This window comes from Trifolium pratense, linkage group LG3, assembly GCF_020283565.1.
Source record: "Trifolium pratense cultivar HEN17-A07 linkage group LG3, ARS_RC_1.1, whole genome shotgun sequence".
Classification (NCBI taxonomy): domain Eukaryota; kingdom Viridiplantae; phylum Streptophyta; class Magnoliopsida; order Fabales; family Fabaceae; genus Trifolium; species Trifolium pratense.
Window position 1 is genome coordinate 19,862,723 of NC_060061.1, and position 72,089 is coordinate 19,934,811.

General features: G+C 32.2%; 6 protein-coding genes and 1 non-coding gene across 34 annotated transcripts; 5 read left to right on the forward strand and 2 right to left on the reverse strand.

Moving 5' to 3' along the window:
* Positions 1-8,218: 8,218 nt before the first annotated feature.
* Positions 8,219-14,526, forward strand: LOC123918662. Its single transcript, XM_045970753.1, has 13 exons — positions 8,219-8,802; positions 9,475-9,980; positions 10,563-10,765; positions 10,845-11,042; positions 11,276-11,347; positions 11,470-11,565; positions 11,685-11,764; positions 11,939-12,017; positions 12,139-12,349; positions 12,844-13,040; positions 13,167-13,272; positions 13,471-13,560; positions 13,704-14,526. The coding sequence occupies exons 2-13, from the start codon at positions 9,479-9,481 to the stop codon at positions 14,393-14,395; spliced, it is 2,526 nt and encodes an 841-aa protein (XP_045826709.1). The 5' UTR covers positions 8,219-8,802; positions 9,475-9,478; the 3' UTR covers positions 14,396-14,526.
* Positions 14,527-14,664: 138 nt separating this feature from the next.
* On the forward strand, positions 14,665-20,359 carry LOC123918661. Of its 3 annotated transcripts, XM_045970751.1 has the most exons (14): positions 14,665-14,963; positions 15,265-15,266; positions 15,330-15,850; positions 16,282-16,484; positions 16,565-16,762; positions 16,990-17,061; positions 17,201-17,296; positions 17,452-17,531; positions 17,647-17,725; positions 17,797-18,007; positions 18,440-18,636; positions 18,792-18,897; positions 19,151-19,240; positions 19,381-20,323. In XM_045970751.1, exons 3-14 carry the CDS (start codon positions 15,334-15,336, stop codon positions 20,112-20,114), a joined length of 2,583 nt encoding a protein of 860 aa, XP_045826707.1. In that variant the 5' UTR covers positions 14,665-14,963; positions 15,265-15,266; positions 15,330-15,333; the 3' UTR covers positions 20,115-20,323. The 3 variants fall into 3 exon arrangements, with proteins under 3 accessions (XP_045826707.1, XP_045826706.1, XP_045826708.1); XM_045970750.1 differs by lacking the exon at positions 15,265-15,266 and having other exon boundaries at positions 14,665-14,959; positions 19,381-20,359; XM_045970752.1 differs by lacking the exons at positions 14,665-14,963; positions 15,265-15,266 and having other exon boundaries at positions 15,724-16,138.
* Positions 20,360-23,963: 3,604 nt separating this feature from the next.
* LOC123918663 lies at positions 23,964-36,701 on the forward strand. Of its 24 annotated transcripts, XM_045970762.1 has the most exons (21): positions 24,057-24,435; positions 24,869-25,374; positions 25,654-25,856; positions 25,937-26,134; positions 26,344-26,415; positions 26,566-26,661; positions 28,960-29,039; positions 29,206-29,284; positions 29,433-29,643; positions 29,732-29,928; positions 30,042-30,147; positions 30,359-30,448; positions 30,566-32,035; positions 32,125-32,151; positions 32,970-33,034; positions 33,267-33,324; positions 33,454-33,511; positions 33,643-33,671; positions 34,079-34,096; positions 35,163-35,381; positions 36,430-36,701. In XM_045970762.1, exons 2-13 carry the CDS (start codon positions 24,873-24,875, stop codon positions 31,255-31,257), a joined length of 2,526 nt encoding a protein of 841 aa, XP_045826718.1. In that variant the 5' UTR covers positions 24,057-24,435; positions 24,869-24,872; the 3' UTR covers positions 31,258-32,035; positions 32,125-32,151; positions 32,970-33,034; positions 33,267-33,324; positions 33,454-33,511; positions 33,643-33,671; positions 34,079-34,096; positions 35,163-35,381; positions 36,430-36,701. The 24 variants fall into 24 exon arrangements, with proteins under 24 accessions (XP_045826710.1, XP_045826718.1, XP_045826713.1 ...); XM_045970754.1 differs by lacking the exon at positions 34,079-34,096 and having other exon boundaries at positions 23,964-24,435; XM_045970757.1 differs by lacking the exon at positions 34,079-34,096 and having other exon boundaries at positions 33,270-33,324.
* A 4,281-nt stretch (positions 36,702-40,982) lies between these two features.
* LOC123918666 (DNA damage-repair/toleration protein DRT100-like) lies at positions 40,983-42,601 on the reverse strand. Its single transcript, XM_045970780.1, has one exon. The coding sequence runs from the start codon at positions 42,486-42,488 to the stop codon at positions 41,334-41,336; it is 1,155 nt and encodes a 384-aa protein (XP_045826736.1). The 5' UTR covers positions 42,489-42,601; the 3' UTR covers positions 40,983-41,333.
* A 6,733-nt stretch (positions 42,602-49,334) lies between these two features.
* Positions 49,335-52,968, reverse strand: LOC123918667 (transcription factor bHLH122). Of its 3 annotated transcripts, none has more exons than XM_045970783.1 (7): positions 52,643-52,968; positions 51,685-52,300; positions 50,727-51,058; positions 50,455-50,628; positions 49,986-50,051; positions 49,814-49,882; positions 49,335-49,603 (listed from the first exon to the last, which is right to left on the reverse strand). In XM_045970783.1, exons 2-7 carry the CDS (start codon positions 52,289-52,291, stop codon positions 49,556-49,558), a joined length of 1,296 nt encoding a protein of 431 aa, XP_045826739.1. In that variant the 5' UTR covers positions 52,292-52,300; positions 52,643-52,968; the 3' UTR covers positions 49,335-49,555. The 3 variants fall into 3 exon arrangements, with proteins under 3 accessions (XP_045826739.1, XP_045826738.1, XP_045826737.1); XM_045970782.1 differs by having other exon boundaries at positions 50,724-51,058; positions 52,639-52,951; XM_045970781.1 differs by having other exon boundaries at positions 50,724-51,058; positions 52,643-52,950.
* Positions 52,969-60,868: 7,900 nt separating this feature from the next.
* Positions 60,869-60,951, forward strand: TRNAL-UAA. The gene has a single exon. It is a non-coding gene; the product is annotated as a tRNA-Leu (tRNA).
* Positions 60,952-65,954: 5,003 nt separating this feature from the next.
* LOC123916458 (DNA damage-repair/toleration protein DRT100-like) lies at positions 65,955-67,306 on the forward strand. The gene has a single exon (XM_045967921.1). It carries the CDS (start codon positions 66,010-66,012, stop codon positions 67,111-67,113), a length of 1,104 nt encoding a protein of 367 aa, XP_045823877.1. The 5' UTR covers positions 65,955-66,009; the 3' UTR covers positions 67,114-67,306.
* The last annotated feature ends 4,783 nt before the right edge of the window (positions 67,307-72,089 follow it).

Here is a 72,089-nt window from a genome sequence, read left to right on the forward strand (position 1 = left end):
AGATGAGTCTTTGACTTTCTAAAAGGTCGTAAGACGATCTAGATTATGAGAAGTGGCTAAATGCCATGAAATCTCATACAGAATCCATATACACTAACCTTATGTAGATAATGGTTATGTCTTCAAGATGAGTAAGACTCATACGATGAAAGTGAGTATTCTTTTTGAACACTGATATGGATGGTATTAAGAATACCTTATAATATTTGATTGCTTCTGCTAAATGTTGTACTACATGTTTTGGTAGATGGATAACAAAGTTGCATTCCTTAATTGGAATGACCTCATATATATGCGTTGGACATATACGTAAGGGTTTTGTTGATCCAAATGATGCTAGAAAGGTATATAACTTGTAGCTATCTAATTTTGATTAGATAGAGTTCTCAGAAAATTAAATTATTGTTTGTTCCTTTTATGAAGTTTTATGAAAAACAAATTAACAAGGACAAACCTATCTAACTTTGATTAGATCGAATAAATTTGAATATTTGTTCCTTTTGAAAGTTTTGTGGAAAACAAATGAAGGACAAATATAAATCTTGTGCATACAAAGTTTTAGTGGGAGTGATAATATCTGATATCATATTAATCATCAAGACATTTTTCTTATACATGTGAGACATGACTAGGAAAATAACTCTTGATGAAACACTTAGGCAAGAATTCCTAAAGAGTTAGGAATAACCTATGTACCAAAATTGAAATTAGTGTTTGACACTAACTTACCTTCAAGAATATCCCTAAGGACCTTAAAGGAACTAAGGCCTATTTCTTGAAATAGATGGGTATGGGAAGGATCATTATAAGGAAGTTATAATGAAGGAAGGTTCCATACCAATGTATTGTATATCATGGCTGAATACAAGCATTGAAAGCTATAAGATAAGCTTCGTAATATGTTTGTTTCAGTTAAATAAGTTGAGTATTTAAGATTGGATCGTTTGGCTCATGATTGAGCTAAAGATATGTTTCCGGTGTTACAAGTCACATTAATCACATTAGTGATGGTAATAGTTTAATCTTGCAAGAACACTTGAAAATAGATCTCACCGACGATTCATGAATATACTTAGACACTTATATATTTCGATAGAGATCGAAATAGAACGTTGGAAGATACGTAAGATACCAACATAGGAAATAGTTCCTTATCCACTAACAAAGCCTCTTGCGCAGTTGAAGCGTGATGGGCATACTAAGTCTATAGGTATTAAGAGAAACCTAGATTGGCTTTAGTGCTAGTGGGAGATTGTTGGAGTAAGCCCTAAGAGCCAATCTATTTTCATAGTATTTGCTTTAGGAGTTTGAATATAAATATGGCATTTCTTTATTATATTTGTAAGGTTGCAAAATAATGAAGTCCCTAGAATAGAAAGTCCGTTTAATAATTAAGTGTGACTTAATCATGAGATAATATTAAACATAAGGACACTATTCTTAAAGTATCCGTAGTCGAGCTTTAAGGTAAAGGGGATAACCTTAAAGCATAAAGACTATTATGAAGATAGACTGATGATCACATCTCATGGATCATGGGATAAGGAGTTATCAAGTCTTGACGTAGGTATAAATATTAGGAGTAATATTTATACTGGATTGACCCACTATGAGAGTACTACATGCAAAGTTATGCAAAGTGTCATAAGTTACTCTCATGGTGATAATGGTGTAAACCGCCCTTAGACCTGAAACCACTTTGTACCCTAGATGTGGAGTCAAGTACTTTGTTGCTGATCTAACGTTGTCCGTAACAGGATAACCATAAAGGCAGTTGATGGGTACTTCACAAAGCATGCTGAGGGACAGTAGTGACCTAGATGGAATTTGCCAATCCTGCATAACAGGATAAATGTCATGGGCCCAATATTGAACTGGACAAAGATGACACCAAGTATGTTCTGTGTTCAATATAGACATAAAGGGCAAAGGGGTAATTATACACACTGATATTATCACAAGAGGTTATGTTTAGATCACATGTTAATTTCTCGTAACTTGAGTAGCAGTGATGTGTTGCTAGATACCGCTCACTGTTTATTGTAATAAATAGTGATTTATTATAATTGTCAATGTTACGGAAACCTACAGGGTCACACACATAAGAACAATCTAGTGAGATTGGAACACCGTAAGGTACGGTGCACCTTGGAGAAATAAGAAAATATGATAAGGGTATTATGGTAATTAAAATGAGCATTACATCATATGGTATGATGTAGCAAGAAGGGGGTGCAAATATGTACTAGACATATTTACATGAGAATGGCGCCCACTATAGCCCATTTAGTTAAAAGGGCTTTAGTGTAATTTTGCCATGGCAAGTGGTTCTATAAATAGAACCCTTGTGGTAAGGAGAAATAGTTACACAATTTTGTTACTCATTCTCATGAACCTTTGTTCTCTCCTCTCTTGAGAAACCCTAATCACCTTTCTAGAGTTTTTGTGAAAAACCCTAATCCTTATTTTGTGCCTCCTTTCTCCTAACCCTTCAAACCATTGGAGCTAGCACTCCATTGAAGGTTGTTGTTCGTGTGGACTGGCTAGAGGCGTTATACCTTTAACGCTTGTGATCAAATTCGTTGGTGACTTGGTGGTGACCTTGTTCGTGACGGTTCGAGGTTCTTGTTCGTGACCTTGTTCGTGATTCGAAGTGTTCGATAGCCGTTCGTGATTTAAAGGGAGTTTTCGAACCAAAAGGTAAAACTCTAAACACAATTCATGACCATTCGTAAGGATCACAAAAGGAAAATTTTAAAATTCCGCTGCTTTTATCGTATCAATTTTCCTTCATTTATATCTCCCCCTCATAAAGACAATTATATATGAGACGAAGAAAATCAAATAATCTTATGTAGTTGTAGTAGTTGCTCAAAAGTTTTACTTGAAGCTGACTTTGTAGAAAGACATGTCTTATCTTCTTTATCATATAATCTTCTCCAAATATGTAGTTTGTGCGACATTATCTTCATGTTGAATCGTTGCAAGAACCCTTTAGAAGAAAACTCACAAATTCTTGTATCTGATGAATCACACACTTCGACCAAATCACATTCTTGATTTATCTTCTATAGTGCTCAACTTTCCTCGTCATTTTGTTTCATGATATTGTTATTGTTGTTTGTTTCATAGATCTCCATGAGTAATTGTACTTCTTCATGTGAACATATAGTTTGTTTGTGATCTATACCTTTACGAGGATTAAACAAATTACCTGCATATCTAAAATAACAAAATATATACTTGATGATATATTGACAACAAATAATAGGTCCATAATGTATTTGGCCCCAATTGAACTAAAATGTGGTACTTCAGGACCAATTAGTTCTTCATCATTTACTCGAACTCTAAAATATTCTTCAAATACTTATTTTGTAAGAAATGACAATATTTCAAGCTCTTAAGGAGTCTCTTGATGATATTTTTATCATCAACATAGATAGATAAAAAAATTCATTGCCAAATATTTTCTTAAAATGAACAAATTGTCATTTTCATATTTCTCACTTGGAAATATTCAACAAGAATATTATAAAACATGCATATATATTGCTCGAGTATATAAGGAGACTTATTCATGTTTATTAAGTCACATTTCCAATAGTTTGATCCTCACGAAAATTAAATCCTTTTGGGATTTTCATATAATTATCAAGTGAGATGATTTTCATGTAATCATCATTATTAAGTGAGTCATTCAAATACATATACTAAACTTAATCAATTATAAAGAAGTTCTGAATTCACTTCAGGTGAATACGCCTCTTGTAATAATTATTTTCATCTTCAAGTGTATGGACTGCTGGTCCAACAACCTTTTGCTTTGCAAAGCTGGTTTAATATTGTATCAATCACGTATATCTTTTTAGTCAATAATTTCATTGTCTATAATCTTTAATAGACTTTGATCTATGATCCTCATTGTCATTTATCACATATATGGCGCTTTACTATGTGCAAAAAATATTGTCAACGTTGACTTCATCTCGATTCCATCATATTTTATCCATGACATAATTTATTGAGATCTCTTTATTTTCATATCTTTCAGGTACCTGATAAGTTCTTCTGGAACTCAGTCAATTATTCATATCCTCACTTGGTCATCTTTCTTTTTAGCTCCTTTTCTTATTTGATGATTTTCATATTTGGAACCGATTCGCATACCACGCTTCAAGGTGGTTAAATTTCATTTGTTTGCCCATCAAGGACATCCATTTTGATTGGAGCATTAGTAGCTGTTTATTAATTTCATAGACTATGCAAATGAATTATCTTTAGAACTTTTGGTTCATACTAATTTGTAAGAGGATCAAGACGAGATAAAAATAATAATAATTTATTTCAAGTGATTCAATTGAACTTCTGGTTCACAATTTCAGCTGCGTATTCTCTCCCCCCTAATATTGGGAAAACTAATTCATCATTTGAGAACCAGCCTACAGAGCTGAAAATAAGACCATTTTTTCTCAAGATACTTTATAATATATGAAGATTCATATCAAATACATTTTCCCAATATTCTTTTAGAACCATTTAAATGCATTATATTGGAGCAATTGCACATACACAACACATCCAAAAATGTTGATATGAGAATCATGTTTATAAACCAAAGTTCAAATTGTAAATTAAGGGAGAACTTATAATAACTTGTTGGCTTGATGCGAATCAATATCTCACGTACATGTTTGAATGTTCCCAAAATATAAATTAGAAGTTATGATCTCATAAGTATCAGTCATGTGATTACTTTAGACGTCTAAAGAATGGATCTTCTAGTCCATTTTTTGTATGATCATATTCTATTCGATATCGATTTCAATTGACATACGATACTTATCAAATATTTTCTAAGAATTTAGAAAATGAGATCTTAGCAAAACTATTTGAGAAAACAAACTCACAAACTTCTGGTTGTGAGTAAACATGCATGTGACCAATTTAGTTGATGCATCAATTCAAGTCACAAAATATCTAAATGGTCAAAAATCTGAAATTATCAATTTCTTTTGGGAATTAGTAACCGATAAAAATTATTAGAATGAAGGAACTTCAGGCCCTTCAATATATATATTTATAGTTTTTTTTTCACATCATAATAAATCCGGGATAACCCAACCGGTATTGCCAACAATAAATTTAATATGATTTGTAAACTTCTGGTTTACAATAATTTGTGCTTCAATTGCATTATTATATATAAAAATATTAAAGTTATTCAAGAAACTTTATGATATATAAATACTCATTTGTACAATCCTTCAAGGATGCAAAGATTATTGAATTCTTCTAGAATTTATAGAGAATAAAAAAATACAAGAGTTTATTATACACCGTTGAGTTCTTTAAGAACTAAATAATAAATCACTATCAATTTACAATCCTAAGATGTAGGAATATTGAATTCATCTGGAATTCATCAAGAGAAAAATAAAATCATGTCTATGTACAATCCATCAAGGATGCATGATTATTGAAATTCTTCCAGAATTCATAATATAGTGATATTTCATAAGTTCTTCAGGAACTAGATTAGTTCTTCAGGAACTAGATTAGTGAATTCTTCCGGAATTCATGATGCAAAAAAAGTTTTCTAAGTTCTTCAGGAACTAAATTTGTTGAATTCTTCGGGAATTCATAAAATAAATTTATTATGTTCTTCAAGAACTGTATATTATAATAACAATATCTTTTGCGATCCTTTAGGGATGCATAAATATATTCTTCTAAAATATATAATGAATAAATAAATTACAGGAACATAATTAAATATTTACATCATATAAAAAATAATAAAAATATTTGCATCGTGTATGGATATATGCTATTAGTTGTATGTTTAGTTTTGTTTAAGTGTTGTTGTGTGGCATATATTTTGACTTAAGAATTATAGCAGAGTGAAGCAGTGGATATGACGTACGCATCAAAATAAAATTAAAATAGGCTTTACGGAGATTTGAGGCAAAGCCAATAATTAAAAATAAGGGTTCTAAATTATAGCCAAAATTAAATAAACATGTTTATGTTCTTTTTGGATGATCATAGTGTCGATGTTTCACCATACAGGTGTCGGTCACGAAGCATAACGATGCTTCACCAGACTGTTGTCGGTCACGAAACTCAAACAATATCAAATATCCAAATATATATATATCATAAATAAATAATTGATCAACGTTTTGTGTAATATGAATGATCAAAGTGTTATGCTTCACCATACAAATGTCGGATATCACGAAGCGTAAACAACATCGAATCAATTAAATACACAAAGAAATGATGCTTATTTATTTAATTTTAATTATTATTATTTAATCTTTATAAGTATACAAGGTTCAAACGATTCATAATCATATAATAATTAAAACTAAAAATTACTTGATTTGTAAAAATAGAATAAGAGATGCGTACCTCAATTCTCAGTTAGTAAGCTCGTGCTGATAACGTGTTATGAAATATAAGTAATAGTAATAATATATAAGTATAGAGGAGAGAAGAAGAGAAGAGAGAAAGAATAGAGATTGTATTATTCTCATCAAGGTGTGTGTTTACATCACAATACAAGTCCTATTTATAGGACAATATAATGGGCCAGTAGAATGAGTCAATGCTTAATGGACATCCACCAAATTATTCATAACAGTTGTAATTTTTTTCTTATTCTACTCTCATTTTAATCCACCATTTATTTCTCTTTCCAAATCAATTCAACCTATAAACTTTTCCCCTCTCCATTAAATTCTCTATTTTTTCTGTGAATCTGGATTTGGTGCATTAAAACAAAATTCAGTTATGCATGGGGATGACAATTCGCCTCATACTCAATAGGTACCCTAAAAAATTACTCACAACGGGTAGGGAAAAATTTCGCATTTTGGGTACGGGGACGGGTATGGGTAATTACCCGAAAAAATGAACGGGTATGAGTGCGGGTACGGGTACCTTAGTACCCACCCCGCCCCATACCCATATAGTATATATTTATTTATTTTATTTATATTATTATATAGTAATATATGTATATCAATTTTTAAAAAATACAACACTATAAAACTATTACCCATTTTTAATAAAAATGTTTATTTATAATATAGCGGAAACACAATATGAGTATGTCAATAAGGATATGAACTTTAGCACGAGATTAGTAATAATTTTGTTTATAATTTTCACGAGTCAACACTAAAATCTTTGAATTTTTATTAATTCTATTAAAATGATATGATATTTTATAATTTATCGATTTATTTTTAGCAAAAATGCGGGTAACGAGTATGGGTACTTGAATACCATAGAGTATGGGCATGAGTACAAAGATTGTTACCCACACGAGTATGAGCATGAGTACGAGTATTTTTTCAAACTGCGGGTATGGGGTAGGGTACTCCCATTGCCATCCCTAGTTATGCAATAAATGATTCTAAATCGTTCGATTTTGATCTAACGATTCAAATTTTATCTTAGAATTCTATATTAAACTAAAATAAAAATCGTGTTAAGATCTGAAGTGTTTAATTTTGATAAGACGATTATGAATTGATGATTACGCCGACTACATGCAATCCTGACTACATTTAATTCAATTCTATTTTTTTGCACATACAATCTCCCAAACATAAACAAACTCGCGCTTTCAACTACGTTAGGAAAAAGTAATTAGCATAACATTACAACAAGAGAGAAAACTCATAACCGATCGTTATTTGGTTTAGTGGCGTTGGACTTGGTAGGAAAGACCACAGTTTGATCCTTCGCAATTACAATCGAGAGATGATTGGAACCATTTGATGACAGAACTCTAAGGGTGCGTTTGATCTGCTAAAAAATAAGGGACCGGACAGGACAACTTTTGTTGTACTGTGTTTGATTTTAAAACTGTTCCTGGTACTGGACAAACTGGGAGCCAAGGGACAGGACAAAACTTGAAATTCTTGTCCCCCACAGAACCACGGGACAACTTTTTGTCCTCAGCACAAGTTGTCTCAAATACCAAAATAACTTTTTATCCACCAAACATAGTACAACACAAAGTTTGTTCAATACCTTAAACGTTTGTCCTGTGTTGTTACTGTCTTGTACTGTTCTGTCAAGTATTTATATTTTGTAGATCAAACAGACCCTAACATTTAACCTAGTTGCTTAGTAGGATATCTTATCTGTACTTGTAAAAAGGAAGTGACTATTTATAGACTTAAAATTGACTCCTCTACATATGGAGTAACGGTAATTGATGAATTAACTCCACCACTTTCAAAAACAACACCCTTTCAAGAATGCATGAATCATTTTCCCACCATACTTTTTTCATTCATTCATTCATTCCTTTTTAATCACCCGTGCTCTCTTTCTGTCAATTGTTCATCCGTGAGTCATTGTCTATATCTTCTTCTTCTCTCTCCCCTGCACAAAAAAATTCTTTATATCTATATATAAACTTGTTTTGGTTACTTTCTATATATGTTTCCTAATAATTCTCATTTTCTTTCCTTTCACGAGATCATTATACTTTATTATTAGCTGCATTCTAATCTCCTTTGTTTTCTACTTCACTGCCTATATATATAGATTCTCTCATTCACATGTCTTTATCTTGTTTTCATTCCATTTTCTCTTAGCTTTTTACTCAACTTTTGTGGCATGTCTTTCTCATTTTTTCAATTACCAACTCCAAAACAAACTCTTAAAGCCTTACTTATTTTTTTGGCTTTTTCTCTTTTGCTTTGCTTATAATTCAGTTCTTTACACTTTCCTCTCTGTTTACATCTACCTTAATTCAGCTTGGTTCTCTGGTGACAGGTGAGTAATGCATTATGTTTTTTCTTTGTTCTTTATAAGTTTTGTTTATAGATTAAGGTTCTGTTTGGATAAACGGCTTAATTTGCAGTTTATAGTATAAGCGCTTATGTATAAGTTATTTCTATTACAAATGGTAAATAAATTTAAGTTTTTTTTTTTTTTGTATAAGCTATCTCGAAGAGCTTATGGAAATAAGTCTGAAAATAGCTTTTGAAATTTATAAACATGTCACAAGTTGTTTCCATAATTTCTTCTGAGCAGTCTCATAAGTGTTTATGTTAATAGATATGGTCAAATAAGACAATCCAAATAGACAGTAAGTTTTTTTCCTGTGTAAGTTTTGTTTATAGATAAAGCTTCTGTTTGGATAAACGATTTAATTTGTAGTTTATAGTATAAGCGCTTATATATAAGGTACTTCTGTTACAAATGGTAAAATAAAGTAAAGTTTTTTGCATAAGCTATTTTGAAGAGCTTATGAAAATAAGCTGCAAATAGTTTATGAAAATAAGTTGAAAACAACTTATCAAGTGTCATAAAGTGTTTCCATAAGTTCTTCCAAATAGTTTCACTAGTGCTTATGTTAATAGATAAGGACAAATAAGTCAATCCAAACAGGCCCTACGGTTTCTTTCTATTAATATATTTGTGTTTTTACTTTGAAATTTTCAGAAAAATGAAGGCTTTTGTGTGTTTGCTTATGGCCCTTATGGTGTATGATTGTGCTGCTGTTAGCAAAGAATGCACAAACATTCCGACTCAATCGCATACGCTTCGGTACGAGTTGTTGGCATCAAAGAATGAGACATGGAAGAAAGAAGTGATGTCTCATTATCATTTGACACCAACTGATGAATCAGCTTGGGCAGATTTGCTTCCAAGGAAGTTGTTATCAGTAGAACAAAAAAATGATTGGGCTGTTATGTATAGAAAAATTAAGAATATGGGTGTTTTTAAGCCACCTGTTGGATTTCTCAAAGTAGTGCCTCTTGAGGATGTGAGGTTGCTAGAAGGTTCAATTCATGCCGTGGCGCAGCAGACTAATTTGGAGTATCTGTTGATGTTAGATGTTGATAGGTTACTTTGGAACTTCAGGCACACGGCTGGTTTACCGACTCCTGGTACGCCTTATGGAGGATGGGAGGCGCCTGATCAGGAACTCAGAGGACATTTTGTTGGTGAGTTTCTTTATTTCATTCATTACCTTTTTTATGTTCTTTATTGGTAATAAGGAGAAAGGGCTTAAAATGCAATGTGAGTGTAATAATCAGGGTTTTAAATAGCGGTTGTGGTAACAGTTGTGGCCGTGTTGCGATCCTTGCTAATGCAGAGAACGCCGTCAAATACAGGTCTGAATTGCAGTCTGAAACCTAAAAAACTGTTATGTCCCAGTCTTGATTGCTGTCACAGACCTTTATTTAAAACCTCGTTAATAATTATGTAATTCATTCATTCTTTCAAAGATTCAAAAGGGTAAAGCTTTTTCACTTTTCTAAGTAGTTTTTAGTCGGAGCTTTTAAAAATTGATTTAAAAGCTATAAGAGTATTCCACTTTTTATGTTTTGCTACCTACCTCCTCCCCCAAACAAATCTTCTCAAGCTTTCGGAAAGCTCGCCTTTTGGAGATTTTACATGTATAAGGGTAACTACGAAGAATTCCGTGTAATCCATGTATTATAACTTGTCATGTATAAAGGTAACTACGAAGGATTCAGCTTCTGCATTTCACTTTTGAAGGCTAATTTATAATTTATGTGAAGGGCATTACTTGAGTGCATCAGCTCTAATGTGGGCCAGCACAAAGAATGATATCCTGAAGGGGAAAATGACGGCTCTTGTTGCTGGTCTGTCCGCCTGTCAGGAGAAAATTGGAACAGGATATCTATCTGCATTTCCAACCGAATTTTTTGATCGATTTGAAAACGTTACTTTAGTGTGGGCTCCCTATTACACCATTCACAAGGTATAAGAAAAACTAGGTTTTGATTATGCAAGGACTTTGGCCTTGATATTATGTGATCTAAATTATTCAACATTGACAGATCTTGGCCGGCTTGTTGGATCAATATACTATAGGTGGAAACCCTCAAGCTCTAAAAATGGTGACATCGATGGTCGATTACTTTTACAAACGAGTTATGAATGTAATATCACAGTACACTGTAACTAGACACTATCAATCACTGAATGAGGAAACTGGAGGAATGAATGATGTCCTTTACAGATTATATATCTTGACGGTAGGTTAACTAGTTCATGTAGTTCCTTTAACTCTCATGTTGCTTCATGTGTTTTTATCGTGTTTTCACATGTTGACTATGTTGCGTTAAGCATAGAAATTAATGAACATGAATTCTAATCCGTAGTTTATGGATTTTATAAGCATGTCATTCAAACCTACCATGTTAGGGCGCCAAGTTATCGCTGTAAATTTCAATTCTGAAGTAAATCTGTAATGTTATACTATATGCAGGGAGATTCAAAGCATCTATTGTTGGCACACCTTTTCGACAAGCCGTGCTTTATAGGGTTGCTTGCAGTACAGGTAACTCGTATCAATATTTGTTATTATCACAAATCTATGTAATCCAGACAATCAATGTATCCTCCTTTTTTTTTTTTTTGATATTGTGAATCCTCCTTTTGAAAATCTCTTTTTTTATGTAGGCTAATGACATAGCTAATTTTCATGTTAATACACATATCCCAATTGTTGTTGGAGCTCAAATGCGTTATGAAGTCACAGGTGATCCACTTTATAAGGTGAGTTCTTTATGCTCATTGTCGATTACTGGTATATATGTTTCACTAAGTTTTAGGAGAATTATGTTTATTTTCCATTGCTTCGTGTAATCTAATTTTCTTTTGTTTTTGTGTATTAGGAAATTGGGACGTTCTTTATGGACCTTGTAAACTCTTCTCACAGTTATGCAACTGGAGGGACATCAGTCAGTGAAAACTGGTATTAAGATTTCAGCATTATAAGTTTCATATTTTTTTTCCATATGCATTTAAAATTATCCATGGAACTTGTTTTCTTAAAGGTCATCAAGGAGAAAGTTTCTGTTCCTTTATTTTACGATAACCAGTTCCAAACATCTTTATGAAAAAGTCGCTTACTTCAATTTTTTTGCAGGAGTAATCCAAAGAGAATAGCAGACAACCTAAAAATACCAGAGACTGAAGAATCTTGCACAACATATAATATGTTGAAGGTACAACAAATCACTCATAACTAGTATATGTGTCCCTATGTCAGTGTGACATACTAGTTTATATTGAGGGATGATTCTTAGTTTATTTCTGTTGAAGTATTTATCTAGACAATGATTTCAGGTTTCACGTCACCTGTTCAGATGGACCAAGGAAGTCTCTTATGCAGATTATTATGAGCGCGCCTTAACGAATGGTGTACTCAGCATTCAAAGAGGAACAGAACCTGGGGTGATGATTTATATGCTTCCTCTAGGTCTTGGGGTTTCCAAAGCTATAAGTTCCCATGGTTGGGGAAAACCATTTGATGTTTTCTGGTGCTGCTACGGAACAGGTACGTATTTGCTTATATATGAGACCAGAAGGATTCTATTTTTCGTTTATAAAATGAGCTTCATTGACTAGAATACCTTTATTAAGTACTCCTTCCGTCCCTTATTATAGGAACCTTTACATAAATCACGGATATTAAGAAAAGTTGTTGGAGTAATAAATTTGTTTGAAATCGACTTGTAAGGTGAGGATTACAAGGCTCTGGTACCATCTTAGAATTGGGTATTGGGTCTAACTCAACCCTACAAAACCGGCTTGTAAGGTGAGGATTACCTCTTACTAATAAACCCTTGTCCAGGCCAACTCACATCTGATGTGGGACTTCTTAACAGGCACTAAACGATTTGTTGGTATTCTAAAGTGGCAAACAATATTAAATAAACAAATATTTGAAACATGAGACTTAATATGAGAGGGAGGGAGTAAAATTGTTTGTAAACTCTTATATTCTCTTACCGGTGTGCTGTTCTCAATTTATTTTTCCTTTGTCATTAGGAATCGAATCATTCTCAAAGCTGGGAGATTCTATCTATTTTGAAGAGGAAGGGAATAGTCCTAGTCTATACATCATTCAGTACATATCAAGTTCATTTAATTGGAAATCTGGGAAAGTTTTGCTCACTCAGACAGTTGTTCCAGCTTCTTCCTCGGACCCTTACCTACGAGTTACATTTACCTTCTCTCCTAATGAGGTACCTATTACATTGCCTTATTGCATCTCATTGTTATGATGATAGGCATTGGACTTTTGAGATTATAAATCATTAACAACAAAACATGTAGCATAAGATCTTCATTTCAAAACTTGGTTTCTGCAGAAAACTGGTACTTCATCAACGTTGAACTTGCGTCTACCATCTTGGACTCACGCTGACGGTGCAAAGGCAATGTTGAATACTGACACTTTATCTCTGCCAGCTCCAGGTCTGAATCTATCTTTTACTTACCTTATCTAACACGGATATATGCTGGAATATTTAATCACTTAGAAAAAGAAGACAAAAATGAATAAGTACTTAAGTTAGGACACAAACTATCATGCAGAGTAGTGAACTATACATGTTTGTGTATTTAATAACAGAAACAATTGACACTTGAAACATGAAATTAATGTTTGTTTAGGGAATTTCTTGTCAATCACACGACAGTGGAGTGCCAGTGACAAGCTGACCCTTCAGTTTCCGATTACCATCAGAACAGAAACCATAAAAGGTAGCTTTGCAAGATAATCTATGAAAGAATATGTTGATTATCATTACCCTTTCCTTCAATGCGCGCGCGCACGTGCGTGTATGTCTAATTCATGAAAGAATGTGTTTACAATACTAATATTGTGTTTTCAAACTAAAATTCAGATGAGAGACCTGAATATGCATCTGTTCAAGCAATTCTTTACGGACCATATCTTCTTGCCGGTCATACCACCAACAATTGGGACATTAAAGCAGGAACCGATTGGATTACTCCGATTCCTTCCAGTTACAATAGTCAACTAGTTTCATTTTCACAAGACTTTCAAAATTCAACTTTTGTTATAACAAACTCAAATCAATCACTCACAATGCAAAACTTGCCTGAACCTGGAACTGATACCGCTCTTTATGCTACCTTTAGACTTATCCCAAAAGATGCTACCAATAAATCAGTGATAATAGAACCGGTCCATCTTCCTGGAACGATTATAAGTCACCAAGAACCAGACCAACCTCTTACCATTGTTGATTCTTCCAAAGGCGGGCCTTCTTCTGTATTTCTGGTGGTACCAGGATTAGACGGACGGAATCAAACAATATCTTTACAATCACAAAGCAATAAAGATTGTTACGTGCATAGCAATATGAGCTCTGGTTCAGGAGTTAAGCTAAGGTGCAAGTCTAATTCCGAAGCTGGTTTTAACCAAGCAACGAGCTTTGTTGCTGGGAAAGGATTAAGACAATACAATCCTATCAGCTTTGTGGCTAAAGGTGGAAACCAGAATTTTCTTTTAGAGCCATTGTTCAACTTCAGGGATGAGCACTATACAGTTTATTTCAATATTCAAGATTGATACAAACTTTGTTTTATTCTATTGGTTTGAAATAAACATTGTAAGTAAGTTTCGCCTACAAAAGTTCGAATAATGAACATTTCGTTGTAGAAAGATTAGCGGATGAATTTATAGTGGATTGTTTTGATTCATCTATTATAATCTAAATCAAAATTATCCAATCCTTCTATGTAGATTCTCTCATTCACATGTCTAATAACAATGATAACAATGGAGTAATAACAATATCTTCAACGTAAATGAATTAGAATACAAAATTGATTATTACAATTCTCAACAACATAAATGATGGCTAAACTCTCTTTTGGATTTTTCTCTCAAAAAAAGGATTATACTGGTTATGTTATTGATGATATTAGAAATGAAAACATGAGAATGAATTTATAGCCGGAGCATTCCAACAATAGATGGCTATGAGAAGTTTCTTCATTTTCATTCACTAAAAATTCTCCCATGCATTAATTTTCATTTTCTATATTTGATAGTGTGATTACTCCTTCTTTCTCTCTCCACATAAAGAGGAAATACTAACAAATTCAGCTTGGTGACTGGTGACTGGTGACTGTGAGTAATGCATTATGTTTTTTTTTTTATTTTGTATAAGTTTTGTTTATATATAGATTAAGGTTCTGTTTGGATAAACAGCTTAATTTGCAGTTTAAATTATAAGCGCTTATGTATAAGCTATTTCTATTATACTAAAGGTAAAATAAAGTTAAGTTGTTTTCGTATAAGCTATCTCGAAGAGCTTCTGAAAATGAAAATAAGCTGAAAACAACTTATGAAAATAAGTTTAAAACAACTTATTCCTTTGGTTGATTAAAAAAAAAAAAAAAGAACCAAACATACACTTATAAACATGTCATAAGCTGTTTCCATAAGTTTTTTGGTTCTTTCTTTTAATAAATTTGTGTTTTTACTTTGAAATTTTCAGAAAGATGAAGGCTTTTGTGTGTTTGTTGATGGCCCTTATGATGTGTGGTTGTGCTGCTGTTACCAAAGAATGCTCAGCCTCAAACATTATGGCTCAATCGCATACGCTTCAGTACGAGCTGTTGGAATCAAAGAATCAGGCATGTGAGACATGGAATAAAGAAGAATTGTCTTCTTATCATGTGACACCAACTGATGAATCAACTTGGGGAGATTTGCTTCCAAGAAAGTTCTTATCAGAAGAACAAAAAAATGATTGGGCTGTTACGTATAGAAAAATTAAGAATATGGGTGTTTTTAAGCCACCTGTTGGATTTCTCAAAGAAGTGCCTCTTGGTGATGTGAAGTTGCTGGAAGGTTCAATTCATGCTGTGGCACAGCAGACTAATTTGGAGTATATGTTGATGTTAGATGTTGATAGGTTGCTTTGGAGCTTCAGGAAAACGGCTGGTTTACCGACTCCTGGTACGCCTTATGGAGGATGGGAGGTGCCTGATATTGAAATCAGAGGACATTTTGTTGGTGAGTTTATTTATTTCATTCATTATCTTTTTATGTTCTTTATTTGTATCAATGTAACTTTAGCTTTCTTCCTAATGAGTTATTGGTTGCAAGGGCTTAAAATGCAATGTGAGTGTAAAAGTTGTGGCCGCATTTGCGATCCATATGCTATTGCAGAGAACGCGGTCAAATACAGGTCTTAATTGCGGTCTGAAACATAAAAAATGTTTTGTTACTTACCTCCTCCCCCGAACAAATGTTCTGAAGCTTTCGGAAAGCTCGTCTTTTAGAGACTTTTCATGCATAAGGGTAACTATGAAAAATTCCGTGCAATCCATGTATTATATAACTTGTAATGAATTAAACTTGTAGACACTAAGAACATTACTCTTGGCTGCAATTTTCAGCTTCTAAAATTCACTTTTGAAGGCTAATTTATAATTTATGTGAAGGGCATTACTTGAGTGCATCAGCTCTAATGTGGGCCAGCACAAAGAATGATACCCTGAAGGGGAAAATGACGGCTCTTGTTGCTGGTCTGTCGGCCTGTCAGGAGAAAATTGGAACGGGATATCTATCTGCATATCCATCTGAATTTTTCGATCGACTTGAAGATCTTAAACCTGTGTGGGTTCCCTATTACACCCTTCACAAGGTATATGCAAAACTAGGTTTTGATTATGCAAGGGCTTTTGGCCTTGATTTTATGTGATCTAAATTAATCAACATTGACAGATCTTGGCCGGCTTGTTAGATCAATATACTGTAGCTGGAAACCCTCAAGCTCTAAAAATGGTGACGTGGATGGTCGATTACTTTTACAACCGAGTGATGAATGTAATATCAAAAAACACTGTTGCTAGACACTATAAAACACTGGATAATGAAGTTGGAGGAATGAATGATGTCCTTTACAGATTATATACCATAACGGTAGGTTAACTAGTTCACGCAGTTCCTTTATGTTTCTTCATGTCCTTTTATCGTTTTTTTCACTTGTTGACTATGTTGTTTTAAGCATAGAAATTAATATACATGGACTCTAATCCGTAGTTTATGGATTTTATAAGCATGTCATTCAAACCTAACATGTTAGGGCGCCTAGTTATCGCTGTAAACTTCAATTCTGAAGTAAATCTGTCATGTTATACTATATGCAGGGGGATTCAAAGCATGTATTGTTGGCACAACTTTTCGAAAAGCCTTACTTTTTAGGGGTGCTTGCATTACAGGTAACTCATATCAATATTTGTTATTATCACAATTCTGTGTAATCCAGACAATCAATGTATGACATTTGGCTGTTGAACTCAGACAATCAATATTTGTTAATTTTTTGACAGATGCCAAAATTTCTGTTTTCATGTATAGGTTGATTATATATCTGATTTTCATGCTAATACACATATACCAGTTGTTGTTGGAGCTCAAATGCGGTATGAAGTCACGGGTGATCCACTTTATAAGGTGAGTTCTTTATGCTCATTATCAATTACTGATATATATGTTTCACTAAGTTTTAAGAAAGTTTTTGGAGTATAACTTGAGGATAATAACCGTTCAAACTCCCCTATCCATGCCTTTCCATTTTCTAAGATTTTTCTTGTGTTTTTGCGTGTTAGGAAATTGGGACGTTCTTTATGGACCTTGTAAACTCTTCTCACAGTTATGCAACTGGAGGGACATCAGTCGGTGAATTCTGGTATTAAGATCTCAGCATTATAAGTTTCATTATAAGTAGAAAGTTTTCGTTCCTTTATTTTAAGATAACTAGTTCCAAACAACTTTATGAAAAAGTTACTTCAATGTTTGTGCAGGCGTAATCCAGATAGAATAGCAGACAACATTAAATCACCAGAGACTGAAGAATCTTGCACAGCATATAATATGTTGAAGGTACAACAAATCACTCATAACTAAATGGTTATTTCTGTTGAAGTATTTATGTAGCCAGACAATGATTTCAGGTTTCACGGAACCTGTTCAGATGGACCAAGGAAGTCACTTATGCAGATTATTATGAGCGTGCCATAACGAATGGTGTACTCAGCATTCAAAGAGGAACAGAACCTGGGGTGATGATTTATATGCTTCCTCTAGGTATTGGGGTTTCCAAAGCTATAAGTTTCCATGGTTGGGGAAAACCATTTGATACTTTCTGGTGCTGCTACGGAACAGGTATGTATTTGCTTATATATTTGCTTATATAAGTTTCCATCGACTAATTTTCTGGTGTGTTAAGAAGTCTCACATCGGTTACAAGATGTCCTGAATGTGTGTTTATAAAGTAGAGGCAATCCTCACATTTCAAGCCAGTTTTGTAAGGTTGAGTTAGGCTCAAGAAGCTTCATTGACTAGAATACATTTATTAATAAAGTAGTTAGAGGAATGGTTACGTGGTTTGAGATGCTATGAAGATTATTATTGGAAATTGGTACTAACTACTAAACGATTTGTTGGTATTCTACAGTGTCAAATAATATTAAACAAACAAATATTTGAAACATGAGACTTAATATGAGACGGAGGAAGTAATATTGTTTGTATACTCTTCTATTCTCTTAGTCTTACTGGTGTTCCGTTCTCAATTTATTTTTCCTTTGTCCTTAGGAATTGAATCATTCTCAAAGCTGGGAGATTCTATCTATTTTGAAGAGCAAGGGAATAGTCCTAGTCTATACATCATTCAGTACATATCAAGCTCATTTAATTGGAAAACTGGAAAAGTTTTGCTCACTCAGACAGTTGTTCCATCTTCTTCATCGGACCCTTACCTGCGAGTTACATTTACCTTCTCTCCTATTGAGGTACCTATTACATTGCCTTATGGCATCTCATTGTTATGATGATAGATATTGGACTTTTGAGATTATAAATTTATGATGCCATTTGTTTAGCCTTATTTAAGAAACCAACAAAACATATAGCACAAGATCTTCATTTCAATACTTGATTTCTGCAGCAAACTGGTATTTCGTCATCATTGAAATTTCGTGTACCATCTTGGACTCGCGCTGACGGTGCAAAGGCGATATTGAATGCTGAAACTTTATCTCTGCCAGCTCCAGGTCTAAATCTATCTTTTACTTACCTTATCTAACGCGGATAGATGCTTGAATGTTTAATCACCTAGAAAAAGAAGATGAAATATAACAATCACATAAGTTAGAACACACATTATCATGCAGACTAGTTAGGTCCGAATCTATCTTGGACTCATGCACACGAAAATGAATCTATCTATACATATTTGTGTATTTTATAACCAAAAAAATCAGCACATGAAACATGAAATTAATGTTTCGTTGTCTGGATTTTTAGGGAATTTCTTGTCAATCACACGACAGTGGAGTACCGGTGACAAGCTGACCCTTGAGTTTCCTCTTACCATCAGAACAGAAGCCATAAAAGGTATCTTTGCAAGATAATCTATGAAAGAATATGTTGATTCTCATTACCCTTCCTTCAATGTGCGTGCGCGTGCATGTATGTATATTTCATGAAAGAATGTGTTTACATTACTAATATTGTGTTTTCAAATTAAAATTCAGATGACAGACCTGAATATGCATCTGTTCAAGCAATTCTTTACGGACCATATCTTCTAGCCGGTCATTCCACCAACAATTGGGATTGGGACATTAAAGCCGGAACCGATTGGATTACTCCGATTCCTTCCAGTTACAATAGTCAACTAGTTTCATTTTCACAAGACTTTCAAAATTCAACTTTTGTTATAACAAACTCAAACCAATCACTCACAATGCAAAACTTACCTGCACCTGGAACCGATATCGCTCGTTATGCTACTTTTAGACTTATCCCAAAAGATGCTACCAATAAATTAGTGATGATAGAACCGTTCCATCTTCCTGGAACGATTATAAGTCACCAAGAACCAAACCAACCTCTTACCGTTGTTGATTCTTCCAAAGCCGGGCCTTCTTCTGTATTTCTAGTGGTACCAGGATTAGACGGACGAAATCAAACAATATCTTTACAATCACAAAGCAATAAAGATTGTTACGTGCATAGCGATATGACCTCTGGTTCGGCAGTTAAGCTAAGCTGCAAGTCCAATTCTGAAGCTAGTTTTAACCAAGCAACAAGCTTTGTTTCTGGGAAAGGATTAAGGCAATACAATCCTATCAGCTTTGTGGCTAAAGGTGCAAACCAGAATTTTCTTTTAGAGCCATTGTTCAACTTCAGGGATGAGCAATATACAGTTTATTTCAAAATGGCGACACCCATTAATTTGCCTAGCAATTCAGTAGCCAAGGCATGAGACTCGAGCTTCCATTATTGGATCAAATCCAGCTACAAGTGATTCAAGATTGATACAAACTTTGTATTATTCTATTGATTTGAAATATACATTATAGGTAAGTTTCGCCTATAAAAGTTCGAATCATGAAAATTTTGTTGTAGAAAGATTAGCGGATGAATTTATAGTGGATTGTATATGGCTTAATGTTTTGATTCATCTATTATAATCTAAATTAAAATTTATCCTTGGTCAAAAAAAAAAAATTATCCAATCCTTCTATTGCACTTTTTAAACTAAAATCTATCGAATAACTAGTACCTATATATCCCTGCTGGGCTACATAAATATATGTCACATGTTAGTAATCACAGGTTGTTCTGGGGGGCAATTCTAACACGGAAGAATTCATCAAGTCTTCTATAATGCACAAGTTGTCAGTATTATTGTAACGAAAACGAATTTTATAAAACCTATCGTTGAATTGAAATTTTATATCGTATAGATTGAAAAAAAAAAATCATTTCATATGTCATCAAAATTAACGGTTTATAACTTTTTATTAAATACCGTTAATCTTGATTCGTCTCAATAACATATGAAACATTTTCGACTTTTCCGTTCAAATCACCAACACAGCTTCCCACTTTTCCAGAATCGCGACTCATCTTGTCACACAGAATGCTTCTCCAAAATTGTTTCTTCGGAATCACTTGGTCTTGTATTTCCATAATCGGCTTCCTCCATCTCTCATAATCTTTAGCTTCGTCAGAATCGCATAGTTGTAGATTGAGTAATACGGTCATTGATGATGATCAAAGATGTTTTTATGTGCATAGATGTAGATTGAGTAATAATAATATCATTGATGATGATAAAAAAAATGCATTTATGTGCATAGGTGTAGACATGATCGAAGTTGGATGATGTGAAGAAAGGATAGTAAGTAATGGTCAAGTAACTGAAGATTGAAGAAAGGTTCGAAACAAGGCGAGAATTGAAGGATCTATTTGTGAAGCATATAATTTAGAAGAGGTTTCCAATTTTGCTTCGATGTATTTTGATCCCAAATTGCAAACAAGACACACTAAAGTTCCTCGAAATGATGATGGTGGTGGCCAGTGTATGGTTGATGAATGCATGTCTATTTTTAGTTAAATTAAATTAATTATATATTGAGTTCTGAAATGATTTATGAAATGAACAATGGTGCTTTTTGAATCGAATAATGATACTTTTTATATACGGCTAGAAATGACTAACATGATTTTTCGTTTATCAGTACAAGAAAGATGGCGGAGAAGATGATTCAGGAAGTGCGTCTAGAGGAAATTGGTGGCAAGGTACGGTGGCATGTACAGTCTTGTGGAGTAAACTTTTTGGTTCAATTCCATGTCAATAGATTTTGACCAATTTCCTATATGCTGTAACTGTATTAACAGGATCTCTCTATTATTAGAAGAGAACACATTTGCCAAAGGAAATATGCTCCTCAAGGTATATCAATTTCTCAAAAATATACGGATTTAGATTTCCTGTAGTCACGAGACCACACAGCTGGAAAATTTACTTTGTCTTTTACTTGCATCTATATTCATCCATTGCGTGAATGAATGTGTGATTATTTGACTATAGGGAATCCAAATCCGTAATTTACATATATGACTAACCATGTTTCGAAATTGCTAGGTATGATGTGTTATTAGTAGAGCCGGGTATACGGACTAAGGTCCGCGGGCCGACCCGTTTAACCCGCAGCCCGCACGGACTTAAGACCAATTTTTTTTGGCCCGTTTACATTTTTGCCCGTGTGGGTTGGACCGTTAAAACCGCGGGTTATGCGGGTTAAATCCGCGGGTTCGCGGGTTAGCCCGTGACCCGCCTTCTTTTTTTTTTATATAATTAATTACAAAATTTATCAGATATAAATAACTTGGTCCATGTCCAAATTCCACTTTTTTAACCACAAAAAAAAAACTTAGTCTAAACCCTAATTATAAAAAGCAACAACACACTCCAATTTTAATCAAGTAGACAACAACACAAAACATCATGATTCAGGCATATTCTTCTACTTATAATCTTTTGTTCTTTTTCACTATCTTTTACTTTGTATCAGCTATATATATATATATATATTTGCTAGTATTTAAAAGATACATGTCCAAATGAGAAGTTATTTTTCTTGGGGGTATTTTCCGCTATTATGTTTTGAATAATTTGGTTACCTTGATGTGATTTAGTTAAGTTGAGTCTGTTAATCTTTTTATGCTTTTTGGGGTACATGTAGAAAGTTTTTCTCGCTAAAATGGACGATACAAAAATGACGATAAGAATCAGTTGAATTTGATTTTAGTTGCATTACTTACAAAGAGAAGATAGATAAACTCAATGATATCACAAACTTTATTTATTTTTATTTGTTAGTTACAATTTATATGTTATAACATAAAATTATTAATAATATAATTTTTTAAGCTTTCATTATATAAATATTTTATTAATTTAGTTTATTTTTTGAAAAAAGTAATTTTTTATTTTTTTTGGTAATAGTCCGCGGGTTAACCGTTTAACCCGCGGGCTTATGCGGACCGGACTCGGACTTAATATTATAACTCGTTTATATTTGCCGACGGGCTTGTTCGCCCCGTTTAATATGCGGGTTTATGCGGGGCGGGTTAAACGGGGCGGGCTAGCCCGCATACCCAGCTCTAGTTATTAGTAAGTTGAATACATAATTGCAGGTAAATAGGAAGATAGTGTGACAGTGTCTTATAGTGAATATGTATCATCAGCTACTTCTATGTTGCTGATTCTAGCTTTCACATTAATGGGTTGAAACTCTATGTTTAGTGGTTTCAGCTCTCTGTAATTTGCATTTTATATGTAATGACTATAGAGTATCAGTGGCTGAACTGAAATAATGCACTTTTTGAGTGTATTTCCCTCTACTTTATATACTCTTTGTATTAATGTTTTTGTTTAAATAAACATAACAGTGGCAAGTAAGCAACCGCTTCCAGTCGACACAATAGACGGCAAAGCTTTTTCTCAGAAGTTTAAAGTTGTTTCATTTTCAAGCCGTGTATTAATTTACACTGGTTTGTTACTGATTATTTTTCTCGCTAGAGGACATTACAATTTACACTGGTTTGTTAGGGAACTTCACTTGGTGGGACTCACTTTCCTCTTTCCTTTTGTGTAAGGTCTAGTTCCCTCTTTGTAGAGTTGTCAAAATGGGCTAATCCGTACGGACGACAATTTGGCACCAGATATCCGGAGGTGGGTCCGTCAAATATGCTAAAACATAGGACTTGGGCTTAGTAATTTGAGCTTGAATTTATTTAGGGCTTTTTAGTTCGGCCTGAGAAGCTCATTTAATATAAAAAAATAGAAACGAAAAACAAAAAATTATACTAGATTTACACAATAGGATGATTCAAAGTTTGATTTACAAATCATTAATCATTTATTTTTCTTGTATTTATTCTTATATTTTTTTTTACATAATATCATACTTATTTATTATGTATTACGGCGAGACAATGTTTGAACTCGGGGGTAATTTATAAAATATATTAATATTAATTTATTATGTATGAAACAATTAATATTTTTTTTAAGTAAAAAAAATTAATATATTTTGTATATATTTTCACTCACTTCTTGATGTTTAGATGTTCTTAACTTAAAAAAAAAAAAAAAAAAACTTGTGTCTAATAATTTTTAGTAAATTTAATATTTTAGTAATATTTTTAATAAACTATTTTAAATTAATTTTGTCTAATACTGTAATATTGTATGCACTTCTAAAAATTGACTCCTCTATGGAGTAACGTTAAATGATAAATTAACTCCACCTTCAAAAACAGTACCCTTTCAAGATACATAATCATTTTCCCACCATACTTTTTTCACTTTCACAAAATAAATAATAATTCATTCATTCACCCGTGCTATGCTTTATTTCTGTCAATTGTTCATCCGTGAGTCATTGTCTAATAATGTCTATATCTTCTTCCCTTTCCCTTGCACACAAATTCTTTGTTTCTTGCTAATATATATAAACTTGTTTTCTACTGCACTACTTTGTTTTCTACTGCACTACCTATATATATACATAGATTCTCTAATTCACATGTCTATATCTTGCGGCATATCTTTCTAATTTGTTTCAATTATCAACTCCAAAGCAAACTCTTCAACTCTTACTTATGTTTTTGGATTTTTCTCTTTTTCTTTGCTTACAATTCAATTATCTTCGGTTATATATTTCTTGGTTGGTTTCCATTTCATTTTACCTCTACCTTAATTCAGCTTGGTTCTCTGGTGACTGGTGACGGTGAGTAATGCATTATTTATTTTTTTCTGTATAAGTTTTGTTTATAGATTAAGGTTTTGTTTGGATAAACAGCTTAATTTGCAGTTTATATTATAAGTGCTTATGTATATAAGCTATTTCTGTTTCTATTACTAAAGGTAAAATAAAGTTAAGTTGTTTTCGTATAAGCTATCTCAAAGAGCTTATGAAAATGAAAATAAGCTGAAAACAGCTTATGAAAATAAGTTGAAAACAACGTATTCCTTTGGTTGATTAAAAAAAAAAAGACCAAACATACACTTATAAACATGTCTTAAGCTGTTTCCATAAGTTTTTTCGAACAGTCTCAGAAATTCTTATGTTAATAGATAAGGTCAAATAAGTCAATCCAAACAGAGCCTATGATTTCGTTCTTTCTTTTAATATATTTGTGGTTTTACTTTGAAATTTTCAGAAAGATGAAGGCTTTTGTGTGTTTGTTGATGGTCCTTATGGTGTGTGGTTGTGCTGCTGTTATCAAAGAATGCACAAACAGTCCGACTCAATCACATACGCTTCGGTACGAGTTGTTGGCATCAAAGAATGGGACATGGAAGAAAGAAGTGATGTCTCATTATCATTTGACACCAACTGATGAATCAGCTTGGGTAGACTTGCTTCCAAGGAAGTTCTTATCAGAAGAACAAAAAAATGATTGGGCTGTTATGTATAGAAAAATTAAGAATATGGGTGTTTTTAAGCCACCTGTTGGATTTCTCAAAGAAGTGCCTCTTGAGGATGTGAGGTTGCTGGAAGGTTCAATTCATGCTGTGGCACAGCAGACTAATTTGGAGTATCTATTGATGTTAGATGTTGATCGGTTGCTTTGGAGCTTCAGGAAGATGGCTGGTTTACCAACTCCTGGTACGCCTTATGGAGGATGGGAGGCAACTAATGTGGAACTCAGAGGACATTTTGTTGGTGAGTTTATTTATTTCATTCATTACCTTTTTTATGTTCTTTATTTGTATCAATGTCTTTAGCTTTCTTCCAAATGAATTATTGGTTGCAAGAGCTTAAAAGGCAATGTGAGTGCGATCCGTGTATAAGGGTAACTACGAAAAATTTCGTGTAATCCATGTATTATAACTTGTAATGAATTGAACTTGTGGTAGTGTAGACACTAAGGACATTACTCTTGGCAGCAATTTTCTGCTTCTACAAATCACTTTTGAAGGCTAATTTATAATTTATGTGAAGGGCATTACTTGAGTGCATCAGCTCTAATGTGGGCCAGCACAAAGAATGATAGCCTGAAGGGGAAAATGACAGCTCTTGTTGCTGGTCTGTCCGCCTGTCAAGAGAAAATTGGAACGGGATATCTATCTGCATTTCCGCCCGAATTGTTCGACCGATTTGAAGATGTTAAACCTGTGTGGGCTCCATATTACACCATTCACAAGGTACAAGCAAAACTAGGTTTTGATTATGCAAGGACTTTTGGCCTTGATATTATGTGATCTAAATTATTCAACATTGACAGATCTTGGCCGGCTTGTTGGATCAATATACTATAGGTGGAAACCCTCAAGCTCTAAAAATGGTGACATTGATGGTCGATTACTTTTACAACCGAGTGATGAATGTAATATCACAGTACACTGTAACTAGACATTATCAATCACTGAATGAGGAAACTGGAGGAATGAATGATGTCCTTTACAGATTATATATCTTAACGGTAGGTTAACTAGTTCATGTAGTTCCTTTATGTTTCTTCATGTGTTTTTATCGGGTTTTTCGCTAGTTGACTATGTTGCATTAAGCATACTAATCCGTAGTTTACGGATTTTATAAGCATGTCATTCAAACCTACCATATGTTAGGGCGCCTAGTTATGGCTGTAAACTTCAATTCTGAAGTAAATCTGTCATGCTATACTATATGCAGGGGGATTCAAAGCATCTATTGTTGGCACACCTTTTCGACAAGCCGTGCTTTTTAGGGTTGCTTGCAGTACAGGTAATTCATCAATATTTGTTATTATCACAATTCTATGTAATCCAGACAATCATTGTATGACATTTGGTTGTTGAACTCAGACATTTGTATTCTAGTTCAGAAATTTTATTTAATATTATGACAGATCCCAAAATTACTTTTTTCATGTAGGCTAATGACATATCTGATTTTCATGCTAATACACATATCCCAATTGTTGTTGGAGCTCAAATGCGGTATGAAGTCACGGGTGATCCGCTTTATAAGGTGAGTTCTTTATGCTCATTGTCGATTACTGTTAAGATTTCCATGGTTTGGAGAAAATGGAGAAAACTTTAGAAAGTCTTCAAGATAGTAAAAATCATAAGGATTCATATTTGATAAAAGATAGTGAAAATGATACAATGGTAGCTCTTATATAGAGCAATTTAGGGGTTAACTAACTAACCACCTAATAACAAACTCTAACAAACTAATATAAACTCTAACTAACTAATGGAAGATACTAGCTAATCACCATTATTCTTAACATCCTCCCTCAAACTCAACATTGGAAAATTTTCCAATTTGAGTTTGAATCACAATGAAAATACAAATGATTAACTATACTATAGTAACTAATGGAGAAATGAGGGTAAACTAGCAACAAAAAAACATAGAATTGGTAGGAAAGTATGAGAGGCCCAGACTGCAGTTCAGCAAGGTTTTAGACCCAGGCCCAATAGAACAAAACAATTCTCCATCAGCTACTGGAAGCAAAAAAACTTCTAAAATTCAAACGCAGTGTTTTTACTCAAAACGCAGCTTCTGACGTCGTTTCAAGCTCTTCCAGCAGACCTGTGCATAACGCAATGCTTCGATGTTATTTTCGAATAATCAGATTTGCAGTTGCGATTCAACATCAATTTTCTGCTCACATCCCTTTTGTAACAATGAACGACGCTAGTGAATTCACGGTGAGCGGCGGCGGCGATTTCCACCGGAATCAATACTCTGACACACTCTTCACTGCCACAAGCATCCATCATCAGAATTTGCTTAGACAGGAGAGAAAACGATCCAGGGCCAAAACAAATAAGGAATTCAAGCCTTCCCTCTCTTGAAGCATTCTGTTGTTTCTGGAGGGATTGTGACAGTAACAAACTAATTGAACGCATCAAACTGATCAGACGATTTCCACCGGGATCAAAAACAGTGACGGCAGCTAAGACGATAATCAAACGAAAAATTAACAGCAGAGAAGATATCAAGGTTATCGTACCACCAAACGTTGCGACGGAAAGAGGTTCAACTCCACCGCCGGGATCGAAAACCGTTTCGACAGTGAGAATTGTGTTGTTGACGCGGTGAAGCAAGGAGCACATGTATAACGAAACGAGATTGAGATTAAAACGAACCGTATCTTCAAGAGCATGACTAACACAGGAGGTGATGGAGCGAATTTTGTTGCAAAAGGAATCAACCTCATGGATGATCTCCATCGATTTCTTGATCAATTCAGAAGAATATTCAACAAATGTTGAAGGAATGCTCAATTTCACAATAGGTTTCTTCTTCTCTAATTCTTTAACCTTCATTGTTGTATTCATGGATTGTGAAGTTTCAGATATGTTGAAGGAGGCAAGGGAACATGCAATTTCCCCAATCTTGATCGCGCATCCTTCAATCTGTGGTTCAACGGCTTTGATCAACTTGATTGGAATGCTTTCAGAATGAAAATTACCAAAACTGAAATTGAAACTGCTATCTGATGTAATTGATTCAAGAACACAGGCTGAGGAACTTGAAATTTCATCTTCTGCTTCTGAAATTGAATTGCAGGAAGGTTCTTGAATATAGATTGAAGTTCGCAGTGGAGGAAGTGGCAAGAATTTCTTCTCCATCTTTGTTTTCTTCCACAAGTGACAAAAAATGGAGTGAACCATTAGAAATGAAGGTGGATCAAAAAGTACGGTGTAAATTTCTTTGTGATAAGCAATGGAGGAATTCTCCGGTACCGGTACAATGGCGGAAGCGGGACGGGTTCTCGGTGATCGAAACCAGGCTCTGATACCATGTTAAGATTTCCATGGTTTGGAGAAAATGGAGAAAACTTTAGAAAGTCTTCAAGATAGTAAAAATCATAAGGATTCATATTTGATAAAAGATAGTGAAAATGATACAATGGTAGCTCTTATATAGAGCAATTTAGGGGTTAACTAACTAACCACCTAATAACAAACTCTAACAAACTAATATAAACTCTAACTAACTAATGGAAGATACTAGCTAATCACCATTATTCTTAACAATTACCGATATATATATATATATATATATATATATATATATATATATATATATATATATATATATATATATATATATATATATATATATATATATATATATATATATATATATATCTGTGTGTGTGTGTGTGTGTGTGTGTGTGTGTGTGTGTGTGTGTTTATTTTCAATTTTAATGTTTTGGGAGTATAACTTGAGGATAATAATCATTCAAACGCCCCTATCCACCACGCCTTTCAATTTTCTAAGATTTTTTCTTTTGTTTTTGTGTATTAGGAAATTGGGACGTTCTTTATGGACCTTGTAAACTCTTCTCACAGTTATGCAACTGGAGGGACATCAGTCAGTGAATTCTGGTATTAAGATTTCAGCATCATAAGTTTCATTTAATATGCATTTAAAATTATCCATGGAACTTGTTTTCTTAAAGGTCATAAAGTAGAAAGTTTCCGTTCCTTTATTTTATGATAACCAGTTCCAAACATCTTTATGAAAAAGTCGCTTACTTCAATTTTTGTGTAGGAGTAATCCAAAGAGAATAGCAGACAACCTAAAATCAGTTGAGACTGAAGAATCTTGCACAACATATAATATGTTGAAGGTACAACAAATCACTCACAACTACATGGTTATTCATTGGTATTATATATATTTTATGATTTATGGTTGAATATGTGTTAGTTGATATTCAGGGATGAATCTTAGTTTATTTCTGTTGAAGAATTTATGTAGCCAGACAATGATTTCAGGTTTCACGGCACCTGTTCAGATGGACCAAGGAAGTCACTTATGCAGATTATTACGAGCGCGCCTTAACGAATGGTGTACTCGGCATTCAAAGAGGAACAGATCCTGGAGTGATGATTTATATGCTTCCTCTAGGTGTTGGGGTTTCCAAAGCTATAACTTACCATCACTGGGGAACACCATTTGATTCTTTCTGGTGCTGCTATGGAACAGGTAGGTATTTGCTTAGGAATATTGTTTGTAAACTCTTCTATTCTCTTACTGTTGTGCCGTTCTCAATTTATTTTTCCTTTTTCCTTAGGAATTGAATCATTCTCAAAGCTGGGAGATTCTATCTATTTTGAGGAGGAAGGGAATAGTCCTAGTCTATACATCATTCAGTACATATCAAGTTCATTTAATTGGAAATCTGGGAAAGTTTTGCTCACTCAGACAGTTGTTCCAGCTTCTTCGTCGGACCCGTACCTACGAGTTACGTTTACCTTCTCTCCTAATGAGGTACCTATTACATTGCCTTATGGCATCTCGTTGTTTCAAATTTTTACGTTTTAATTAAGAAACCAACAAAACATGTAGCATAAGATCTTCATTTCAAAACTCGATTTCTGCAGAAAACTGGTACTTCGTCAACGTTGAACTTTCGTCTACCATCTTGGACTCACGCTGATGGTGCAAAGGCGATATTGAATGCTGAAAGTTTATCTCTTCCAGCTCCAGGTCTGAATCTATCTTTACTTACCTTATCTAACGCGGATAGATGCTGGAATGTTTAATAATCTAGAATAAGAAGATGAAAATGAACAAGTACTTAAGTTAGGACACACAAACTATCATGCAGAGTAGTAAACTATACATGTTTGTGTATTTAATAACAGAAAATATTAACACTTGCAACATGAAATTAATGTTTTATTGTCTGGATCTTTAGGGAATTTCTTGTCAATTACACGACAGTGGAGTGCCAGTGACAAGCTGACCCTTCAGTTTCCTATTACCATCAGAACAGAAGCCATAAAAGGTAGCTTTGCAAGATAATCTATGAAAGAATATGTGTGCGCGCACGCATGCGTGTATGTATATTTCATGAAAGAAATTGTTTACATTACTAATATTGTGTTTTCAAATTAAAATTCAGATGAAAGACCTGAATATGCATCTGTTCAAGCAATTCTTTACGGACCATATCTACTCGCCGGTCATACCACTAGCAATTGGGACATTAAAGCCGGAACCGATTGGATTACTCCGATTCCTTCCAGTTACAATAGTCAACTAGTTTCATTTTCACAAGACTTTCAAAATTCAACTTTTGTTATAACAAACTCAAATCAATCACTCACATTGCAAAAATTACCGGAACCGGGAACCGATATCGCTCTTTATGCTACCTTTAGACTTATCCCAAAAGATGCTAGCAGTAAATCAGTGTTAATAGAACCGTTCCATCTTCCTGGAACGATTATAAGTCACCAAGAACCAGACCAACCTCTTACAGTTGTTGATTCTTCCAAAGGCGGACCTTCTTCTGTATTTCTCGTGGTACCTGGATTAGACGGACGGGACCAAACAATATCTTTACAATCACAAAGCAATAAAGATTGTTACGTGCATAGCGATATGAGCTCTGGTTCAGGAGTTAAGCTAAGCTGCAAGTCTAATTCTGAAGCTGGTTTTAACCAAGCAACAAGCTTTGTTGCTGGGAAAGGATTAAGGCAATACAATCCTATTAGTTTTGTGGCTAAAGGTGGAAACCAGAATTTTCTTTTAGAGCCATTGTTCAACTTCAGGGATGAGCACTATACAGTTTACTTCAACATTCAAGATTGATACAAACTTTGTATTATTCTATTGGTTTGAAATAAACATTATATGTAAGTTTCGCCTACAAAAGTTCGAATAATGAAAATTTCGTTGTAGAAAGATTAGCAGATGAATTTATAGTAGATTGTATATGGATTGTTATTATAATCTAATTCAAATATTTATTTTAAACTAAGTTCTCAAATCATACTTTTGTGTACATGTTATTAATCACATGTTTTGTTCTGTATCTTTATATCTCTACAACTACACAAATGCAAACCAACAAATAGTAAAAAAAGACAAGTGTCATCCTATAAGCAACTCCACATAGGATTTTACCTTTCATGTTTAGACAAAAATTTATCCTCATTTAGGCAAAGTTTTCAAATTTGATCATGGAGGGAAAAAATGTGTGAAGAATTGATCAAAGGGCCACACAATTGGGTCGAAATTGCAAGGCCCGTTTCATTTAAGCCCAAAACGGACAAAAAAAAAATTTGCTGGCAGAAGAAACCATTGAGACGTCGTTTTCTTCCTCTGCTTTGTTTCCTTCTTTTGCCTAAGGTCACTTTCATTTGCAGACAGTTGGAATCAAATTCAAAATTCAATTTCTCCCTCTCTTTCAATATCTAAACTCACATTTTTACTCATCTCTCTCCATCTTCTCTTAACTCCTGGAACTTCTTCTCTCTCTCCATGACTAAAAAGGGTCAAGCTTCCTCTCTACACACAAATTTTCGGATTCATTCATTTCCCCATCTCTTTTGACAAACCCAGCGATGAGAACGAATGATGAAGTAAGGTATGCACCTCAGATCCATATTCGTTTTTGATTTACAGATCATTTTTTTTATTCCAGATCTATTATATTTTTGTTCTTTCAACTTACAGGGATTCTGCTAATGAATTTGAGAAAAGGTATGTCATTTGTTCTATCTCTCTCTCTAATTTTCTATTTTTGTTCTTGCCTTGGATTTCATGATTTTTTATTTTTTTTTGCTTTGGATTTCATGACTAATTAAATGCATGTTCAAATTGGGATTTCTTCCTTTCATGTATGTAAAGACTCGAGATATCTACAATTTTCACTTTGAGCTTGCAGCAAAGTTTGTAGTTACTGGATTTTTCTGTTTTTTTTTTTTGTAAATAAGTTTTGATTGTTGGATAACCTCAGTTCCTAATTTTTCTCAATTGATAACAACCTCATTTTATTTTGATTTCAAATTAGCAGCTACTAATATAAAATATCCTATCAATTAGTTGTTTCTATTTTTTATAGTTGGTAAATAAGTTTTCAAATTCACATATTTATTATAATAATCCCTACATTTTAGAAGTTGTTAGTGGGATTTAGATGGTTTTCTTCACTGCAATATGATTTGTATTTGTTAAATTTCAGATTTTTTTTTTTTTGAAGATTTGTATCAATTTAATTTGTTATTTGTAAAGGGATGGTTAATTTTTTTTTGAGTTTCTGTTGAAAATACCTTTGGTTAGTTGTCATGTTTGTTAGGATTTGTTTCTATCTTTTAGTTAATAATCCCTACTTCTTAGGAGATCAAAACAACTATCCCGTTCCTTCCTAATTAATGTGATGAGAATTTGCTTCATCTTTTCTCTTTTTTTTTTTATTGTTTATATATGAGATGACTTTTTATTTAGTTGCTTTTTGTTCTAATTTGTTGCCTAATTTATTTGTTCTTTAACAAGTTAATCAATTATTTTTTTGTTTCAAGTTGTGGTTAGATGATTTTTTGAAGTTTATGGAGCAAGTCCATGTGCATCTACATTATTGTCAGAGGTAAAAACTTAATTTTCTTGGTAATGATAATTGTTTTCATATTTATTGATCAAACTGTAGTTTCTAATCTTCTTTGCACAAAATTTTTGTGTATCTTAATTGCCATACAAACAAGCAAATGTTTATAATCTGCTTTGTAGTTTATAATCTACTTTTACTTTTCACAAAAACAATAGCAAATGTTTATGAGTTCACTAAGTCTTCTGAACTATAATTGATTGTATTTGAGTAGTAGTTATTTGAGTAGTAGAAGTGAGAGATGATGACGGAGTTTGAATGGTCACATTTAGGTAAGTTGAACTTTTTTTGGCTTTGTCAGTTTATGTTAATCAGATGATTTTAGTTAATAATCCCTACTTTTTAGGAGATGATGATGTCACCAATTTGATTCCTTGATTTCTCTGTTCCTGTTTGTTTAGGTTCACAAACCGAGCGACGACAAAGATCGATGAAGCAGAGCACACGACTGCAGCGAAGGTAAGCACTTCAGATCCATTTTCGTTTTCAGATTCCAGATCTATTCTATTTTTATTCTATGGTGATATTGCTTCTTACTCTACAGCCGTTTTTTTTTTTTTTTTCTTTCTATTTTTTTAATGTTCAATCAGATATTGCCGCTCATGAATTTGAGGAAAAGGTATGCAATTTAACAGTATTAGCTTTTGTTTGATGGATTTGGAGGGAGAATGTTTGATATATAAAAAAGAAAAGAACCAATAACTCAATGTATGATGAAATCCTTCGGTGTGGAGTGGAATGTTTGATAATCATTTTTTAACTAATTTAAAAAGTATTTTCCATTAGTGATTGGTAATATTTCTCTTTATCACTAATTAATGAATTTCTCAATGTATGATGAGATCATTTATTTAGGTTTTCTTTCTTATTATTAGCTTCATTTTGATTTCCACTTTGTCTCTTTTTCCACAAAATTGGGGATGTATCAAGAATTAAGGGTGATATTGTTATACCTATAATTACATGACATTATTAAGTCTTTTATTATATTTTAATTGCAATCGGGTTAATTTTTTTTTTTTGCAGTCACACAATAATGAAGAGGTTTGGTTTCTTTCACTTTCATAAATGTTTTCCTTTTTTTTCTTTTCCTTCACACATTGTTTTCCTTCTTGTCTTTCTCCACCCCATTTTGGTGAAAAACCAAAAGCTACTTTGCAATCCTATTCTACAATGCTTTGACCAATGCTTTCAAAATCTAAATTTCAAAAGTCCCTCCAAAATCATTCTCCTCCATTTGCTACATTTCATTTTCTCTTCAATTTTTTGTTTGTGGTCCTTTTGTCACACTATAGTGTGATACTTTTTGTTTAGTGAATTTGTTTAAGAGAATCAAAGCAATGGATGATTTCTGCTCTGTGTTTATTACTTTCAAGAGATTGGCTTATCTGTTCCAATTCATAAGCACCTGTAAAGGCCATTAGTAAATGGTTTTCAAGATTTAACTTCATTTTACTTGATACTTTTACTTTTGTAGCACTATTTTAAGCATGTGCATTATTTCTCAAGTATTTATATCTTAAAGGTCTGTGAGAAAAGTGATCAGCATATTGAACTGCACACATTAGCATTTAGTAATCAAGGGAATTTAATTCAATTGTTGAATGAATCACACACACACATATATGTCATGATAAATTTGTCCAGTGGTTTTTTTTTATGAAAATAAAATTTTTGGTTTTCGTTTAATTGCAACTTTTGGATGGGGTTTGAATTGGTATCAGTTCACAAATTCTTTGTTTAGCATAGTTGTGTCATGAATTATTATCCCTCTTTAATTGTGGTTAGGGATAATTATTTTATGATTGTTTGAGCTTGCCCTTGATTATAATATATTTGCTTTGGAGTTTTCATGTGCGGTGTGGTTCATCATCATGAGTAGCTCCCCTCTACCATACTGATATGTATTTTTGCTGCAGGCAAATCTTAGTCTGTTATTTCAGCTTGGTGGTGGTGCACTTATTTATTGTTTTTGTTAGGTTTTGATTTATGTTTTGGGATCTTTCTGTTTGTATTTAGTCTTAGTCTTTTGTGTACAACTTTTCCTTCATGGTGTTTTGTTATTTTTTTAATAAATATTTACTTTACCTTTGAAATATTTTTTTTCCAGTTTGTAATCTTGAGGAAAGAGTACAAAAGGTTGGGACAAGCACATGACAATAAAGAAAATGGAGAGGGAGGATCACCATCCTCTGTGTGACGGTTCCATTTCATCCTCTCATATTTGGAGTTTCTATGTTTTCCTTATGTTTGTTGAAGGTTCAGAACTACTTCGACATAATCACCGCACCAGTCTTTTTTGCCACCATTCGTGATCTTCTCTTCAAATGTGAGTCTTCTTCTTTGACTTTTTTTTGAAGGATTTAGAATATCAGGTAGCTTAAATTTAAAATTTTTTTTTCTGCAGATGTTAAAAGCACATACTTTTAGTCTAATTGTTCTTAAGATAGTTATAGTTACATGTTAAAAGCATATGTGTCGGTGATCTTTAAAAAAGATTCTAACATCAAAACCTTGAGTCTCTTGGCTAATGATTTGTAGTTATAATTTGAGATTTTGGATAAAATCTCTGCAGACGGTGGTGTTTGCTGAACATAGTGTTTTTTTCTACCACTATCACTAAAGAGTAAAGGGTATTAGTTTACAATGACCAAAGCAACTCCCAAGAACAATATAAAATATCTTATATTATATCATCAATGAAGTTATATAAAGCTATATTTGTACTTTGAAGGGTGTTTGGTAGTCTAAGGTTTTGCTTTTAGTTTTATCATCACCAGCCCATTGTCTTCTGTTATAATTTTGTCATCTACTATTTTTGACATGAGTGTGGAATGGTTGTAGGAAAGAGGTAGGATGAAGGGAGGTTAGAAAGGGAGATAGCATCAACACAAATTGCTAAAGAACAATGAGATCATTTTAGGACTATATTTAGTTTTATAGTGTGTATTATTTGTTTGAATTTCCTTTCCATTACTTAATTTAATTTTATTATTACTACTACTTAATTTCATTTCATTTTATCATTTTGAGGACTATTGTTTGAGTGATCATTTATAGTATGATACTTTTAATTACTTTAGTTTGATTTAGATAGAAAAAATCATTGTCATCCTTTGAATTACTTACTTTAATGAGAGTTGGTGAGCTACATAGCTTTCTTTGTATTTGAAAACTCTCAATGATTGTGAAAGAAAAATAAAGCCTACCATAGATCTGTTTTGGATTGATTGCTAAGTTTTAATATGCACCATTATTTACATTTTCGTTTGTTAACTTAACATGTTTCAAATTAGGTAGACTAAAAAAAAAACATGTATGAGTTGAATGAATGTTTTCTTTTTTGGTTGTGACTAATTTTTTTTACATAATTGTAGATGGCAGGAGCAAGAAAGGTTTACCATGAAGAGGTTGAACTTCTTGGGAGATGACCAAGTTTTTATGTGGTGGCTTATATGATATCTCAATAGGATATATCTTCTCTTTAAATTCATATATCATGTTGTATAATTAAGGGGAAAATTACAATGACATCGCCTAAATTCTATTGTAATAGACACAAACCTCCCCTAAAGTCTATTGAATAGACAAACACCTCCCCTCTAAACTTACACCGTTTATTAATCTGTTAATTTTATTATGATGATAATCTCTCTCTACCGAAACCTTGAATATCGTACCATTGTTCGAACCTTCTCAAATCATTTTTCCTATTTTAACTCTACTATTATTAGTTTTCAATTGAAGAATAATCATCCTATTTTATGTTTATGCGTATTTTAAGTTTTTCATATAATGTATTGTTTTGACGAATTAGTCTTCAAATAGTTTTTGTTTAGTTTTTCTATTTACCAATAATATTAGTAAATGAATTTCATGTCATAAGGAAATTGAGTAATATTTCACACTTAATTGGACTAATTACGAATTAATAATTATACACATAAACAGGTGAATATCAAAATTGAGTAATATTTCACATTTTTAATTGAATTTATAATTTCATAATGTAACTGTGTAATATGATATATCTTTTACCATAAATAAATTTCAAATTTCGTATCTCTCGAAAATGCACGGGGACTGTATGATTTTATGTAGACTTTATTATAAGTTCTATGTTTTGTGTATCCATTTTGTCTATCCATTTAAAATTACATTAATTTTTTAATTGAATTTATAATGTCATAACGGTACCGTGTAATATGATATATCTTTTACTATAAATAAATTTCAAATTTCGTATCTCTCGAAAATGCACGGGGACTATATGATTTTATGTAGACTTTATTATAAGCTCTATGTTTTGCGTATCCATTTTGTCTATCCATTCAAGATTACATTAATTTTTTAATTGAATTTATAATTTCATAATGGTACCGTGTAATATGATATATCTTTTACCATAAATAAATTTCAAATTTCATATCTCTAAAAAATGCACGGTGACTGTATGATTTTATGTAGACCTTATCATACGCTCTATGTTTTGTGCATCCATTTTGTCTATCCATTCAAGATTACATTAATTTTTTAATTGAATTTATAATTTCATAATGGTACCGTGTAATATGATATATCTTTTACCATAAATAAATTTCAAATTTCGTATCTCTCAAAAATGTACGGGGACTGTATGATTTTATGTAGACTTTATCATACGCTCTATGTTTTGTGCATCCATTTTGTCTATCCATTCAAGATTACATTAATTTTTTAATTGAATTTATAATTTCATAATGTAACCGTGTAATATGATATGTCTTTTACCATAAATAAATTTCAAATTTCATATCTCTCAAAAATGCACGGGGACTGTATGATTTTATGTAGACTTTATCATAGGATCTATGTTCTGTGCATCCATTTTGTCTATCCATTCAAGATTACATTAATTTTTTAATTAAATTTATAATTTCATAATGGTACTGTGTAATATGATATATCTTTTTCCATAAATAAATTTCAAATTTCGTATCTCTCAAAAATGCACGGGGACTGTATGATTTTATGTAGATTTTATTATGCGCTCTATGTTTTGTGTATCCATTTTTTGTCTATCCATTCAAGATTACATTAATTTTTTAATTGAATTTATAATTTCATAATGGTACCGTGTAATATGATATATCTTTTACCATAAATAAATTTCAAATTCGGTATCTCTCGAAAATGCACGGGGACTGTATGATTTTATGTAGACTTTATTATAAGTTCTATGTTTTGTGTATCCATTTTGTCTATCCATTCAAAATTACATTAATTTTTTAATTGAATTTATAATGTCATAACGGTACCGTGTAATATGATATATCTTTTACCATAAATAAATTTCAAATTTCGTATCTCTCGAAAATGCACGGGGACTGTATGATTTTATGTAGACTTTATTATAAGCTCTATGTTTTGCGTATCCATTTTGTCTATCAATTCAAGATTACATTAATTTTTAAATTGAATTTATAATTTCATAATGGTACCGTGTAATATGATATATCTTTTACCATAAATAAATTTCAAATTTCATATCTCTAAAAAATGCACGGGGACTGTATGATTTTATGTAGACCTTATCATACGCTCTATGTTTTGTGCATCCATTTTGTCTATCCATTCAAGATTACATTAATTTTTTAATTGAATTTATAATTTCATAATGGTACCGTGTAATATGATATATCTTTTACCATAAATAAATTTCAAATTTCATATCTCTCAAAAATGTACGGGGACTGTATGATTTTATGTAGACTTTATCATACGCTCTATGTTTTGTGCATCCATTTTGTCTATCCATTCAAGATTACATTAATTTTTTAATTGAATTTATAATTTCATAATGTAACCGTGTAATATGATATGTCTTTTACCATAAATAAATTTCAAATTTCATATCTCTCAAAAATGCACGGGGACTGTATGATTTTATGTAGACTTTATCATAGGATCTATGTTTTGTGCATCCATTTTGTCTATCCATTCAAGATTACATTAATTTTTTAATTGAATTTATAATTTCATAATGTAACCGTGTAATATGATATATCTTTTACCATAAATAATTTCAAATTTCGTATCTCTTAAAAATGCACGGGGACTGTATGATTTTATGTAGACTTTATCATACGCTCTATGTTTTGTGCATCCATTTTGTCTATCCATTCAAGATTACATTAATTTTTTAATTGAATTTATAATTTAATAATGTAACCGTGTAATATGATATATCTTTTACCATAAATAAATTTCAAATTTCGTATCTCTCAAAAAAGCACGGGGACTGTATGATTTTTTGTAGACTTTATCATACGCTCTATGTTTTGTGCATCCATTTTGTCTATCCATTCAAGATTACATTAATTTTTTAATTGAATTTATAATTTAATAATGTAACAGTGTAATATGATATATCTTTTACCATAAATAAATTTCAAATTTCGTATCTCTCAAAAATGCACGGGGACTGTATGATTTTATGTAGACTTTATCATACGCTCTATGTTTTGTGCATCCATTTTGTCTATCCATTCAAGATTACATTAATTTTTTAATTGAATTTATAATTTCATAATGTAACCGTGTAATATGATATATCTTTTACCATAAATAAATTTCAAATTTCGTATCTCTCAAAAATGCACGGGGACTGTATGATTTTATGTAGACTTTATCAAATGCTCTATGTTTTGTGCATCCATTTTGTCTATCCATTCAATATTACATAATTTTTTAATTGAATTTATAATTTCATAATGTAACCGTGTAATATGATATATATCTTTTACCATAAATAAATTTCAAATTTCGTATCTCTCAAAAACGCACGGGGACTGTAAGATTTTATGTAGGCTTTATTATACGCTCTATGTTTTGTGTATCCATTTTGTTTATCCATTAAATTTAATATTAATTTTCAAATTTTATATCTCTAAAAAACTCAAGGGGACTGTAAGATTTTATGGAGCCTTTATTATACGTTCTATGTTTTGTTTATCCATTTTGTTTATCCATTAAATTTAATATTAGTTTTCAAATTTTATATCTCTAAAAAATGCATGGGGGCTGTAAGATTTTATGTAGCCTTTATTATACGCTCTATGTTTTGTGTATCCATTTTGTTTATACATTAAATTTCATATTAATTTTCAAATTTTATATATCTAAAAAATGCACTGGAGCTGTATGATTTTATGTAGTCTTTATTATATTTTCCTTATTATATGGTTGTATTATGTTAATAATTAACATTTGTCTAATTGTTATATTTAAAAAATCTTATGTCATTATTTAATCATATAATCTTAAGTGCTGTATTTAATTAGATAAAGATTATCCCTCTAATCTAATGACAATGTCGTATTATATTTAGTTTAATTTATAATGATATCGGGAAATTATATAAAATTATTTATTGATTGTACTAACAAACGAAATATAAAACCATATCATATAAACAAATTCTTCCCCGTGCGTGACATTTCTATGAATTGCATGATTCATACATCACCAAGGAATATGAATGAGAAGTATATAAGTCAAGGGTGGATTGCATTTATCAAACAAGCTAATATCAACATCGGTTCCAGGCTTAGGATTACTCTTTTAGATCCACCAGAAATTTTGAATGTTGGAATCATCGACCAACATGATTAACTCTATTTATCATTTGTTCAATTTAGCTTATGTTTTAAGAACCATGTGATGTTTTATTATGGTTTTGAACCATGTGTTGTTTTATTATATTTTGATTAGTATGAGTTTCAAATTCTACTTTAAAAATCATGTGTTGTATTATTGATTGACCTATGTCATTATTATTGTACTATTTCGTATTATTCGATTATTTTTAAGTCAATGTTTGATATCTTAATATTATGCCTAATTATTTATCATGGTACTAACAATTAAAATATATAACAAATGCTTGCCCGTGCGTTGCACGGGTCGGAAATCTAGTATAGTACATTTCAGTAAATATCTAATGATACACTTTATACTAAACTTTTGTGTATATATAAAATTGAAGAAACATAAAAAGGAGAGATGGAAATAGATTAGTTTCAATCCAAAACAATATATATTGCACGTTTAAAACTTTAAAGACACAATAAATTACAAAGGCTTAACTTCCAAAGTATACATCTAGAAAATCACTAAATTTTGTACTAGTATGTCAGATATGTGATTCTGAACATTTTGTGTCCCTCAGAAATACACTTTAAAAAACGTGACAAATTTTAATATAGTAAAGAGGCGTAAGGAGAAACCAAACCCAACATATTTATTCATGTATGTGTATGAGATCATCAGTGCATGGTTTAAGTAGTTTGCCGCAAAGGCGTTGGTTGTGTTCAAACGATGCTTGTTGAAGGTGGCTAAAGGAAGGAACAGCCGGAATCCTCCCAAAGAGATGGTTGTGACTAAAGTCCGTGTGGCCAATGTACAAGGCTAATGCCATAGACTTGGGAATCAAACCATTCAAATGATTAAACGACAAATCAAGGTTTATGAAATACGAGGTTTCACTAAACACGTCCGGTATAGGTCCCCTCAAAGCATTTCTACTCAAATCCAAATGGCTCAGTCTCGATGCCAACAAAGTCTTCGGGATCCTCCCCGTCAAGTTGTTATACTTCAGGTTTAGTGAGTCCAGAACTGACATTTGTCCCAACGAAAATGGAATTGGACCGGATAACCTATTCAACGATAGATCCAAGTCTGCCAGCCCGTAAATATTTGAAAAAGATCGTGGAATTCGACCGTTTATCCGGTTGTGACTTAGTAATGCCCGGTTCAACTTTTTGAGTTTGCCGATGTTCCCGGGAATGGGGCCCTCCAAAGCATTGTTACGAAGATCAAGTTGCATTAAGTTAAAGAGGTTTATAAGAGTGTTTGGAATCTTTCCAGAGATATGATTCTCTGCAAGGTTGAGCATTGTAAGTTGGGTAAGGCGCCCTATTTCATATGGAATCTTTCCAGAAATATAGTTTCCAGAGAGATCTATGATTTGAAGAAAACTGAGGGTTGTGATGCATTCAGGGATATTTCCCGAAATGCCCTTCCACTCGGAGATGGTAATGCTAGAGAGTTGTGTGAGGTTGCAAATTGATGGGGAAATGTGTCCAGTCATGTATCCACTTTCCACGGTTTTGGTACGCCTATAGCGCCGGTGGTTGTCCCCCACGGTGAGACCGTTGAGGGTGATCTCTGCGACTCGACGTGTGGTTGGGTCGCAACTAATACCATACCAATTGTAACAACAATTGGTGCCTCTCCATGAATGGAAGATTCCAAAGTAAGGTTCATTGAGAGCTGCTTTGAAAGACATTAGTGCTGCCCATTCAGAAGGAGGGCATGACTCAACAGGTGAGACACTAAGAAATTCTAAGGTAACTACTAGTAGTGACATTGTCAAAAGTACTCTAGCACCACACATTTTTCTTTGGTTTATTAATTATTTAACTTGCATATAGAATGGAGTGAGTGTGCAACTATGCAAATGTCACTTACTATTTATATAAGGGAAGTAGCAATAGGCTAGTGTGATGTGAGTGTAAATGCTAATATGTGTAAGGGGATATATCTATGCTTGTGACATACGGATTAATGTTTGATTTTCTCAAAAGCTAGCAGTGCATGGTTCTGTTAACAAGAAAGGAATTTTGTAAATGTCTATTTTTTCTTTCTAAAGTTGTCTTGGTTTGGTGATGGGGGCATTCAGCTAATTATTAGATCGATAACGTTATAGCATGTGGTTAAAGAATGTAATATTCTTAATTAGGATAAGTATTAACCTCAAACAGCCGGATATTATTTTTTGTAAGATCTAACTCAACTGATAATATTGATATTGTTACTTGTTAAAATGTACACATTCATCTGAGTTTAAACTCGTAACTCGTAATTGTGTGTGAATCTTCTTAAGTGGTAGTACTCATCACTTCCTCTACTAATAAAAAAAAAAGCTATTTTTGCCACCTACTAGTTACTCGTGCGCCCTATTTTTACACATCCGCTACTTGTAGCGGATGTTATAAAATTAGAAATTTTGGGAAAAAATATCGTCCACTACTTAAGTAGCGGACAGTATTTAAATAACCAGTAGGACGGCAAAAATAACTCCCTAAAAAAAACCACCAACTTACAACTCAGCATGATAAACTGTTATTAATTTATATTTTTTTGTCTCATTTAATTTTGGTAAAAATACACTATGGGTTATTTGTGTTATTTATTTGTAGCACATTCGTCCTTTTATATTTTTTTCAATAAATTGGTCATTTATCTTCATAAGCATACACGAGTTAATGTTTTATCTTACGCCTCTTTACTAGTATTTTTTTAAAAAATTCATGTTTTTTAAAGTGTATTTCTGAACCACATAAAATGTTCGTAATCACATATCAACGTTTCTTGATGTATACTTTAGAACTACTTATATTTGGAGTGAGAAGTACAGTATATTTTCGCAATAAATTTATGGACTATCAACCAATTTATCTATCATCTACTTTTTTTTTTTTTTACATTGAGCAGGGATCGAACCCAGGACCTATAGTGTACTACCCAAACCTCTCACCACTAGATCAAACCTAGTGGCTTATTTATCATTTACTATTGTTTACCAATAAAAGAACAAATTGTTAGGAAGTCGGAAAGCTTAATTAGGAGAAATATTGGATCAAATACTCCTGGATTATAAGAGAGGAAAACGTCACATCTCCACCTAACGTGAAACTTCACAACTCATGAAACCTAACACAATTAAGGTATGACAAAATGAGGAAGGCACAAAAGTAAGTGTGTTGCTTATTACACCAAAAAGAAAATGTGAGGATTGCACTTTGACGCTTTAATTTGTGTGTAGTATCTGATTCAATACTATTGTAGGATATTAAAGCAGTTATTTTTTTTAAAGTGATGCTAATAGTATAACAACATTTGGTTAATTATCACATCAGAGTTAAAGTGGCAAAGCTCAAAGTTTCTCGTCTAGGTGCTTGCTTCTTTCTCACCTCTATCTCAAAAGGAAAAAAAAAGACATTCTTGAATACTTCAACTCGATCGGTCTAGTTCAAATTGAGCCAATTTGAAGGTCCAAATGCAATGGCTTAAAGCATAGTGAATTTAGGCTCCCACGACCCTTGAAAAATTAAAAATATTCTGCACAGATTTGAGAATTTGGAGTGTGTTTTGTTTATTTTAGATTCTAGAATTTAGGCTTAACTATACATTTGGTCTCTTATGATTATTTTAAGTTTCAATTTTGTCACTTACGTTTAAAACGTATCAATTTGGATTTAACAGGAAGGGTCATCAAAGGTAACAGAGGAAACGTAAGGGACCAAATTGATACGTTTTAAACATAAAGAACCAAATTGAGACCTAAAATAAACTTAAGCGACCAAATGTGTAGTTAAGCCTATAATTTAAAATGGGAAGTTTCAAATTCTAAAATCTAAACCAAATCTAAAATCCAATTCAGTATTTTAGATGAAGCAAAATTACATTAGGAAATAAAATTATAATTAAATATGTATATTACAATAAAAAGAAGAAGGTTAAATTGCACTTTTGACCCCTACCTCTTACAAACTTGCGATTTTGGCCTCTTGACTTTCATAATAGCATTTTTTTTTAGAGAATACATTTATTATTTGCTTCAAAAAAATACATTTATTATTTATTGAGTTAAATTTTTCTAATATTTGCTTAAGGAAAATATTTATATAAGCAACCGTATTTTCAATGTGATTAGATGTACATTAGCTATCAAGTAGTAACAAACTAACAATTTTTTTTTTATGAAAACAAACAAAATTATATATACAACTAACTAACACCATTATGTTGTAACACCATTATGTTGTTGGAAATTCTATATATAGCAAGATGAAAAAAAATTCAAACAGTATTATAATAGATTTTCGTTGGAATATCAACTTGTCGGTTGTCATAAGACATAAATTTAGAAAGTTGAACTTGTTTTTTCTCCACTATAAAATATAGTTTTTATATCAAGTTTTGGCATTGACTTCAAAGCCAAAAATGGAGACTCTGTCATCTTTGAGAATTTCTGAAACTACTCTTGCAATCTTGGCTCTTGTATTGCTTTTCAACATTCCAACACAAGCACAAGAATGTATGTTTTTTTATAATAAATATCTTGTTAATTTAAATAATTAAAACTATAGGAAAATCAAAATTACACATTGGTAAAACATATGGATCCAATTAAATATTTTTTATTCTTTATCATATTAGGTTATTATTTACTTCTGTCTATAATTTTAAGACTTCAATCACTTGGAGCATTTGTTTGTCTCTAAATATATATTAAACATTTTTCATTTTTTTATATTTCTAGATACATTAGTATTCGTTTTCTAAATGTATCATTTATTAATACTATTAATTTGTCATTACCCATTGGTATGAAAGTTAGATGAATGAGAAATTGTGTGTTTCTATTATTTGTTTTCACAATAAACTGGTATTCAGGGACGGAGCTATTCATATAAGTGTGAAGGCATGTGCCCACACTAATATTTCAACCTTTCTCAAAGTATACTACTACTAATGTGCAAAGCTGTTTTTTTGGTTAAAAAAATGTAAAGTGTTGTCCAGTAGAATAAACCAAAGTGATTACTAAAATAATAAATGTTAAGTAAATAATTTTTCATTACACCAAGCCAATTTGACAAACCATATTACAACTAAATATATTGTCCCTCTACCAATCGTTAGTTGATTCAGTGGTGATTGACGCTGAACTTGGTAAGTAAAGAGAACCACGGTTCGATCCCTCGCAACTACGATCGAGAGGGGCTTGAGTCACTTGATGTCAGAACTGACTCCCAAATTAGATTCAACTTGTGGTGAAAGCCAATATATATATATATATTGTCCCTCTATCCCAACATTAAGTTTCTCTACAATCCCTTCGTCACAAATAAAAATCACCTATATATTATTCCTCCCTAAATTTTTTTCATTAGTTTAATTTTCTTTTAATGTATATATTGCCCCCACATCATAAAATTTCTAACTCCGTCACTGCTGGTATTCAATATTTTTATATGTTTACATAGATAGTGATGGTGTAAATGTTCAAGGATATTTTGTATGGTCAGCATTTGATACATTTGAATTTCAAATGGGCTATTCTGCACATTGGGGTCTTTATCATATTGATTTTAATGATAGTCTCAAGCGTATACCAACTGATGCAGCTAAATGGTACACAAAATATCTGACATGTGATTTGGGGCACTAAAACACCTTTTCGATTGAAATCAATTTAGAAATGGAGAATTGTAAAGGATTCTCACTTCAAATATGATTGTTTACATCATGTTTATTTCATTTATTTGAAATTTTTAAAAGTATTCACATTTATTATTTGAATTTATACTAGTGTATATACTTTTGCGATGTTATAAAATTTCATATTATTGTCTGGATCATAATAAAAGTTGTTACGTTTGATATTAAAATTATCAAAGAATAATTTTTTAAGCATTTCATTTAAAGAAACTTTTTATTCAAAAAATTAAACAATACAATTTGCAATGCGTTGACTTTGCGCATTCTCATAAAAATTCTATAAAAAACTTACTATTTAAGGTCTTAAAGAGTGCCCCGGGAGCACTCGTTAGCATTTATCTTACATCATAAACTATTGAATCTGATCCTAATGTACTAATTAAATTGCAAAGTAGAAAGAAATTCTAATGAATTAATAATGACTCAATGACAAAACTCATATCAAACTCATTACTTTTAGTCCTTCATTTAAATTATTGGCATTTGAATCGGGACAAAACAATGATATTTCCACTCTATTTTTTTTCTTTCATTTTGGCTTTTTTATTAGTACTGTAGTTTATAGATACACACTATTTTAACATTATAATGGTTTTTCACATTTCCACACAATTCTCTAAAAATAGTGATAATTTTATGTCACTCTTTTAGCTACACAATATGTATTTTTCATAAAAGAGAAATGCACTGTGTCGATAGAAATTTGCCACGAAAATCCAAAGAAGCATAGCAATAAAAGAGACGGAAGTAATGGTGTCATGGGTCCGTAGCTAGTAACATGTCCCCACGGCCAAAAAATTGTCCTGTCCCTTGCATCCGTACAATTCGTGCATCTCTCCGTAAGGTTAACTTACTACAAGGATCTATATTTGGTGTTGTAACTCCAATACACACTAAAATTCCTAAAAATTTTCAATATCAAGGTAATCAAAAAAAAAAAAATTGGGTGGTGATTGTGTGTATAACAATTATAAAAAAAAAAACTCAAATACAAAGTTCATTTTCAACCTCCATTTTTAAAACAAGAACTAAATTGATACCGAAACAATAAATGGTTAATACACCTCAAAGCTTGGCCACATACGCGGTACACCACCTTAGATGTTTCGAAAATCCTCTACACCAGTTACCATCATTACCTCTATGAGACCGGCACATCCTACCAACAAAGTGCTTTTACTTGCACCATACGTATTTCACACGGTCAAATCATTAATATACGATTCTTCCAAACAATCAAAATATGAGTTTTATTAAAATAAAGACTCGTTACTTTTTTTTTTTTTATAAACAGGACTAGTTACTTTAAAGACTAAATAAATTGACAGATTTCATATATTTTAGGAACTAATTATATTTGTATAATTTAAGTATTAAATTGAAAAGAGAATATAGTTTAAAAACTAGTCGATGATGGTGGGTCTTGTTAACATGTGCCCTAAGGGCACATGTTAAGATATATCAAAATAAAAATTCAACATTTAATGATACAAGAAATTTAATGCTTCAAAAGTCAAAATGCACAAATTAGCATTTAATAATTTCTATTTTTACTTCCTTAACATGTGCCCTTAAGGCACATGTTAACATTCTCCTTTTCATATAAGTTCACAACTAAGTACCCTTACCTTACCTATAAGCATAAGCTTGTAGCTTGCTGCTTGCTCGGCGCCCTTGCTAATATTCAGACATATTAAGAAATTAAATATAAAAATATTTATTTTAAAATTGTATACACAATTTTTTAAATTTAAAATATTGTAGCTTTCAATGTAAAATTTCAGTTTTTAAATTTTGTTAACATGTGCTTTCAGGATACACGTTAAACATTTTATTTGATCGATTACAAACCTTTGCTATATATGTGACGTCACTCATGACATGGTCCTCACTTAAATGGACAAGGGCCCACAATTGGCCCATTATAGATAGTGACTTATCCATTGTTTCCAGCTGTGCCATATATCCATAAGCCCTTTCACTATCCAAACTTCCAAAGGGCCAAAACCCATTTACCCTTTTAGCACACGTATACCCAACCACGTTATTTTCTTCATAATAATATGAATAAATTATTGTTGTCTTATTGTTATTGTTGTCTTATTGTAATTGCTATAACTAACAATCAAGAAAAAGGAAACCAAGGTATACAAGAGTATTCATAAATGACCAAAGACAAGACACAAAAAGAGAGACGATTAATTAAGAAAATTTTAGCTTACCTACAAATGTTTTTAACTTTTTTTCCTTTCTATTTGTTTATGCTAAGAATCATTAAGCTTTGAAAAAGAGAATATTTAATTTTTGGAGTTAAATATAGACATATTATTGAAACTTGTATAAAAAACCTTATACATCACCGGTTATTCAATAAATCCGAAGAAAAAAATTATTTAAATTTAAGACCAGAGAAAATATCTTAAACTATGAATACGACTATATATATATATATATATATATATATACACACGCACTAATTATTTTTCAATATATGTTCACTAATTTTAAACATCATTATACATTTATACTAGTACATGATTAGTCATAGTTATTTTCAAATACACATGTCTTTGCAAACATCAACAAAGATTAAGATCATATAACAAATGCTAACTAACAAATGTGGTAGCCCCATTAACCACATGTATATTAAGACTAAGATAAGATGATGAAAAAAAAAAAAAAAAGTAAACCACATGTATTAAGAAGAAGACTAACAAAATAGTGTCGGTTTGGGGCCCTTAATCTTCCACGTCATCATTCATTTTTTAATGTTAAATCAAACCTACACATACTATCAATTTGATGTTCCTTCATAACCAACACTCATTGAAACTTGAAAGATTCAAAATCCTCCATTCCCTTAAAATGGGGGCCCTAAAGTAAATGCAACATAATAAACTTGCTTCACCAAATTTTGTACACAATGCTTTGCATATGTGACATTGACATACATCATCAACAAATTATATATGATCTTATAAAAGTCAACTTTTATGAGCGCATTCCCTTACCACATTTCCTAACAAACCATAGAAAAAGTGGCTACATAATAATAACAATAACAAAATATTATTATATTAGAAAATTAAGCTGCTTTAATTTCTAGACCAAATTATTACAACAAAATCTGTACAAAAAACTTTGATTATTTTATCATCATTTCCTTCTTTTCCCTTATCGCTTGTGTGAACATGTGCACTTAGCTCGATTGTCTGATAGAGTCTATACAAAAGAATATACATTATAGATCAGATACATTAGTTATTCAATAAGTCTAAAAAGTGAATTTTTGCTTATAATTGAGACCAGATTAGTATATATATTTATAGAAAGAAAGAACAAAAATGAGCAACAGAATGTGTAATAATGTATGAATAATTATGACATATATTGTTTGAAACTTGTAGAGATTGGTCAAATATTTGAACATACCTCAACTTGATTTTGTAGGTCTTTAATGTACTCAACAGCCAAGTCCAACATATCTGATGTGTTTGTTTGCTGCAAATGGAGAGATACAATGTTTGGTGTATTAGTTAAGGTAGCTACAATCTACATACGTATAAGGTTGGTAAGTGTGCCACAAGTCAAACAAAATCCTTACCTTATCCATGTTTGGCACAAGATCTTGTAGTTTCCTCATTCGTTCACTAATTTTAGTTCTTCTAACCTGAAAGTCAATTCACAGAGAGGTAAGAAAATGAATTTCGTGAAGTAAATGAGTCGTGTTGTTTAGTTTTTAATCTCAATTGTCTGATCTCAAATTAATGACTGATATTTAAAACTGATTTTGTTAGTGATGTTTAAACCATCTGATCTGAGATTAACGGTTGAGAACACTAGCTGCGTGTAAACGCGTGTGTTTTTTCTACAACAGGGAATTTGGATCTGGTAAGGTAGCCGTTAAAAAACAAACTCCATCGTGGACGACAATTATTTGTCAATAAGTAAAGATCTTGTGCAAGATTATACAGAAAATAAGTGATTTAAAAAAAAATTAAAAAAAAAAAAATCAGATTGTCTATCTTAGAATCAAGAAATAAGGTGCAAGTGAAAAACAAAATAATATATACCCTTTCTGCAATGCTTCTCGGGTGAGTGGCGCAGCCGCGTTTGGCGCGAATTTTGCACGGAACAGAATCCGAGAACTGCAAAAACTTCTCAATGGCTGCTAACTCCGCCGTAGTATTCGGCAAACTCATCTGATGAGCCAAAGGAGTAGTAGGAGGCTGGCCTCCTGTTTCATTCTGATCATCAATGCAACAAAAACATATCAATAGTGATAAACTATTCACAATATGTTACATTTAATAACCAAATTCCAATAGTACTATTGTCCTACTACCTTAGTTTCAGCTGGATTTAAACCTGCAGAAAATGGTTTTACATCATCATCATCTCGGAATCTTTTTAGACCGGTAATATTGTCAGCTATCATTGCAGTATCTTCCCATGTAGTACCTAAGGGGAAACCCGGGATAAAATCGTTACCCCGGGTTTCGGCAAAACCTTCAGGTTCAGGATTATTTTGTGGAATGCTACTATTCCCAATTTCAGCTCCTAACACTGAGGTGTAGTTGGAAGCATTCTTTAACCTTACTGCAGAAGAAAACTTTGCTTCTTTGCTAGTACTATTAGCAGCTCCCATAGATCCTATGCCTCTCATAGCATTAAATCCTGCCAATCAGGCTAGCTAGCATCATTATGACAAACTATTCATAATGTAAAAAATATATATAATTGGCGTAAATATTAAGCCTATTAGGATTTCTAATTAACTTATTTCTATCACACTTTCATCAAATTCTATCCATTTTCCAGTTTGGATTGACAGTCAGTTCAGTTTGACAGAATCACCATGACAGGCAGTTTGACAGAATCACGATGACAGGCTCATTTAAAGCTCAAAGTGCAGCTTTTACTAATTATACATGTCATATCGTAATTCTGTCAAACTCACGCTTATCGAGTATTTGGATCAACAATGAATTCAGCAAAATCGCAATAAATCACATTGATTTTGACAAAAGCTACACTTTAGAGATTCAACAAAATCACACCGCAATTTCACTAAGTCTCTACTAGTATAATAATAACACACTTTGCCTATGTTTGGTATTATGGTGATATGTCTGTGATTTCACAAAAGCTTACAGTATCTTCTGTCACAGTGGATTGCTGTGATTATGATGTATATACCAAACATACGCTTAAAGCTATTAAATAAAGTGTTCTTTTTTTTTTCCAAGATGAAAAAAAAAAGGTGAAATAAAAAAGAAAAGGAAAAGAGTTTGAAAATATACCAGTTTCAATGTTAATGTTTGAAAACAATCCAGCAGGTGAACTACCATGTCTAATAAGATTAGCTCTACCAGTCTTCATTTGATTTGGCAAAGGTGGTCTTCCAGAACTTTGGTAAAAATTTTGAGGAACATTAGAACCATAACTATTCATATTACTTTGTGTTCTTTGAAGCTGTTGGAGATCCATAGTTTCATTATTATTATTATTATTATTATTATTATTATTCATTGATGACATAGTTTGAGATTGTTGATCAATCTCTTCCTTCACTATAGGAAGTTGTTGTTGAACACTTGATAGATTCTGAGTCAGTGAATCATCTACAACAGCAACAGAAGCAGTAGCAGAAACAGAAACACTTTCAGCATCACCACCACCGCCACTTCCACTACCACTAAGACTATTCATAAACCGTGCAAAAACTCTTTCTGTTTCAGGACTTGAAGGTCTATTGAAAAGATGCTCATAGAATTCTTTATCAATAATATTCGAAAAATAAGAACTTGGTGCAGATTTAAACCTTGTTAACCCTGAATTCATCTGTTGTTGATGATGATTTTGATGATCTAGAAACATAGTTGGATGCTGCTGAAGATCTGACTCCATTTTTTTTTCCTGTAAAAATTTGATCTTTATTCAAATTTTCAACACAAACAATTTCTAAGATCTAATAAAAATTAATTATAAACAAAACCCACATAGGAAATTAATCTATTTCACTAGGAAATTAAGTTTTTCAGCTTAAGTTCTTCAAAATCAGAAAGTGATAAAAGGGGGTGTAAAAAGTAAAACAAAAACGACAAGAAAAGTATATGAATTTTTTTGTGTTGTGGTTTCTATCACTAGCATCAAAACAAACGGCAAACCGTTTAACAGTGACAAGACAGGAACAAAAACAACGTAGACAAAGAACATGAACTATGATTATGATTATGAATACACACACAAAAAAATTACCTCTTTGTATTTTAGCACCGAACTATTGCAACAAAAAAAAATTGGTTTAATGTTGCGTGTAGTGATGAGAGTGGTGGTGAAGAAATGAAGAAACCTCTATAGGAAGGTTGAAGATAAAAAAAGAATGAAAATGAATATAAAATAGCATTGGATTTTGTTGCTGTGGAGGTGCAGCCAATGAGGAGTGAACAGAGTGACAATTCCAGCTTTCAGATTTGTTGTGTGTTTTCAGATACTGTAATTTACTAGAATACCCTTGAGATAGTATGAGTGGAACGTGGCACAGGGAAAGTATTTCTGAAGAGGGAAAGAAAGAACAGAGATTAATCCTATATTTAGAAGTAAAGAGGTTTGGTTTTGTTAAATTGGGAAGGATACGAGGTGAAATTACTTTATTGCCATACTCATTATTATCTTACACAGTAAACAACTGTTGTACTGCTGCAGCATAGCTTTTCTGATTCAGATCACGAGTTGAGTAGTGGTCTTCAATACTAAATGCACCCATTAATAAAGGTTTCGATCAATTAATATAGAATTTTCATATCATAAACGGATAATCAGTTGCGTCGCTAACTTTTTTTAATCCAACTTTAAGGCCCAATTTATGAAGGAAACAACTCATCACGAAGTTTATTGTCATCACATGTAGGCCGAAAGATTACAGTCTTACGAATATTTAAATCAAGGCTCAATATTGGGTTCGTTTGTCAAATGATATCAAGTGTTTTAGTCACCTCTCATGGCTTATCTGCAACAGTCTCATCATTAAGAAACCAAATATGGAGAAGAAGCTTGCAATTGTCTCTGATATTGTGAATTAGAGGGTATAACACGTGAGCGAAAAAGAGTGGCCTCAACGGATTGCCTTGTTGCACTCGACTGAATGACATGATATATTCGTCCCCAAGATACAACCTTGTTGTTTGACCATAAAGAAACTCAACCCACAAATAAATATATATATGGACATCTCACCCTCACCTCACGCAGTAGCGTCGACTTGTCTAGCATCTTGAATGTATTTGAGAAATCTATTGTCAACTTTAACCACAAGGGGAGCTTTAGAAAACTTGGTGGTCAGCACAAAAGAAAAAATACACTTTAGCCAGCCTCGCACCTTGACCACAAATTTTTCGTGAGAACTTTTATATATTGACAAAAAGAAACTTGATAACGGTCACTTATGTGACTTTTGTGACAGACCGCAACAATGACAGTAACTATGTTGAGCTAGTCTCAACAAATCGTGTGTTGTATTTTGACATATGCCCCAAAAATTAATCATTGTTGGCTGATGTTCGTGCACATTTAGAATTTTTTACACCACATACTTAAAAAATTTATGATATCCACCATTCGTGAAAATAGGGGTAAAACATATTTCATCATTATATGCAAGTGCGGCTTTCAAGTAGTTCTTTTTGTCGATTTCTTCCTTCTCGTTGAACCTTTTTGTGTTTTCTCCAAAAAAATTGAATTTATGTTATCTCTTGTTCCGCTTCAATGAGAGAAATTTTGCATTACATTGAAGTTGATCCTTAGTACGATATCGAGTTTCCAACAAAAATATTGCATTTAATATTGAAATATCACTTATTTTGAATTTTTTTTTTGTAAATCAGTCACTCATTTTGTGATGGAAATAATATATTTTCAATTAGAACAGGAAAATAATATATTTTGCATTAACCCTTTGATTTTGATTTGATTCTCACAAAAAATGATTATGATAATTTGGAATTCAGCTTGAAAATAAATAAAGTCTAAATAATAATCATTTCTCCTAAGAACCAAAATCAATTTTTTTTTTCAGATGACATATCTTAAGAAGAACTCGTTAATTATTTAAGTTCAACATGATTAAGAATATCATTTTTCAATGGTTAAGATAATGAAATAAACATTATCGTGCGTTTAAAAATACTCCCTCCACTTTCAAATATAAGCAAAAGTTTTCTTTCTAAGTTCATTGAATCATTTATCTATTTGGTCTAAAATGTAGACCAAATACATAAATGACTCAATGAACCTAAAAAGATAACATTTTCAAATATTTGAGACCATAGGGTAATTCCATAAAGATAACTTATCTTTTAGCTATTAAGGATATTATTAAAATGATCGATGCTCAAATTATGGATTTTTTTTTTTTCACATTTATAATGTGTAAATTTAGTCACTAGAATGAAAAAATAAATAAATAAATGAAGTCACATGCAGTCTAATGCAGTCTAATCCGGATTTGGATTATCTACATTTGATCTCCTTGGATTCATCTACATTCAAGCAAAAAATTAATTAAGAAAGAGAAAATATTGCATATATATCTAAATGCATTTATGTGTGTTGTAATGACAAAAATACCCTATAATTTTGCCTAAATATAAGAAATGCAGTGCATGTGTGTGTTTGGTAAATCCAATAGGCTAGGTTATAGCTTATTGGGCTAACTTATAAGCATTTTTGATATGCTATTTCAAGTAACATTTAGGCTTATAGCTTATAGATTTTTATATTTTGTTCAATTTTTGTCCTTATTATTTTCATTTATTATTTTTTTATTTTTTTAAAATATAATAAGTACTCACTAAGTATATATTTTTATGTTATTTTGATGATCAAACTCATAATCTAGAACGTACTACTCAAACCCATTATCACTTAGTGACTTCAAAACACTTTAAGTTTATTATACTAATTTTTAACTATAAGCTATCTATAGTTTATTCTAGCAAAGAGAGCCTAAGTAGTACTAATTAATAGATGATGTGGTATTTTTTTGTTTGGTAAGTGATGGTTTTTTTTTTGACGAAAGGTAAGTGATGTTGGGAATAGGATTTATCTTTTATATTATAAGCTTGTATACACAAGCAAACCTTGAACCCTAATTTGTTTACCCGCAACCCTTCAGTGCAAGGCAATATTTCCAACTACTATGGCAAGTATACCAATTGTGATTAAAATTATGTGCAATAATTGATAAGCACCATCAATTTTAAAAGTATATCATATCAAAATTATTGTTGACTATATTATTCATCACGAAATATTTTTATGACTTTCCTGATCAATGATTTTTTTCTACCGGATCATAAATTTAGAGAATAATTATCATGTGAGATTTGGAAAGTTATTATCACGTGTGATTTGGAAATTTATTATCAAACTCAATTCTGCTAAATCAATTTTTTTTGCAATATAACCAAACACAATCATAGTCATGTCACTAATCACATTCATTATTTTGATTTTAACATTGCAAATTTAATATTAATCGATGATCAATTGATACAATATGCACTAGCAGATATTGAGATGATGTTAAGTAGTTGTGGGAAGAGTTTAAAATATTATCCTCTAAAGCCTAGAGCAAACACATCATTAGTTCCTGATGTACAAAATAGTTTAATACACGACGAATTGAATTATAACAGACAATCATTAGATGAGGAACATGTTAGATTGATGTCAACTATGACTTCAGAGCAACGTAAAGTATATGACACAATCATGACAAGAGTTAACGAAAACAAACCTGGTGTGTTTTTTCATTATGGTTATGGCGGTACATGGAAGACAGTTATTTGGAGGGTCATGTCAGCCGCATTACGCTCAAAAGATGAGATAGTTTTAACAGTTGTCTCAAGTGGGATCGCTGCATTGCTTATACCTGGCGGTAGAGCAACACATTCAAGGTTTTGTATTTCTCTAAACGTTGACGAGTTTTCAACATGTACCATAGTTCCTAAAAGCTCTTTGGCGCTATTAATACAAAAAGCAAAGCTCATTATATTGGATAATGATGCCCAAACACTGTTTCAAAGCTGTTGATCGGACTTTAAAAGATATTCTCAAGTTTGTTGATGAAAAAAATAAACACATTCTCTTAATTGGAAAAGTTGTTTTTGACGGAGATTTTAGACAAATTCTCAAGGCCAAAAGTTGTTCATGTTACTATTAATTCTCCGGGTCTTTGGAATTTTTGTGAAGTTTTAACATTGAGTAAAAACATGAGGCTTCTCGGTGGTGCTTCGAGTGCAGACGTTGAACAAAGTAGATTGTTTTCTGAATGGGTTTTGCGTGTTGGCGATGGAGAAATTGGAGATGACAATGACGATGATTTAGAACTTGACATTCCATCAGATTTATTGATTCCAAATTCAGGTGATCCTCTTGCTTCTATTGTTGAAAGCACCTATCCCCAATTTTTACAAAACATGAACGATATAACGTATTTCGAAAATAGAGCTATACTAGCTCCTAAAAATTCAATAGTCGACACAATAAATGATTATATGTCAGATTTAATTTCCTGGTGAAGAAAAAACATATTTGAGTTATGATACTCCACTCACACAAAATGTAGACGGTCAAACAGTGGATGATGTTCATACTCCCGAATTTTTGAACACGATTTCTACGTCAGAACTTTCAAATCACAAGTTGAGACTTAAAGTTTGAGTTCCAGTTAGGCTATTAAGGAATTTGAATAAAAAATTAGGATTATGCAATGAAACAAGACTTATTATTACGAGATTGAGAAAACGTGCTCTTGAAGGAAAATGTATTTCAGGAAGTAATATTGGTGATCATGTTTTCATACCTAGATTTTCTCTGACACCATCTGCCGTGAGAATTCCTTTTAAATTTCAACGGAGACAATTTCCTATAATGATTTCTTTTGCGATGACTATTAATAAGAGTCAGGGACAATCTTTAAAGCATGTTGGGATATATCTTCCGTCGCCAGTGTTTTCATATGGTCAGTTATATGTTGCAATTTCAAGAGTTACTTCTTCAAAAGGATTAAAAATATTGATCATCGATGACGACGGTGAAGATACGACTAAGACTTCGAATGTGGTCTATAAGGAAGTTTTCCGTAATATAACATAATTTTCTTTGTAAGAATATTTATCCAAAATTATTGTTGAACTATCGTTTAATGTTACTCAACATTTTCATATACCTTAAATTATTGTAATTATCATATCTTATTTAATTATTATATATTTTACAGCTAATCAGACTCGTGCACCGCACGGGTCGATGTACTAGTTAGATGTTAAAAAGGTGTATGAATGTATGTATGTATGAGGGTGGAAACGGAAAGAGAAAGGAAGAAATATTTCTCTGTTGTGGGGACCACCGGTGACACGAGGACGTCGTGGTCGTGCACGGAAATGGGTTGAGATTTGAGATTTGAGAATATATTAATTTTATTTTGCTTACAGAGAAAAAATAATTGTTTATTTAGTGCAAACATTGAAAATAATTTATTGGACACGAAGCCATACCTATTAGTTATTTTATTACATTACATAAAAACAATAGTTGAACATCTTTTATTTAAAAAACTATTGGAAGATAGGGGTTGACCCAATTAAAATTCTCCACCTATATTACATCACAGTACATGCAGTTGTAATGTTTTTGGCCTAACTTTTTAAAAAGTTAAAATTATAATAGTTTTTTTTAAAAAATATCATTTTCTAGTTTTCAAGAAAAATATGGAAATCATATTTTAAGAAAAAAATTAATCACTTATCATAATTTTAGATACAATTATCAACTTAAAAATGATGTAAATTTGAAAAGACGTCAGAATGACTTTAAAAAATAAAACCTTTAAAAATTTCTTTGGGACTTGAAATTTAGTTGAGTAAATCTTTATAAGAATTTAATTCAAAATTTCTAAACATTTTAAAATTATAAAAAATAATAATATAAGAATTTATAAACGGTTAAATGATACTCTATATACATTGTCCAAGTAAAATTATACCTTTTATATAGTATATATTTTTTTTATAAAATATGACGTCACAAATTTAAGAGTTTCAACTAAATGTAAAATAATTTTATATATAGTGAGTTTACATATATGTATTATTTTATAAAAATAATACATGATATTTTTTTGTGATACATAGACGAAATGACAAAATTATTATAATGTGCGCACACACAAGCGAAAGGAGTCGGAGTTCGAATCCCGATCATAGCGTTAAGCTTAACAATTTCGACATTTTTTTGTCAGTTAAGCTATAATTTGTGGACAGTACATAATATCTTCTGATATAGACCCGTGCTATCGCACGGTTCGTAATGTTACAACGATATATTTTTAAGTTATACTTTGGTGATCAAAATTGGTTGCAATTATAAATATTTGAATTGAAAGAAACAATTACATAGAACATATTTATATATCAGTCAAAATTTATCTAGTGTTTCTAAAAATAAAAAAATTATCCAGTGTAAAATAGTTTTTTTGAAATTTTTATTAGTAAGAACTTGTCTCGCATATGATAATTATTTTAAAATTTTTATCAGCAATAATTTATCCCATATATGATAGTTAAAATTTATATATTAGTTAGAATTTACCCCGTTTAGAATAGTTTTTTTGAAATTTTTATTAGTAAGAATTTGTCTCGCATATGATAATTATTTTGAATTTTTATCAGTGATAATTTGTCTCATATACAATAGCTAAAATATATATTTTTTTGAACAAGCTAGCTAAAATATATATATCAGTTAGAACGTAATAAAACATTGAATTTTAACATTTGAGTTCAAAATTTGAATTTCACAATGAGAGGGAAAGTGTGAAATATGTTAGTGGCTTAGATGGTTTAGTTAGAAAAAGTACTTTTCACTCAAAATGAGACAAATGACTCATGTGGCTTGGTTATGTTAACAAGTGGTAGTTTGAAAAAACACTTTTCCACTCATAATTCCTCAATTGGTTCACGTGACTTGGTTGGATGTCTACTTTTAGTTTAGTTACAAAATTTTTAGACACCAATTGTCCTTACATTGACACATGGCAGCAGCTTAAGCAAGGACATTTTGGAGTTTTTCAGAACAATTAACTTTCTTATATAGATTAGATCTTACTCGTTTGATTGATAACATTTTATGGGAAAATACACATATATAATTGTTATATTTCTTTGATATTTTATCCGTTTTAAAGTGAATGTCGTTTAAGATTTTTGTTATAGATTAAGAAATACGCTAATAATATTGTCAAAATACATGGCATTTTTATTAATTAACCTTATTAACTATTTGTGTGCTTCCTTTAAAATGTCGAGTAAAACCCTATACCTTAACTAGTAGTATTTATTACACATTTTTTTTCTCTCAATATATTTATATACTAGATGATTACTCGTGCGATGCACGGTTCTTATACGTTGTTTTATACTATAACATCAAAAAATTATTTGCATAGGTAATAATTTTAAAATCGAAACAATATGTATTATCAAAATAATAATAATAACAATAGAAATTATCTAAATGGGAAAAAATTGATATTGAAAAATAATAAGTTTTTTTGTATTATAAATCTCATTGGAGGATTCTGAGTTGGACAAACTACTTCATTATCGAATCTGTCATTTATATTAATTTGAAACATATTGGGACAAAGATAAACCAACTTAACTCGTACTCAAAATCGAATATGATAAAAATCACGCAAAGCATGCAAACCATCAGTAAATTTTATTTTATCTATTTTTTTTACTAACATTTCAAATTGAATTTTATTTGGATCAATCAAAAGAACGTGACAATGATTTTGCATACCAAAATTATCAGTAAATAGTCCTGACAATCGACCAACTCCCTATATGCACAAAGATTGAACAAAAGATTATCAGTAAAAGTATTAACTATTTTGTACCAAAAATAATAAATTGCACAAAAAAAAATTAAAATGAATGTAACCCAAAACAACAACAACAACAACAATAATAATAATAATAATAATAATAATAATAATAATAATAATAATAATAATAATAATAATAATAATAATAATTAGTACCACACATTAAATGAATGTAAGTGGGTGGTGTGGTTAAATGAAAGATTTTTACTGGTTTAAGTGGGTGATGTGGATTAGAGTTTAGATAGTCAATTGGACAAATATCTAAGATTTATATATATATATATATATATATATATATATATATATATATATATATATATATATATATATATATATATATATATGATTTAATGGGAGTCTTTAATTGTTAAATACTTCCTTCGTCCTAAAATATAAGTAAATATGAGTCAAAAAAACTTAATGTATTTAGTTAAAGATTTGAACCAAATACATTCATTTTTGTTGACTTACTTTTGCTTATATTTTAGGACGGATGAAGTACTATTTTAACATATTAAATAATATATAAATAAGCTGGTTTGCCCGAGAGGTTAAGGGGGAAGACTTAAGATCTTCTGCACATAAGTGCGCGTGGGTTCGAACCCCACAGCCAGCATTTTTAATTTAATTACTTTCAAAATACTATTTTTTTTTTTATATATATCAAAATATATATTTGATGTGCTTCACTTCTAATAATGTTGGCACTTTGGTTAATAGCATCTAGTGGAATAACAATCATTGTTGTGTCGTCCTTAATGTTGTTGACGGAGTTGTCTTAGAATTGGTTTATATGCCATCTATCAAGGCCTCATTTTTGCCAAAGACATGGTCGTATGTTTGCTAGTCTGATTCTTTACATTGTGTCAACATTATCAAAAGTCTCAATGTAGATTATAATTTTCATGTTGCATTGATTCAAGACATAAAGGAGTTGTTCTTAACTTTTTTCACAATGATGTTTCTCGTTGCCACATTCTTGAAGAGGGAAATCAATGCGCAGATTTCTTAACTAAGCTTAGAGCTTCATCGAATATTGATCTATTAATTTATGCTTCTCCTCTACAAGACATTGTTGATCGTCTTAAGGGTGACATGGATAGAAATTTCTCCTTTGAGAATATTTCCACGTTTCTATATTTAAAAACAAAATAGTTGTTACCAAATTGTAAACCATGATAACACACTTCAATAGAAAACACAACACTTATTCCCAACCAATTTGCATCCGCCCTCCAAAGAGTACAAAAAATATCACATTCAAAACATAAATGCTTGACTGTTTCATTAGTTCGACAACCTCCTAAGCAAAGTAGAGTATACAAATGAGACATTCCACTCCTCACCAAGTTATTCTTTGTTGATAATTTATTTTGAACTAGCATCCACACAAATATTTACACTTTCAACTGAATATAAAACTATTCCAAATCGTCTCCTTTTGCTCTAACCCTCTTTATTGTTCATCCTTGGTAGGTATGGCATTAATGGACGGGGCATAGATGGTTTTTATCCTCCACAAACCTATAAACTTCGGGTATTTTCATACTCATCCCAATTTTGAGCGGGAGATAAAAAGTTGAACCCAAACCCTTATCCGACAGAGTTTGGGTATCCCCAATGAATTTCAGATATCCCCGCCTGCCCCACCCCCACATGATCTTGAGTTGTATTTTTGGTATTTTTTTTTATTAAAAGTCAAAAAAATCATTCATGGTTTTTCTTTAAAAAAAAACTTGAGTGATTTTTTTCAATAAAAAACTGAATCACGGTTCGATTCTTTGCAACTACGATCGGGAGGAGGTTGAAACTTCTTGATGTAAGAACTGACCTGCGAACCAGGTTAAACCAATGGTGGAAAAAAAAACTGAACCAAATTGGAGTAAGCTTTTGATTTTTGTTTTTAAATACAACAATTGATGAACACGATGCCAAATCAAGAATCTCGTGGTCAAGGAAACAAATTAAAATAATTAAATCAATAAAAAAAAAGTTACAGTGACCATATAAAAGAAAAGGACACTAAAATCTTTTTTTTTTATATAATTATTTTTGAGTAAAAAGAATATTGTAATGTAGGAAGCATGTACGATCTTTATATATAGGGTCTTTTGGATGAATTTGTTTTTGGTGAATAGGGTACGAAGATTAACCTATTATTTTATTGTTCTCGTGAGTTTAAGTTAGTTGGTAGAGGTATTGTATTTTATATATAAGGGTTGAAGTTTGAATCTTAAACACTCTACTTATTCACCTTATGAATAAAATTTCTAGTCAATACACTAAATGACAAAAAAAAATAGTTATGCTAAACAAGGCTCTTAGAGACATTTCTTAAGCATACTAAAAAAAGGAAATGAGAGACACAATTAATGTTTGAAAGATAATTTTTTTATGTGTTACATGCATTGAATCCACAAATTTCAAGATAAGATTTTTTAATTTATAACCTTAACTTTAGTCAAAAAAAAATTATAACCTTAACTAGTGCCTTGGAGACGATGTTTAGCATTTTTCAAAAAAAAAAATTAAAAATTGTTTTATCTAAAAAGATACTAGAGGGTATTTATGGACCTATGCAAGCGGTGGTAAAGTAAAAGTGAAAATAAATTTTCTCTTTTCACAGTGTTGCTTTTCCACCTCTCATTTTTCTATTTTGCCCATGAATAAATATTTTCGAACGCATTTTCTGATTTTTTTTTTGTCGTAGGAAACACTTTGGAATGTGTTTTCCGAATTTAAACTATAAAAATTTCGGAAACGCATTCCGAAGTTTTTATACAAGAACAAAAAAGGAAAAATAAGGGGGGTAAAAAAGAAACACGGAAGGTGGGAAGAGAAAAATTCAAGAAATAATTACACCAAATTCAGATGAATAATGGGCCGGCCCGTGGAAATAATAAAGTCAAACTCTCCACTAAAGGAGCAGGTAGGGGTGCGGAAAGGACACCATATAACACTGTTCATAAATACTGTACTAATTTTGCGTAAAAAATAAATTAAAATACTGTAATTTTTTTAAATAGAAAATAATTATTAAAAATGGAAATGGAAACAGTAGAATTTATTTTAGAAGTAACAGAGTGACTCATTTAATTTTGTTCCTTCAAAATCATTTGATTGACCCAACTTAAATTTTACATATGCTTTGATATATATCATAGAAATTACTAGTACGTACTAATTAGGCCAATAAATTATTCAATCATATACATCGTCATCATGCATATATATATTTACAAAGACAATTCTATTCGTGATGATAAAATAGTTTGTAAGTTGGAACATGATGGTGTTTTATTCAGTGCACAGTGCCTATAAAATCTGTGTTAACAATGCAGATATCCAGGATAGACATGTGTAGTAGGCAGCTGAAATAAGATTTGGCGTGGCAAAACTTCCACAGAGAGTGGAGAATCTTCTTTGGAGAATTGGTTGTAATGTCTCACCAACGCGTATGCGTCTTAACAGTCGCGGTGTGCAATGTCCAGTTAACTATATGTTTGTAATTAAGAGGAAGAGGACATCGCCAAGTTTAATCAAACTGTATGCGAAAGAGCAAAGCATCTCCTCACAAGTTGGCAAAATGCTCAACAAATTCGATCTTTAATCAACACTCCACCGCCAAGTTCCCAACCAACAAGGTGGATTAAACCAGCTTCTGGGAGGCACAAGCGCAAAGTTGACACGCCCTTCTCATCCACTCTAAAAAAGGCGGGGATCACGATTGGTATGTTCATTAGAGACGATCAAAGAAGGTTTGCGACTGCTACAACTAAATGGATATATAGAACCTATTCTTGACGTGAAGATATTGGAGAAGCTATTGGACAAATGAATTGCAACTTCACCACATTGATTTCGAGATGTATTGCAAGAGGGTGGTGGATATATAGTACGTTTGTATTGCAAAAGAGCCTACAACTCTAATCTTGGAGCTATATATTTTCAATGATTGTAGGTTTATGTTAGCAACAAGTTTTGTGAAGTTTCACGTTAAGTTTATTAGGAAACAAATAAATAAAGTTGTTTATAAGTTAGCATAAGTAGTTTCATTGTTAGCTAGTTTTCATATATTGATCGATATATGACATGTATCTATGATATTATTATCAATGAAATGAGTTAAATAATTTCCCGTAAAAATAAATATAGAGAATTTTTGTGAGAGAATTCAAATTCAATAAAATGAATGATAGATAGAGATGATAGAGGAGTTTGGACTTTGGATCTCTCATTTTCTCCTCTTCCACTGCGACAAGAAAAACAAAATGAGTTCGAATCATCCCTTTTCCTCCTTAATTATTGTTAATCTCAGTCTCAACCACGTACCACTAACCTTGTCCCATGTTCAGCTATCCTATTTAAATCGTCAAAGAAAAAGCTATTATATCATTAAGTACTCCGTAGTGTTGTGATCAAATGGTAATGCTCAAGGCTTTATTGATCAAGCACACATTACTTATATAGGCAAAGCACCATATATAAGAAAATGGGCCAAAGTACATATTTGTATTGGGCTTAATGCTCATAAGGCCCAATGCCTAACACGTAGTTGACTTAAAATTTACCTCTCATTTCAAATTTTATTTATACACCAAATTTTCTACATTTGTTGCCCCTTGTTAATCATCACATTTATAAATATCGTTAATTCATTCGAATGGACGATATTAATTTAATTTGGAACTGATCGTGTAGATCAGGAGAATGCGACTGCACCGGCGTTCAAGGTGGTTGAGAGCGTTGAAGACGGTTGAAACCCCTGTTGGAGCGGAGGGGGTTGTGTACCTGCAGGCACTCCGACGCTCAAGTCAGTTGGTGTGTGAATAGGTTTTCTGTGTTAAAATATGCGTACCTTGTGAATGAAGTGGATTCACATATATATAGCCCTCAGCGCAGGGCCAAGGCCCTTGATGGCATTAATGGCCATCAAGTGACTGCCGGAAAACGGCTTGGAGCCTTGATGTGCAGTAAATGCTCATCATTCCGGTTAACGGCTGTTACGATACGCAAGAGTATCAGACCGTTGGAGAGTCGAGCAAGTCTCGCGGGCTCTTCATGGTAGGCTTGCTCGGGACGTATTTGTTCGACATCCTCTGGTGCTCGAGCATCTATGCTCGGCCCAGAACAGGAACCAAAATTGTGATTAAGATCACATAATTAGGAGTTTATTTTTATGAGAAGTAGAGAATTAATAAAAAAAAACTTTATAATATTAAAAAATTGTGGTAATCTCATTATAAATTAAAGTACATCTTCGTCCTAAAACATCAGATTCATTTATTAAAAAACTGTATCTTTTTAAATTTTTAATAAGTACAACGTTAATAGATTGATAAAAATATTTCAGTAAAAATATTATTCTCTCTTATTTACAGTATATATTTTTCTCAATCAGTGACTCGGTCAATTAGATAATTTATTTTTAAAAAATGAAATAAAAATTATTTGTTTTGAGAGCATCTTAATAAACTAGTACTACCCCAGTTGACTTAAACAAAACTCACAATTTAATAAATGATTTGAATATGAACAATGAAAGGGGCAAAATGGTCCAAACACCTCACTTAACAACACTATAAAACTACCAATATCAGATCCCAAACTTTCATGCATGCACACACACCCCTCGTCTTGCATTTTTACACCCCCCCTCTCTTCATAAACCACAATGTCTATGCTCTATTTTACACCACTAACGGTACTGTTACTGTTAGCCGTTACCACCACCGTCAACTCATGCCTTCCATCAGAACTTGCAGCACTAAATGCCTTCAAATCATCACTCCGTGAACCCAACACCGGCGTATTCAACTCATGGACCGGAACCGATTGTTGCCACAATTGGTTCGGCGTCTCTTGTGACGAAAACACCCGCCGTGTTGCCGACATAAACCTCCGTGCCGGTACTCTCTACACCACCTTTGAAAAAGCACACCGTCCTGGCTATATGACTGGTCAAATCTCGCCAGAGATTTGTAAACTAACTCAACTCTCCAGCATTATAATCACCGATTGGAACGGAATCTCCGGTGAGATTCCTCGTTGCATTTCATCTCTCTCTTTTCTCCGAATCATAGACCTTGCCGGAAACCGTATCTCCGGCACTCTTCCCTACGACATTGGAAAACTTCGACATCTTTCTCGTTTAAGCCTCGCTGATAACGTCATCACCGGTGGAATCCCACGCTCATTAACCAATATAACTAGTTTGACTCATCTCGACCTCCGTAATAATCGGATCTCAGGATCTATCCCACTGGGTTGTGGGAAACTTCAAAATTTGGCCCGAGCTTTATTAAGCGGTAATCAATTACATGGCCCCATCCCGAGTTCAATTTCTAAAATTTACCGTCTCTCGGATTTGGATCTTTCTAACAACCAATTATCTGGGTCCATTCCAGAATCATTGGGCCTAATGTCAGTTTTGGGAACCCTGAAGCTTGATACAAACAAGCTTTCGGGAATAATTCCAAAAAGCCTTTTAAGTTCGGGGATAAGTGATTTGAATTTAAGTCATAACATGTTGGAAGGTAACATACCCGATGGATTTGGGGGTAGGTCTTATTTTACTTCATTAGATTTTTCCTATAATAACCTCAAGGGTCCTCTACCTAAATCAATATCTTCAGCTTCTTACATAGGTTACCTGGATTTGAGCCATAATCATCTATGTGGTCCAATTCCTAAAGTTTTGGATAATCTTGATGCGTCGTCGTTTGAGTACAATGCTTGTCTTTGTGGAAAACCTCTCAAAGCTTGCAAAGTTAATTAATGTTTGTCATCAATGTGTCTGATTGGTTATTACTTTATTAATTTCCTCTCTTTTTTTATGTAATTTGATTTTGTAAAATAAAAAATAGAAGAAATTCATTGTAACGTTTGAGCACATGAGTGTCAGTTTGACATATTTTGCATGAATTTGAATTAATCCCATAACGCGTTAATGAATTATTACTCCACTCATATATTTGCTGTATCCCAAATAAGTGAACAATCATTTTTTTAGTACTAAATTTTTGTGTTATGTTGTTTTTCTCTATGGTGTTCTGATTGTAATTAATGCATGCATGTTATTTCCGCCCGATTATGTTTCAAAGACCTGGATTTCATGTGGTCGTGTTATTTATAGCCGTCCAATCAAAATCAGACCGTCATGATTTAAAAATTATATTTATCAATTGCATTTATTTAAACCGTCCGATTGTAATCAGATGGTTATGAAACGACTACACTGAAAAGTCGACTGCACCTAATCCATTTTTGTTTTAGAGCTTCTAAAACAAAACTAAAATGATTAGTTTCAAGTGGTTGATGAGTTTCATCAAATGACACATTGTTTTGGATAGTTTAAATTCAATTTCTGAATGAAACAATTTTTTGTCAGACTTTACTTATTTAGGTCGGAGTTTGAATTACTATACGACTCTTTTCTCTATATATAAAAAAAAAAAAACTAAACTAAACTATATAGACAAAAAATTACTACATGATGAATAAATTGAATCGAGGTTGACCACACTTAGCTTGCTTCAAATTTGAAATTGGCATGTCTTACATATTCATGAATTACCAACCCTAGCGAAATTGAACAATAAAATTTGAAAATTGTAGTTGTTTAATAATTTCTTAAATAATGCAACAACATGATGAATATTTTAATGTAGAGAAGATAACAGAATATATGGGGAGGAGATATGAATGGAGAAAAATGGTAGACACGACACATGTGAAATGGCAGTGAAAAAAAGTTAAGTATTGTATTGTTGCAGGTGCATTTATGGAGAATGAAAGGTTCCATGAGCTTCGATGCGGTTTTTGCTCCTCTTGCTCTCTATCATGTGGAAAGCTTTGATAATCATGATTCATGAGAATATATTGATTTCTTCAGTAACAAACCAACGAGAGGAACAAACAACCGAATATTAATAAAACCTAAAACGTTACGTATGTGCACAAATTCTCTAGGGTACAACTACAAGTATAACATGTTCATCCCAAATACAATGGAGAAATCTAAAATAATAAGAACAAAAAATTATAAGTCGATTATGTAACCTAAGAAGAATGTAATTAGTGGAGATGTAAACTTGGATCTATACCTTTTACTTATATATATTGGGTTACCAGTGGGGTCGAACCTCTCTTTGATAGCTTGGTCAGGTGGGAGGTAGCGTGGTACTCCTAAACCCCGTCTTTAATTCCCTACCTATTTTTTTTATCTCTGTCTTTAATTTCCTACCCACTTGAAGTTGGTCTAGTAGTATTGGCTTGAGTCTTTGGAGTATGCTCCTTAAGGTCTCAGGTTCGATTCCCCCCTGATGCCAATTTCGGTGGGCTAAGTCCATACAGAGCAAAAAAATAAATGGAAAAAAGATAGTCCACATACCAGAACTTTGTGTGTGTGTGTGTGTGTGTGTCTGGGGGGGGGGGGGGCATAAAAGTACTAGAAAGATTGCTTGGGTTAGTTGGGGCCAAGTGTGTAAGCTAAAGAGTGAAAGTGGGTTGGGGGTTAGTGATCTTCGGCCATTGAATATAGCGTTGCAGATGGCGATTAATTTAAGGAGGAATGGGTCTCTGGAGGGACGTCATTTTTTGCGAGATGTCGCCCGTTATTTCCCTCCCCCATCTTGGAGGGAGGTTTGAGGGTCTTAGGAAGGCCTCGGACTGGTGGAGGAATGTGTCCTTACTAGGCGGTCTCGTGGATGCGATTTCAGATATGTTTTTAGAAGGGGTCATTAAAAATGTTGGTAATGGGCACACAAGCTCCTTTGGTTTGATCATTGAGTGGGTGAAACCCCTCTAATAAGGAGTCAGTTCCAAAGGCTCACTTTCAAATGCCAGCTCAGAGTGCTTGTAATGTGGAGGAGATTTGTAGTTTGGTTGAAGATCAATGGGTTTGAGATTTAAGTTGGAGAACATCTCTCTTTATGTGGGAGCTTAATCTTTTTGACAATCTTCTTGAAATATTGAATGGCTCACTAATCTTTGTAGAAGATGATTCTTGGTGTTGGAAGCATGACCCAAGTGGTTACTTCTCTGTAAAGTCGGCTTACTTGGTCCTTCGCCGGTCTACAGATGATGAGGTGGTTTTCTTTGAAGATGAAACACGGTTACTCTCAAAAGTGTGGTGTAGCATCCTATTTTATTTATTAGTTAATTATTTAATTTATTGTGTTTATTTTTAATTGTGACACGTAACTTTGTAATTGAATATTTGTGTATATGTGAATTTAGTATTGAGAATTTGGGAGTTTGTATGTAGGTTTTGTGAATTTATTAGTTCATGAAACTTTAAGAAAAATTATGAGATTCTATATGTTTATTCATGCTAAGAAATGAAATTGTGATGATAAAAATGTATCTTTTATGTTTTGTTGTTGTTATTATTTGAAGGTTTTGTTAAGTTGATTAAAATAGTGAACAATTCATGAATAAATGATTATGTTTTGATGATTTAAGCTGATTTTTAACTTGTTTTAGTCATGTTATTGAGTGTAGTAACTGTTTCGTATGAATATTCATGCATCTGGATTTGTAGCATTAATGACACCAAAGTTGATATTGATTGAATTTGCACTAGATCAGAACTAATACTTCAACCTGAAACAAATAAACACCGCACAAAGACGGAAAAACAAAATATACAGCAAAAAGACATGGCAACAAAATACATCGTACGAATACAGGAAATCAAAACAAACAAATATGTGAAAATCACACGTGTTTATTATAACAAGAAAGAAAAAAATGATTTTGAGGGGTGATACCAGATTAAAATTGACCTTAAAACACCCCTTTTTGATAGAGTAAAAAGATAATTTGACTTTCTACCAAAAAAAAAGAAGATAATTCGACTAATATTTAACAATGATGCTCTCTTTATTTTTATTTTTTAGGTTCCTTGAAAAACTAATCTATCTGAACTATATATTATTGTCCAAATATAATAATTTTTCAATAAATTTAAAAAGTAAGATTTCCCTTCTAATAAAAAAGAGAAGGAGTATTATGTTATTAATTGTATGATTTATTTGATGGATAAAATGTAAATTCCTCTTGGCTAGGCTAGGGTGTCCAAAAGAGGGGAATAGGATTTCCTGCAGTAAATGTTTCACGCTGTTTCACGCTGTTTTAAACAAGGACCGTCCAATCTAATCTGAATGGTTCATATTGATTTAGACTGATTTTGTATAGATTCAATATGAACCGACCGATCTGAAATGAACGAATGAGATCTAAAACAGCGTGTAACTTTGTGATTTCCAACTGCAGAGAATCTTGATCCCAAAAGTGGGACTCAGAGTCTGAATCACTATGTAACAAAATTTAATAGTTACATGCGGTTAAAAATGAAAATAAGTTGAGTTAAGCTTTATCAAATTTATGTTTGAAAAAAAATTGAATATTAATTTTAAAGAAAGAAGAAGGTTTTCATCTCCCCACGTGCAATTCAACCTCTCATCACCATCACTTCATCTACAAGTTCAAAATTCAACAATGAAAATTGTAAAAAAATTACCATAAAAAACATATTCCTAGACAAACATCCTTTTACTTTGATACAAATTGTAGTGAACAAAATTACATATTCACTACTCACAATGTTTCTTCATATTTTTTCTTCAATTCATACATCAAAGTTTAAATCTTTTTCTTTAAAACCTATTAAAGGGTTCTGATTTGGGTATCATTGTTTGCATAAGGATTTTTGGTGAACGTTTGAATCTTTGCTTATTATTCCATGGACTATAAATGTTGTGAATGGGTTCTTTGGAATCAACAATGGTGGAATCAGTGTGAGACAAATTGGAAGTAGAATAGAGTCGGTGCCCAACGTTTATTTTATTTTTTTTGCTTGTAAATATTGCATACATCTTAACTTGGACAACCAGTTAACTGGTAAAAAAAAAGGGAAGGGGGGGGATGACATGGCTAGTTATGATTGGTGTGTGTTACGTGGCTAATTATGATTGGTCTCTGTTACGTGGAGTGTGATAGAGAGTGTGACTATATCATCTCTCTCGTAGAATAAATAATCAAAATCAGAATATTTCTCTAGCCGTTCTCACAATCTACCTACCCCCTTGCAATCTCTCATCTTTTCTTTGAAGTCGCACAAACCTAATCATAATAGTTTCGTCGCTGTTCTTGTTCCAACACAATTTTGGATCTCATCACCTCGTATGATCGGAAACATTCCATCGCCGCCATTTGTTCTGCTTCGGAGATTCGATTCCTATCTTTGTCGCTCTTTTGAAGAGGTTAACTCAGAACAAAGTTCAGTTAGGTAGATTCTTTCACAGATTTCTCTAATTTCATTCTTGTTACGTTAGGGTTCAAATTTCCCTCACAAATTCCTGCCTTCAACGTGTTGTTTTATTTAGGGTTCCGATTTCCCTTCATTTCGTTCTTATATGCTAGATCGATTCAATTTTAGGCCAAAATTGGAAAACTGATAACATATTTCAATCAATTTGTCTCATTCTATATTTCTCTATCAACAATTTTAGGTAAAAAAAAAATATATTATTCATTTTCACATTTTTGTTGTAGATCTGAATTTCTTATTTGCTCTAGATCTAAACATTTTCATTTTCAATTGAGCATAGCATTGTGTTTAGTGTTAGATTCTCTCTAATTAATTTTTCTTTATAAGGTGTGATATATATAAAAATTTGTGCTTAGTGTTTAGCAGCTGGAAAAATTTGCGTTGAAGGACATACTTGTCCACTTCGTTGTGCTTCACCT

Bases quoted from the DNA above. Each gene is read 5' to 3' on its own strand.
- LOC123918662 (XM_045970753.1), top strand. From the start codon at position 9,479: ATGAAGGCTTTTGTGTGTTTGCTTATGGCCCTTATGGTGTATGATTGT. The intron at 11,043-11,275 runs GTAGGTTAACTA...TACTATATGCAG, and splicing joins ACAGATTATATATCTTGACG to GGAGATTCAAAGCATCTATT. The intron at 11,765-11,938 runs GTATTAAGATTT...ATTTTTTTGCAG, and splicing joins ACATCAGTCAGTGAAAACTG to GAGTAATCCAAAGAGAATAG.
- LOC123918661 (XM_045970750.1), top strand. From the start codon at position 15,334: ATGAAGGCTTTTGTGTGTTTGTTGATGGCCCTTATGATGTGTGGTTGT. The intron at 17,062-17,200 runs GTAACTCATATC...TTTCATGTATAG, and splicing joins TAGGGGTGCTTGCATTACAG to GTTGATTATATATCTGATTT. The intron at 17,726-17,796 runs GTACAACAAATC...CAATGATTTCAG, and splicing joins CAGCATATAATATGTTGAAG to GTTTCACGGAACCTGTTCAG.
- LOC123918663 (XM_045970754.1), top strand. From the start codon at position 24,873: ATGAAGGCTTTTGTGTGTTTGTTGATGGTCCTTATGGTGTGTGGTTGT. The intron at 25,857-25,936 runs GTACAAGCAAAA...CAACATTGACAG, and splicing joins CATATTACACCATTCACAAG to ATCTTGGCCGGCTTGTTGGA. The intron at 30,148-30,358 runs GTCTGAATCTAT...CTGGATCTTTAG, and splicing joins TTTATCTCTTCCAGCTCCAG to GGAATTTCTTGTCAATTACA.
- LOC123918666 (XM_045970780.1), bottom strand. From the start codon at position 42,488: ATGTGTGGTGCTAGAGTACTTTTGACAATGTCACTACTAGTAGTTACC.
- LOC123918667 (XM_045970782.1), bottom strand. From the start codon at position 52,291: ATGGAGTCAGATCTTCAGCAGCATCCAACTATGTTTCTAGATCATCAA. The intron at 50,052-50,454 runs GTATATATTATT...ATTGACTTTCAG, and splicing joins CGAGAAGCATTGCAGAAAGG to GTTAGAAGAACTAAAATTAG. The intron at 49,883-49,985 runs GTAAGGATTTTG...CTCCATTTGCAG, and splicing joins TTGTGCCAAACATGGATAAG to CAAACAAACACATCAGATAT.
- LOC123916458 (XM_045967921.1), top strand. From the start codon at position 66,010: ATGTCTATGCTCTATTTTACACCACTAACGGTACTGTTACTGTTAGCC.